At 45.6% G+C, this 72,089-nt stretch overlaps 1 protein-coding gene across 1 annotated transcript; it reads right to left on the reverse strand.

The window, feature by feature from the left end:
* Positions 1 to 9,742: 9,742 nt before the first annotated feature.
* Positions 9,743 to 53,522, reverse strand: LOC311116487 (collagen alpha-2(VI) chain-like). Its single transcript, XM_084191566.1, has 33 exons — positions 53,467 to 53,522; positions 46,621 to 47,055; positions 35,751 to 36,038; positions 35,135 to 35,298; positions 34,295 to 34,412; positions 33,701 to 33,786; positions 33,297 to 33,317; positions 33,114 to 33,179; positions 32,942 to 32,995; positions 32,768 to 32,812; positions 32,640 to 32,666; positions 32,512 to 32,538; positions 32,347 to 32,391; positions 32,055 to 32,108; positions 31,861 to 31,923; positions 31,627 to 31,689; positions 31,387 to 31,440; positions 30,150 to 30,185; positions 29,979 to 30,041; positions 29,488 to 29,550; positions 27,881 to 27,943; positions 27,321 to 27,383; positions 18,782 to 18,832; positions 18,559 to 18,657; positions 17,927 to 17,989; positions 17,758 to 17,793; positions 17,552 to 17,597; positions 16,351 to 16,503; positions 16,061 to 16,155; positions 15,864 to 15,971; positions 15,441 to 15,693; positions 10,574 to 10,612; positions 9,743 to 10,414 (listed from the first exon to the last, which is right to left on the reverse strand). The coding sequence occupies exons 2-33, from the start codon at positions 46,820 to 46,822 to the stop codon at positions 9,810 to 9,812; spliced, it is 3,213 nt and encodes a 1,070-aa protein (XP_084047692.1). The 5' UTR covers positions 46,823 to 47,055; positions 53,467 to 53,522; the 3' UTR covers positions 9,743 to 9,809.
* Positions 53,523 to 72,089: the final 18,567 nt, after the last annotated feature.

The raw sequence follows: 72,089 nt of genomic DNA on the forward strand, positions 1-72,089 counted from the left end.
GTAGGCTTGCAGGGTAATTTGTCTTTTTTTAAAACTTCAATACAGTCTTGTTATTTTAACCTCCAATGATCTCTTATTCTGCTATTGTATGAATGACTTTTCTCCCTGCTCATGCTCTGTCTCTCTCCCTCAACCCTCCCCTCCCCCTTCTCTATAGTGCCTGCACCGCCGGCCCCCCTCTCCATGGACCCCTGGCTGACCACAGCTCTCCATGGACCCCTGGCTGACCACAGCTCTCCATGGACCCCTGGCTGACCACAGCTCTCCGTGGACCCCTGGCTGACCACAGCTCTCCATGGACCCCTGGCTGACCACAGCTCTCCATGGACCCCTGGCTGACCACAGCTCTCCATGGACCCCTGGCTGACCACAGCTCTCCGTGGACCCCTGGCTGACCACAGCTCTCCGTGGACCCCTGGCTGACCACAGCTCTCCAGTGCCCCCTAGCTGTTGCCGCCCTCTGTCACGCCCCTCTGGAGACACTAAAGAAGAAGTTCCCTCTGAAGGATCAAGCAGAAAGAACTGAAGACCAGCAAGGAGCTGTTTGGGAACAGATTACAGTTCAGGCTCTGGGTGGGGCTGGGAAAACACACGTTATAGCTACTAGCTCCATTCCCAGTCATCTCATTTATGCTCCATTTTGGAGTGGCTCTGATCTAGCCTAGTGGTTAAGAGGTTGGGCCAGTAATTGTAAAGTTGCTGGTTTTAATCCCCGAGCTGACTAGGTGAATAATCTGTCGATGTGCCCTTGAGCGAGCACCTCACCCCTCTTTTACGCTGCTGCTACTCTCTGTTTATTATCAATGCATAGTCACTTTAATAACTCTACCTACGGTGATGGAAAAAAATATTTGATCCCCTGCTGATTTTGTACGTTTGCCCACTGACAAAGAAATGATCAGTCTATCATTTTAATTTTAGGTTTATTTGAACAGTGAGAGACAGAATAACAACAACAAAATCCAGAAAAACCCATGTCAAAAATGTTATAAATAGATTTGCATTTTAATGAGGGAAATAAGTCTTTGACCCCTCTGCAAAACATGACTAAGTACTTGGTGGCAAAACCCTTGTTGGCAATCACAGAGGTCAGACATTTCTTGTAGTTGGCCACCAGGTTTGCACACATCTCAGGAGGGATTTTGTCCCACTCCTCTTTGCAGATCTTCTCCAAGACATTAAGGTTTCGAGGCTGACGTTTGGCAACTCGAACCTTCAGCTCCCTCCACAGATTTTCTATGGGACTAAGGTCTGGAGACTGGCTAGGCCACTCCAGGACCTTAATGTTCTTCTTCTTGAGCCACTCCTTTGTTGCCTTGGCCGTGTGTTTTGGGTCATTGTCATGCTGGAATACCCATCCACGACCCATTTTCAATGCCCTGGCTGAGGGAAGGAGGTTCTCACCCAAGATTTGACGGTACATGGCCACGTCCATCGTCCCTTTGATGCGGTGAAGTTGTCCTGTCCCCTTAGCAGAAAAAAACCCCCAAAGCATAATGTTTCCACCTCCATGTTTGACGGTGGGGATGGTGTTCTTGGGGTCATAGGCAGCATACCTCCTCCTCCAAACACGGCAAGTTGAGTTGATGCCAAAGAGCTCAATTTTGGTCTCATCTGACAACAACACTTTCACCCAGTTTTCCTCTGAATCATTCAGATGTTCATTGGCAAACTTCAGACGGGCATGTATATATGCTTTCTTGAGCAGGGGGACCTTGCGGGCGTTGCAGGATTTCAGTCCTTCACGGCATAGTGTGTTACCAATTGTTTTCTTGGTGACTATGGTCCCAGCTGCCTTGAGATCATTGACAAGATCCTCTCGTGTAGTTCTGGGCTGATTCCTCACCGTTCTCATGATCATTGCAACTCCACGAGGTGAGATCTTGCATGGAGCCCCAGGCCGAGGGAGATTGACAGTTATTTTGGGTTTCTTCCATTTGCGAATAATTGCACCAACTGTTGTCACCTTCTCACCAAGCTGCTTGGCGATGGTCTTGTAGCCCATTCCAGCCTTGTGTAGGTCTACAATCTTGTACCTGACATCCTTGGAGAGCTCTTTGGTCTTGGCCATGGTGGAGAGTTTGGAATCTGATTGATTGATTGCTTCTGTGGACAGGTGTCTTTTATACAGGTAACAAGCTGAGATTAGGAGCACTCCCTTTAAGAGTGTGCTCCTAATCTCAGCTCGTTACCTGTATAAAAGACACCTGTGAGCCAGAAATCTTTCTGATTGAGAGGATGTCAAATACTTATTTCCCTCATTAAAATGCAAATCAATTTATGACATTTTTGACATGTGTTTTTCACTGTTCAAATAAACCTACCATTAAAATTATAGACTGATCATTTCTTTGTCAGTGGGCAAACGTACAAAATCAGCAGGGGGTCAAATATTTTTTCCCTCACTGTATGTTTATTGATGTTTACAGTGGAAATGTTTCATAATGTATGTGCAGCAGTGAAGGATGGGGTCACTTTAAATGGGATGACGGGCTCATAGTAACAGATGGAATTAATGGACATTCATTGTGAGCTGTCCTCCCATCACCAGCCTCCACTGGTGTGTAAATGCTTGAATAAGATTTTGGTAATCCTTCTCTCCTGTAGGTAGGGAATGCTGATCACTACAACAGCTGCCTGCAGTCTCTGAAGAGGGGTACCCCAGTTAGAGGCTACAACAGCTGCCTGCAGTCTCTGAAGAGGGGTACCCCAGTTAGAGGCTTTAAGGAGTTCTAGGATATACTAGTCCAAGGTAGGTTAACAGGCCTCATGTGAAATGTACCTGATTTAAAGCAGCGTTCTGTGTGCAGGTAATTCATCTGTGGTTTTGATTGACAGATGGCCTGACTCTGATCAGCACGGATGAGGTGGATGGAAGCACCAGCCAGGTGCAGTAGAGTTGCTAACTAGCTCCTGTATTACAGGGTTGAAGATACCCAGGTTAGGAAAACCTAATAATTCCATGTGGAAGCTTTTTAAAATAAAACATTGTTTAGAATTCCTCATTTATGCAGAGTTATGGAATATTAGAATCCTCGTCTTAATATTTATCTTCAACCTAGCTGTTCCTTTACCTTCAACCTAGCTGTTCCTTTATCCTGACTGGAGCTTGATTCTGTCCTCAGGTCCTGACTGCGGAGGAGAAGAGAGATGGCAGCAGCACCTGTGGTGGACGATACTGGAGATGTGGACCACTTGTATTGTAGGGGCACTCTACCTTGTGTGTGATGTGAGTTCTAACATGGTTCTGCGCCTCTACCTGTCCAGCTGGACATGATGTGAGGTAGAAGACAAGGAGGAGGAGGAGGAGGAGGAGGAGGGAGAAGGAGGAGGAGGAGCAGGAGGAGAAGGAGCAGGAGGAGGAGGAGGAGGAGCAGGAGGAAGGAGAAGGAGGAGCAGGAGGAAGGAGAAGGAGGAGCAGGAGGAAGGAGAAGGAGGAGCAGGAGGAGGAGGAGGAGGAGGAAGGAGAAGTGTCACGGTTTCGGCCGAGGCTGCTCCTCCTCCTTGCTCGGGCAGGCTTCGGCGGTCGTCGTCTCCGGAGTACTAGCTGCCACCGTTGGATGTTTTCGATGTTCGTTTGGTTTTGTCTAGTTGTTGTGCACCTGTTCCCTGTTAGTGTGATTATGTACCCTATATATTGTTCCATTTGTTTGTCATGTGTTGTGTGTAATTGCTTTCCTGTCGTTTGGTGCAGTGCTGTTTGCTAGACTCTCTTTGTTTTACCGTCGCACTATTGTTTGTGCGCAGTTCGGTTTGGGAGTGTTTTACGCACTGTGGCGTATGTTTCGCCTCCGGGTTGTTTGACCCGTGTTATGATTTTTTGATTTTCTAGTAAAGTCTGGATTAACTGAGCTCCTGTGTCCTGCTATTGATTCGCACCACATCCGCATCAGAGTTCGTGACAGAATTACACACCACTATATGGAATCAGCAGGAGCAGCAGCACCTGGGTCGCTTGAGGAGCATGTCCGCGGCCAGGATGACCAGATCCGACAACTGGGGACTGCTCTGCAGGACGTCATCAACACCCTGCACCGTTTGGAGTCCAGAGGGGTACCCACACCTCCACCTACCTTACCACCACCATCGGTCGGTCCGCCCGTCCCAGGCCCGGAACCCAGTGGGATTCGGCTCTCACTCCCGAGGGCGTATGACGGAACAGCTGCCGGGTGTCAGGGGTTCCTCCTGCAGGTGGAGCTCTACCTGGCCACTGTACACCCGGTGCCCTCGGGACACGAGAGCGTTTCCGCCCTCATCTCCTGTCTCACGGGCAAGGCGTTGGAGTGGGCTAACGCCGAGTGGAGGAGGATAGACGCCACCACCATCTCCTACGCGGAGTTCTCCCGTCGCTTCAAGGCCATGTTCGACCATCCACCAGAGGGCAAAGCGGCGGGGGAGCGTCTATTCTACCTCCGACAGGGGAAGAGGAGCGCACAGGCGTTCGCACTGGAGTTCCGGACTCTAGCGGCAGATGCAGGGTGGAATGAACGGGCCCTCATCGATCATTTTCGATGTAGCCTACGGGAGGACGTTCAACGTGAGTTGGCCTGCAGGGACACCAATTTCACCTTCGACCAGTTGGTCGACATGTCCATCCGTCTGGACACCCTGCTGGCCACCCGTGGACGTTCCGAGTGGGGTCCGTCCATTCCATCCTCCAGCACCTCCGAGCCGAGCCCCATGGAGCTCGGGGGTGCTGGCGCTAGAGAAAGGAGGAGAAGAGCCCGAGGGGGCCTGTCCCCTGCACCAACTGCGGCCGTAGGGGGCACACTGCGGCCAGGTGCTGGGGAGGGTCTCCAGGAGGAGGGGACAACAGGCCACGCACTGGGGAGACCTCCCAGGTGAGTAGACGCCCCACTTACCCAGAGCTCTCTGTTGTGCACTTTTGTATACCTGTTAGTTTTCCACAGGTTGCACCTCATTCCCAGCATAAGGCGCTAGTAGATTCAGGCGCAGCTGGGAATTTTGTTGACCGGAAGTTTTGTTTAGAGTTAGGGATTCCCCTCCTGCCTGTCGACGATCCTTTTCCCGTTCATGCGTTAGATAGCCGCCCGTTGGGGTCGGGGTTGATTAGGGAAGTCACAGCGCCACTTAGGATGTGTGCGCAGGGGGGTCATGAGGAGACTATACAGCTGTATCTGATCGACTCTCCTGCGTATCCGGTGGTGCTGGGAATTCCCTGGTTAAGTACCCATAACCCTGCCATTTCGTGGCAACAGAGAGCTCTTAAGGAGTGGTCTGCTCAGTGTGAGGGGCGATGTCTGGGTGTTTCCGTGGGGGCGACCTCGGTGGAAAGTCCAAACCAAGTGCCCGCATTGCACATTCCACCTGAATATGGGGATTTGGCACTTGTGTTCAGTAAGGCGAGGGCGACGCGGTTGCCTCCTCATAGACAGGGGGATTGTGCGATAGACCTCCAGGCAGGAGCAGCGCTTCCACGGAGCCACGTGTATCCTTTGTCTCAAGAGGAGAGAAAGGCTATGGAGACTTACATAGCCGAATCTTTGAAACAGGGATACATACGGCCCTCCACTTCCCCTGCGTCCTCAAGCTTATTTTTTGTGAAGAAAAAAGATGGAGGTTTGCGCCCGTGCATTGATTACCGTGGTATCAATCAGATTACTGTGAAATACAGTTATCCACTCCCTCTGATTGCGACCATGACGGAGTCATTGCACGGAGCGCGGTTTTTCACAAAACTGGATCTCAGGAGCGCGTATAATTTGGTGCGCATTAGGGAGGGCGACGAATGGAAAACAGCATTTAGTACCACTTCGGGTCATTACGAATATCTCGTCATGCCATACGGGTTGATGAATGCTCCTTCAGTCTTCCAATCCTTCGTGGATGAGATCTTCCGAGATATGCAGGGGCAAGGGGTGGTCGTGTACATTGATAACATTCTAGTGTACTCATCTACCCGTGCCAAGCATGTAGCCCTGGTGCGTCGTGTATTGAGGAGGCTGTTGGAGCACGACCTGTATATCAAGGCAGAGAAATGTCTGTTTTTCCAGGAGTCGGTCTCCTTTTTGGGTTATCGGTTGTCCGCGTCAGGGGTGAAGATGGAGGTGGACCGTGTGTCAGCCGTGCGTAATTGGCAAACCCCAACCACTGTTAAAGAGGTGCAGCAGTTCTTGGGCTTTGCGAATTACTACCGGAGGTTTATCCGGGGTTTTGGACAGGTGGCAGCTCCCATAACGTCTCTGCTGAAAGGGGGTCCGGTGTGCCTGCAGTGGTCGGCTGAGGCGGACAGGGCTTTTGGGAGACTGAAGGACCTGTTTACTTCGGCTCCGGTGCTGGCGCATCCGGATCCCGCCTTACCCTTTCAGGTTGAGGTGGACGCGTCTGAGGCCGGTATAGGGGCCGTTCTCTCTCAACGGTCCGGCACGCCACCTAAACTCCACCCCTGTGCTTTTTACTCTAAGAAGCTCAGCCCGGCGGAGCGAAATTATGACGTGGGGGACAGAGAGCTGTTAGCTGTGGTACAGGCCCTTAAGGTGTGGAGGCATTGGCTTGAGGGGGCTCAACACCCTTTCCTCATTTTGACTGACCATCGGAACCTGGAGTACATCCGGGCAGCTAGGAGACTGAACCCTCGCCAGGCTCGTTGGAGCATGTTTCTAGCCAGGTTCGTCTTTAAAATCACGTACATCCCTGGGTCCCAGAACAGGTCGGTGTGCGCCCAGTGTAAGGCGCCCAGACATTTGCCCAGGGGTAAGTTACAACCCCTGCCCGTTCCACAACGACCCTGGTCCCACCTCTCGGTGGATTTTGTGACAGACCTTCCCCCTTCTCAGGGGAATACCACCATCCTGGTCGTTGTGGACCAGTTCTCTAAGGCCTGTCGCCTCCTCCCTATGTCGGGTCTTCCTACTGCCCTACAGACCGCTGAGGCACTATTTACCCACGTCTTCCGGCATTACGGGGTACCCGAGGATATAGTGTCTGATCGAGGCCCCCAGTTTACCTCCCGAGTCTGGAGAGCGTTCATGGAGCGTTTGGGGGTCTCGGTGAGCCTTACCTCGGGGTACCACCCGGAGAGCAATGGGCAGGTAGAACGAGTGAACCAGGATGTGGGTAGGTTTCTGAGGTCGTATTGCCAGGACCGGCCGGAGGAGTGGGCTAGGTATATTCCCTGGGCGGAGATGGCCCAAAACTCTCTCCGCCACTCCTCTACCAACCTAACCCCCTTCCAATGTGTATTAGGTTACCAGCCGGTTCTGGCACCATGGCAGCAGAGCCAGATCGAGGCCCCTGCGGTGGATGAGTGGGTGAGGCGCTCGGAGGAGACGTGGAACGCTGCACACGTCCACCTGCAGCGGGCCATCCGTCGACACAAGGCGAGCGCCGATCTCCACCGCAGTGAGGGGCCGGTGTACGCACCTGGAGATCGAGTCTGGCTCTCGACCAGAAACCTGCCCCTCCGCCTGCCCTGCCGGAAGCTGGGTCGGCGGTTTGTGGGGCCTTTTAAAGTCCTGAGAAGATTGAACGAGGTGTGTTATAAGTTACAACTGCCTATTGATTATAAGAATATTAACCCCTCGTTCCATGTGTCTCTTCTCATGCCGGTGGTAGCTGGTCCACTCCAGGAAGGTGAGATAGGAGAGACTCCTCCGCCCCCACTGGACATTGAGGGGGCTCCGGCGTACACCGTTCGGTCCATCTTGGACTCGAGACGTCGGATGGGTGGTCTCCAATATCTAGTGGAGTGGGAGGGGTACGGCCCGGAGGAACGGTGCTGGGTGCCGCGGAGGGACATCCTAGACCCGTCTCTCCTGTCGGAGTTCCACCGGGGCCACCCCTCGCGCCCTGCTCCGCGTCCTCCTGGTCGTCCCCGAGGCCGGGGTCGGCGCACGGCTGGAGCCGCGCGTCAAGGGGGGGGGGGGGTACTGTCACGGTTTCGGCCGAGGCTGCTCCTCCTCCTTGCTCGGGCAGGCTTCGGCGGTCGTCGTCTCCGGAGTACTAGCTGCCACCGTTGGATGTTTTCGATGTTCGTTTGGTTTTGTCTAGTTGTTGTGCACCTGTTCCCTGTTAGTGTGATTATGTACCCTATATATTGTTCCATTTGTTTGTCATGTGTTGTGTGTAATTGCTTTCCTGTCGTTTGGTGCAGTGCTGTTTGCTAGACTCTCTTTGTTTTACCGTCGCACTATTGTTCGTGCGCAGTTCGGTTTGGGAGTGTTTTACGCACTGTGGCGTATGTTTCGCCTCCGGGTTGTTTGACCCGTGTTATGATTTTTGGATTTTCTAGTAAAGTCTGGATTGACTTAGCTCCTGTGTCCTGATATTGATTCGCACCACATCCGCATCAGAGTTCGTGACAAGAAGAATGTAAACGTGACCAAACAGAACATATTCAGCCGTTCATGTTTGCTGAACAGTTCTTACATGTCTTTAATAAATTCTTATAAAACATCCAATTTGCACGTAATGAATACATTATTCTGCTAAATCCATTGAAACACAAACAAACAGCCCTGTGAATGATCTTGTAATGACTATTGCTTTCTGCTTGACATTTCACTTGATGGTAAATCAACGCAGACATGGATGATCTCAATGGGGGTAATGTACACCCTAACCCCTACACCCTAACCCTAACCCTTACACCCTAACCCCTACACCCTAACCCCTACACCATAACCCCTTACCCTTACACCCTAACCCCTACACCCTAACCCTTACACCCTAACCCTTACACCCTAACCCTTACACCCTAACCCCTACACCCTAACCCTTACACCCTAACCCCTACACCCTAACCCCTACACCCTACACCCTACACCCTACACCCTACACCCTACACCCTAACCCTTACACCCTAACCCCTACACCCTAACCCCTACACCCTAACCCCTTACCCTTACACCCTAACCCCTACACCCTAACCCTTACACCCTAACCCTTACACCCTAACCCTTACACCCTAACCCCTACACCCTAACCCTTACACCCTAACCCTTACACCCTAACCCTTACACCCTAACCCCTACACCCTAACCCCTACACCCTAACCCTTACACCCTAACCCCTACACCCTAACCCCTACACCCTACACCCTAACCCTTACACCCTAACCCTTACACCCTAACCCCTACACCCTAACCCCTACACCCTAACCCCTTACCCTTACACCCTAACCCCTACACCCTAACCCTTACACCCTAACCCTTACACCCTAACCCTTACACCCTAACCCCTACACCCTAACCCTTACACCCTAACCCTTACACCCTAACCCTTACACCCTAACCCCTACACCCTAACCCTTACACCCTAACCCCTACACCCTAACCCTTACACCCTAACCCTTACACCCTAACCCCTACACCCTAACCCCTACACCCTACACCCTAACCCTTACACCCTAACCCTTACACCCTAACCCCTACACCCTAACCCTTACACCCTAACCCCTACACCCTAACCCCTACACCCTAACCCTTACACCCTAACCCCTACACCCTAACCCCTACACCCTACACCCTAACCCTTACACCCTAACCCTTACACCCTAACCCCTACACCCTAACCCCTACACCCTAACCCCTTACCCTTACACCCTAACCCCTACACCCTAACCCTTACACCCTAACCCTTACACCCTAACCCTTACACCCTAACCCCTACACCCTAACCCTTACACCCTAACCCTTACACCCTAACCCTTACACCCTAACCCCTACACCCTAACCCTTACACCCTAACCCCTACACCCTAACCCTTACACCCTAACCCTCAAACTAACCCTAATCCATTAATTACCAACATTAACTTGACCTCTAACCTTTTAAAACAGTGAGATCTCTCTAACAGACCCACTGAAGGAACCGATCTAGGAAGCTGTGCTTGTTGAGCTCAGAGAAGTCTGTTCCTTTAAAGATGGCGTGCTGGTCCTTTAAGGCCAGCTTCTCCAACACTTCCTGTTCCACGTCGGTCCCCATGGCGATCACCGTGGAGACTGCCTGGTTGTTTCGCATGGCGTCGACCCCCTCCTTCAGCCCCTTCCTACCGGTGACGCCGTCAGTGATGAAGACGAAGTTGAGCTCGGCGTTGCGTCTGGTCTGGCGGACGTTGAGCTGCAACAAGACGTGGTCTACGGTGTGTGAGATGGCCGGCCCCACCACAGAAGAAGACATGTCATGATAGTCCATGCTGGCCAGGCCCTCTAGGATGGACGGGAGGTCGTGTGTCAGATAAAAGGCCAGGTGGTGCTCCTCTTCTCCTCCGTACTGCAGCAGCGCCATGCGGGCTCCCTGGCCGGCGTTCTTGTTCTGCGCCAGCGTCAAGCGGTTCGCCAAGTGCTGGACGAAGTCACGGACTTGGTTGAAGTTCTCATGACCGAGACGCTCAGAACCGTCCAGAAGGAACACCAGGTCTACAGGTCGATCAACACACTGTGCCACCGCTGGTTCTGATGAAGGCAAAGTCAATGAACCCTCAGAAACCTTATCATTACTGTATAATGTACTACAAATTGACAAAATGTGTATATTGTCAGGTAGTATAACTCGGATGATGGAGTCATCTTGGGCAATGACAATAGAGTATGCAGTAGCAAGGAAAATCTTACCTGTTACGCAGGGAATGTCAGGACATACAATAATGGGTTCTAGAAGAGAAATGAAAAAGGTTAGGTTCTACCCACAACTGGTGGTGCCATTACAAGCTCTAGACCGAGTCTGAGCTGTCCAATCAGAGACCCCCGTCACGTCCTGCTCTAGACCGAGTCCAATCAGAGACCCCCGTCACGTCCTGCTCTAGACCGAGTCCTATCAGAGACCCCCGTCACATCCTGCTCTAGACCGAGTCCTATCAGAGACCCCCGTCACGTCCTGCTCTAGACCGAGTCCTATCAGAGACCCCCGTCACGTCCTGCTCTAGACCGAGTCCTATCAGAGACCCCCGTCACGTCCTGCTCTAGACCGAGTCCTATCAGAGACCCCCGTCATGTCCTGCTCTAGACCGAGTCCTATCAGAGACCCCCGTCATGTCCTGCTCTAGTCTATAACACCAGTCAGAGACCCCCGTCATGTCCTGCTCTAGTCTATAACACCAGCCAGAGACCCCCGTCACGTCCTGCTCTAGTCTATAACACCAGTCAGAGACCCCCGTCATGTCCTGCTCTAGTCTATAACACCAGTCAGAGACCCCCGTCATGTCCTGCTCTAGTCTATAACACCAGTCAGACCCCCGTCATGTCCTGCTCTAGTCTATAACACCAGCCAGAGACCCCCTTCATGTCCTGCTCTAGTCTATAACACCAGTCAGAGACCCCCGTCATGTCCTGCTCTAGTCTATAACACCAGCCAGAGACCCCCGTCATGTCCTGCTCTAGTCTATAACACCAGTCAGACCCCCGTCATGTCCTGCTCTAGTCTATAACACCAGTCAGAGACCCCCGTCATGTCCTGCTCTAGTCTATAACACCAGCCAGAGACCCCCGTCATGTCCTGCTCTAGTCTATAACACCAGCCAGAGACCCCCGTCATGTCCTGCTCTAGTCTATAACACCAGTCAGAGACCCCCGTCATGTCCTGCTCTAGTCTATAACACCAGTCAGAGACCCCCGTCACGTCCTGCTCTAGACCGAGTCCTATCAGAGACCCCCGTCACGTCCTGCTCTAGACCGAGTCCTATCAGAGACCCCCGTCACGTCCTGCTCTAGACCGAGTCCTATCAGAGACCCCCGTCACGTCCTGCTCTAGACCGAGTCCTATCAGAGACCCCCGTCACGTCCTGCTCTAGACCGAGTCCTATCAGAGACCCCCGTCACGTCCTGCTCTAGACCGAGTCCTATCAGAGACCCCCGTCATGTCCTGCTCTAGTCTATAACACCAGTCAGAGACCCCCGTCATGTCCTGCTCTAGACCGAGTCCTATCAGAGACCCCCGTCATGTCCTGCTCTAGTCTATAACACCAGTCAGAGACCCCCGTCATGTCCTGCTCTAGTCTATAACACCAGTCAGACCCCCGTCATGTCCTGCTCTAGACCGAGTCCTATCAGAGACCCCCGTCATGTCCTGCTCTAGTCTATAACACCAGTCAGAGACCCCCGTCATGTCCTGCTCTAGTCTATAACACCAGTCAGACCCCCGTCATGTCCTGCTCTAGTCTATAACACCAGTCAGAGACCCCCGTCATGTCCTGCTCTAGTCTATAACACCAGCCAGACCCCCGTCATGTCCTGCTCTAGTCTATAACACCAGTCAGACCCCCGTCATGTCCTGCTCTAGTCTATAACACCAGTCAGAGACCCCCGTCATGTCCTGCTCTAGTCCATAACACCAGTCAGAGACCCCCGTCATGTCCTGCTCTAGTCTATAACACCAGTCAGAGACCCCCGTCATGTCCTGCTCTAGTCTATAACACCAGTCAGAGACCCCCGTCATGTCCTGCTCTAGTCTATAACACCAGTCAGAGACCCCCGTCACGTCCTGCTCTAGTCTATAACACCAGCCAGAGACCCCCGTCACGTCCTGCTCTAGTCTATAACACCAGTCAGACCCCCGTCATGTCCTGCTCTAGTCTATAACACCAGTCAGACCCCCGTCATGTCCTGCTCTAGTCTATAACACCAGTCAGACCCCCGTCATGTCCTGCTCTAGTCTATAACACCAGTCAGACCCCCGTCATGTCCTGCTCTAGTCTATAACACCAGCCAGAGACCCCCGTCATGTCCTGCTCTAGTCTATAACACCAGTCAGACCCCCGTCATGTCCTGCTCTAGTCTATAACACCAGTCAGAGACCCCCGTCATGTCCTGCTCTAGTCTATAACACCAGCCAGAGACCCCCGTCATGTCCTGCTCTAGTCTATAACACCAGTCAGAGACCCCCGTCATGTCCTGCTCTAGTCTATAACACCAGTCAGAGACCCCCGTCATGTCCTGCTCTAGTCTATAACACCAGCCAGAGACCCACGTCATGTCCTGCTCTAGTCTATAACACCAGTCAGAGACCCCCGTCATGTCCTGCTCTAGTCTATAACACCAGTCAGACCCCCGTCATGTCCTGCTCTAGTCTATAACACCAGTCAGAGACCCCCGTCATGTCCTGCTCTAGTCTATAACACCAGCCAGAGACCCCCGTCATGTCCTGCTCTAGTCTATAACACCAGTCAGAGACCCCCGTCATGTCCTGCTCTAGTCTATAACACCAGTCAGAGACCCCCGTCATGTCCTGCTCTAGTCTATAACACCAGCCAGAGACCCCCGTCATGTCCTGCTCTAGTCTATAACACCAGTCAGACCCCCGTCATGTCCTGCTCTAGTCTATAACACCAGTCAGAGACCCCCGTCATGTCCTGCTCTAGTCTATAACACCAGCCAGACCCCCGTCATGTCCTGCTCTAGTCTATAACACCAGTCAGAGACCCCCGTCATGTCCTGCTCTAGTCTATAACACCAGTCAGAGACCCCCGTCATGTCCTGCTCTAGTCTATAACACCAGTCAGACCCCCGTCATGTCCTGCTCTAGTCTATAACACCAGTCAGAGACCCCCGTCATGTGCTGCTCTAGTCTATAACACCAGCCAGACCCCCGTCATGTCCTGCTCTAGTCTATAACACCAGTCAGACCCCCGTCATGTCCTGCTCTAGTCTATAACACCAGTCAGAGACCCCCGTCATGTCCTGCTCTAGTCCATAACACCAGTTAGAGACCCCCGTCATGTCCTGCTCTAGTCTATAACACCAGTCAGAGACCCCCGTCATGTCCTGCTCTAGTCTATAACACCAGTCAGAGACCCCCTTCATGTCCTGCTCTAGTCTATAACACCAGTCAGAGACCCCCGTCACGTCCTGCTCTAGTCTATAACACCAGCCAGAGACCCCCGTCACGTCCTGCTCTAGTCTATAACACCAGTCAGACCCCCGTCATGTCCTGCTCTAGTCTATAACACCAGTCAGACCCCTGTCATGTCCTGCTCTAGTCTATAACACCAGTCAGACCCCCGTCATGTCCTGCTCTAGTCTATAACACCAGTCAGACCCCCGTCATGTCCTGCTCTAGTCTATAACACCAGCCAGAGACCCCCGTCATGTCCTGCTCTAGTCTATAACACCAGTCAGACCCCCGTCATGTCCTGCTCTAGTCTATAACACCAGTCAGAGACCCCCGTCATGTCCTGCTCTAGTCTATAACACCAGCCAGAGACCCCCGTCATGTCCTGCTCTAGTCTATAACACCAGTCAGAGACCCCCGTCATGTCCTGCTCTAGTCTATAACACCAGCCAGAGACCCACGTCATGTCCTGCTCTAGTCTATAACACCAGTCAGAGACCCCCGTCATGTCCTGCTCTAGTCTATAACACCAGTCAGACCCCCGTCATGTCCTGCTCTAGTCTATAACACCAGTCAGAGACCCCCGTCATGTCCTGCTCTAGTCTATAACACCAGTCAGACCCCCGTCATGTCCTGCTCTAATCTATAACACCAGTCAGTGACCCCCGTCATGTCCTGCTCTAGTCTATAACACCAGTCTGAGGCTCACCACTTACCGATACAACAGGAGGATGTTGACATGTCAAATTATTATTATTTTTTAAACTTTTACTCCTTTTTCTCCCCAATTTCGTGATTTCCAATTGGTAGTTACAGTCTTGTCCCATCGCTGCAACTCCCGTACGGACTCGGGAGAGGTGAAGGTTGAGAGCCATGCATCCTCCGAAACACGACCCTGCCAAGCCGCACTGCTTCTTGACACATTTGCTCGCTTAACCCGGAAGCCAGCCGCACCAATGTGTCGGAGGAAACACCGTACAACTGGCGACCGTGTCAGTGTGCATGCGCCCGGCCCGCCACAAGGAGTCGCTAGAGCGCGATGGGACAAGGACATCCCGGCCGGCCAAACCCTCCCCTAACCCGGACGACGCTGGGCCAATTGTGCGCCGCCTCATGGTTCTCCCGGTGGCGGCCGGCTGCGACACAGCCCGGGATCGAACCCAGGTCTGTAGTGACGCCTCTAGCACTGCGATGCAGTGCCTTAGACCGCTGCGCCACTCGGGAGGCCAATTTTGACATGTCTTAAGATACCATCTCTTGCTTTAGGAGTAACACTTATATTAATAATAGTCTCACTGGAGCAGAGCACGGTCTCCATCCTGTCTAATAGTCTCACCGAGGCAGAGCACGGTCTCCATCCTGTCTAATAGTCTTACCGGGGCAGAGCACGGTCTCCATCCTGTCTAATAGTCTTACCGGGGCAGAGCACGGTCTCCATCCTGTCTAATAGTCTCACCGAGGCAGAGGACGGTCTCCATCCTGTCTAATAGTCTTACCGGGGCAGAGCACGGTCTCCATCCTGTCTAATAGTCTTACCGGGGCAGAGCACGGTCTCCATCCTGTCTAATAGTCTTACCGGGGCAGAGCACGGTCTCCATCCTGTCTAATAGTCTTACCGGGGCAGAGCATGGTCTCCATCCTGTCTAATAGTCTTACCAGGGCAGAGCACGGTCTCCATCCTGTCTATAAAGTTATCCGCCACAAGGTCAGCGAAACGCGTCATCCCCGTCACGCGATCATGCCTCTGGCACGCAATGGACTCCAGGCTCTCATGCTGTCCCTCCCGGCCGAACATGTCCCCGACCCCGATGGCGTTCACGTCCACGCTGGGGTCGGCGCAGAGGTAGGTCAGCAGAGAGTCGTCATCCCGCGGGTCGAAGCGCCCGTCCGTGATGACCACGACCGACACCTGTTATGAATGGAGCGTTAGGCCACATCAAGACAGAGTTCACTTTCCCTTCCACATGGGGGCAGCAGCAACCGTTCAGATAGGTTACAGATTATTTAGCCACAGACCCCTAGATACTGTATAGCAAGAACATACATAATCATTGGCTGGCTAAGTGGTTCACAACACACCTTGGCTCTGGTCCGCCGGCTGTCCCTGATCAGGTGGTCGTAGGCGAACTTCAGAGCGGAGGGAGTCCAGGTGCCCCCGGCTATCCACTGGAGGTTCTTCACAGCCACCTGCAAGGCAGAGATGGAGACTGTTAGCCTGCTGAGCTAAAGGCATTAGCTTGCGGAGTAGTGCCAGTCACTGAACCAGCTACATGTACCTTGAAGGCAGCGATGGAGTCTATGTTGGAGTCGTTGAGTCGGATGGCCTCGAAGGTCCCGTTGTGACTGTACTGCACAACGCCAACCCTGGTTCCTGAGGAGAGAAGAAGGGATCTATGACAATGTCTGTACCTGTGAACCAGAAGTGGTTTGGTGAACCATGCTGATGTGATGAGTCATCATCCATGAGACTTGCTTTATTGCCTGGGCTTTAGCTCAGCAGACTAACAGGAGACCCATGTCACACAGGTAGTCAGAAATTGCTGTATCTGAAGAGGTCATATTTTACCCGTCTCTGAATGTGGGTGTGTTGCCATGGAGCCCAGCCTGTTGATGGTGTTGATGACAAAGTTCTTCTCCAGGGTGAAGTTGGTCAGACCCACTGACTCTGAGCTGTCAATCACAAACACGATGTCCAGCGCCCCACACCGCTTCTCACAGTCTGCAGGGGCAACACAGAAACAGGAACAACATTGGAAACAGTTTTGGAGCTTTAAATCTTTATGCATTTCATATCCACCAAAATGCCTGTCAATCCAATACAATGTCGTTGTCCCTCGAGGGGAAATTTCATTTGGCATATCAAATCAAATCAAATTGTATTTGCCACATGCGCCGAATACAACAGCTGTAGACTTTACCGTGAAATGCTTAATTACAGCCCTTAACCAACAATGCATTTATTTTTAATAAAAAAGTAAAATAAAACAACAACAACAAAAAAGTGTTGAGAAAAAAAGAGCAGAAGTAAAATAAAGTGACAGTAGGGAGGCTATATATACAGGGGGGTACCGGTGCAGAGTCAATGTGCGGGGGCACCGGCTAGTCGAGGTAGTTGAGGTAATATGTACATGTGGGTAGAGTTAAAGTGACTATGCATAAATAATTAACAGAGTAGCAGCAGCGTAAAAAGATGGGGTGGGGGGGGGGGCAGTGCAAATAGTCCGGGTAGCCATGATTAGCTGTTCAGGAGTCTTATGGCTTGGGGGTAGAAGCTGTTGAGAAGCCTTTTGGACCTAGACTTGGCGCTCCGGTACCGCTTGCCGTGCGGTAGCAGAGAGAACAGTCTATGACTAGGGTGGCTGGAGTCTTTGACAATTTTGAGGGCCTTCCTCTGGGGGCCTTCCTCTGGGGGCCTTCCTCTGAGGGCCTTCCCCTGAGGGCCTTCCTCTGAGGGCCTTCCTCTGAGGGCCTTCCTCTGGGGGCCTTCCCCTGAGGGCCTTCCTCTGAGGGCCTTCCTCTGAGGGCCTTCCTCTGAGAGCCTTCCTCTGAGGGCCTTCCTCTGAGGGCCTTCCTCTGAGGGCCTTCCTCTGGGGGCCTTCCTCTGAGGGCCTTCCTCTGAGGGCCTTCCCCTGAGGGCCTTCCTCTGGGGGCCTTCCCCTGAGGGCCTTCCCCTGAGGGCCTTCCTCTGAGGGCCTTCCTCTGAGGGCCTTCCTCTGAGGGCCTTCACATAGAAGACAACATACCCGGATATCATCATCATCACTTACCACAACAACCACATGTCTCTCTGATGTAGCTCATGACATCACAGTCCTAAAATCAAAACCAGGAACAGATCAGTATTATAATCTAATACAATCAGACTCTACAGGATCAGATCAGTAGTATTTTTAATCAGATATGACACTACAAAAACAGGTTGAATGTCTTCATATTAGGATGTTTTAATATAAAGTTTACACAGTTGACTTACAGAAAGGCCAGGGTCTCCCTCTGGTCCAGGATCACCCTGTAAGAAAAAAGTGTACCGATGGGTAAACAGACATTGAGGGGAGCTTGAACAGTAAGCATAATGTTCTTCTACAGTTGTAATGTCTGATCAGAGTCTGAGTAACGCAGCCAGCCGCTGATGACTGTCTTACAGGAGCCCCAGGTCCTCCTCTGGCTCCTCTCCTCCCATCCACTCCCTGTTGACCTGGATGCCCCTGGACAACAACAACACAAAGACAGGTTCTTCAGTGACTTCAGTGAGCCCAAACACGTTACTCAGCTCACCACTTCTCAAGAATAGAACACAAACGTGTTCTTTAGAGCACTGACTCCTCCCTTCCAGAATGCTCTAAGGTTAGCAACTACCAGGGTAACCCTGAACTTCACCACTTAAAGATGCACTCTGGGATCTTAAGCACAACATTCCTAACATATTGCACAAATTGGATGACGTCGTACACAACTGGATGACGTAGTACACAACTGGATGACGTAGTACACAACTGGATGACGTAGTACACAACTGGATGACGTAGTACACAACTGGATGACGTAGTACACAACTGATGGATAATGGATATAAACTAATCCTAGGCTAACTATCCACATTAATGGATATAAACTAATCCTAGGCTAACCATCCACATTAATGGATATAAACTAATCCTAGGCTAACTATCCACATTAATGGATATAAACTAATCCTAGGCTAACCATCCACATTAATGGATATAACATCTTCCAAGTGTATATTCAGCTGTTCACGACAGCAGCTGGAGCTTACCGGTTCACCATTTGGTCCTTTCTTCCCAGCTTCTCCTTTGCTGCCACAGTTCCCTCTGCTTCCCAAAGGGCCTGGATGTCCTTTATCCCCTCTGACTCCCTGACATACATACAGACAGACAGACAGACAGACAGACAGACAGACAGACAGACAGCATCACAATACAACAGTATTTTGAACTCTTGAGCTGACCACATTCATCTTGTCAAATGTCAAACTGTACCGTTTCTCCTCTTTGTCCAGGATAGTTGAACCCATCTCTTCCTTTGTCACCCTAAAACACAGAAGATGATGAACTACATTACACTGTGGGAAGTGTCCACTAACTACATTACACTGTGGGAAGTGTCCACTAACTATATTACACTGTGGGAAGTGTCCACTAAGGAAAGGGCCTTCCCCAAACTGTTGCCACAAAGTTGGAAGCACAGAATCATCTAGAATGTCATTGTATGTTGTAGCGTTAAGATTTCCCTTCACTGGAACTAAGGGGCCTAGCCCGAACCGTGAAAAACAGCCCCAGACCATTATTCATCTTCCACCAAACTTTAGAGTTGGCACTATGCATTGGGGCAAGTAGAGTTCTCCTGGCATCCGCCAAACCCAGATTCGTCTGTCGGACTGCCAGATGGTGAAGCGTGATTCATCACTCCAGAGAACGCGTTTCCACTGCTCCAGAGTCCAATGGCGGCGAGCTTTACACCACTCCAGCCGACGCTTGGCATTGCGCATGGCGATCTTAGGCTTGTGTGCGGCTGCTCGGCCATGGAAACCCATTTCATGAAGCTCCCGACGAACAGTTCTTGTGCTGACATTGCTTCCAGAGGCAGTTTGGAACTCGGTAGTGAGTGTTGCAACCAAGAACAGCGCTACGCAACCAGGACAGGCGATTTTTATGCGCTACGTGCTTCAGCGGTCCTGTTCTGTGAGCTTGTGTGGCTGAGCTGTTCTGTGAACACTTCGCGGCTGAGCCGTTGTTGCTCCTAGACGTTTCCACTTCACAATAACAGCACTTACAGTTGACTGGGGCAGATCTAGCAGGGCAGACATTTGACGAACTGACTTCTTGGAAAGGTGGCATCCTATGATGGTGCCACGTTGAAAGTCACTGAGCTCTTCAGTAAGGCGATTCTACTGCCAATACTTTTGCACATATAGTGTATATTATAATTCAACACTACCTTAGGGTTGGATTATATAGATCCTGGACCAATCTTTGGGTCAGGATCTACACTACCAGTCCAAAGTTTGGACACACCTACTCATTCAAGAGTTTTTCTTTATTTTGACTATTTTCTACATTGTAGAATAATAGTGAAGACATCAAAACTATGAAATAACACATGGAATCATGTAGTAACCAAAAAAGTGTTAAACAAATCAAAATATATTTGAGATTCTTCAAATAGCCACCCTTTGCCTTGATGACAGCTTTGCACACTCTTGGCATTCTCTCAACCAGCTTCACCTGGAATGCTTTTCCAACAGTCTTGAAGGAGTTCCCACATATGCTGAGCACTTGTTGGCTGCTTTTCCTTCACTCTGCGGTCCGACACCGCGTGGCTGCTGCCTCTCCAACCTGGTGGTCCCTGCACGCACCACCCACGTGGAGTTCCAGGTCGCAGGCAGCCTCTGGAACTGCCGTTCTGCTGCCAACAAAGCTGACTTCATCCCAGCCTATGCCAACCTCCAGTCCCTCGACTTCCTGGCGCTGACGGAAACATGGATCACCACTGAAAACACCGCTACTCCTACTGCTCTCTCCTCGTCTGACCATGTGTTCTCGCATACCCCGAGAGCATCTGGTCAGAGGGGTGGTGGTACAGGAATCCTCATCTCTCCCAAGTGGACATTCTCAATTTTTCCCCTAACCCATCTGTCTATCTCCTCATTTGAATTCCATGCTGTCACAGTCACTAGCCCATTTAAGCTTAATATCCTTGTCATCTATCGCCCTCCAGGTTCCCTTGGAGAGTTCATCAATGAGCTTGACGCCTTGATAAGTTCCTTCCCTGAGGATGGCTCACCCCTCACAGTTTTGGGGGATTTCAACCTCCCTATGTCCACATTTGACTCATTTCTCTCTGCCTCCTTCTTTCCACTCCTCTCCTCTTTTGACCTCACCCTCTCACCGTCCCCCCCTACTCACAAGGCAGGCAATACGCTTGACCTCATCTTCACTAGATGCTGCTCCTCTACTAATCTCACTGCAACTCCCCTCCATGTCTCCGACCACTACTTTGTTTCCTTTTCTCTCTCACTCTCCTCCCACACTACTCACTCTGCCCCTACACAGATGGTAATGCGCCGCCGCAACCTTCGCTCTCTCTCTCCCACTACTCTCTCCTCTTCCATCCTATCATCTCTTCCCTCTGCTCAATCCTTCTCCCTCCAATCTCCTGATTCTGCCTCCTCAACCCTCCTCTCCTCCCTTTCTGCATCCTTTGACTCTCTGTGTCCCCTATCCTCCCGGCCGGCTCGGTCCTCCCCTCCAGCTCTGTGGCTTGATGACTCATTGCGAGCTCACAGAACAGAGCTCCGGGCAGCGGAGCGGAAATGGAAGAAAACTAAACTCCCTGCCGACCTGGCATCTTTTCACTCCCTCCTCTCTACATTTTCTTCATCTGTTTCTGCTGCTAAGGCCACCTTCTACCACTCTAAATTCCAAGCATCTGCCTCTAACCCTAGGAAGCTCTTTGCCACATTTTCCTCCCTCCTGAATCCTCCCCCCCCCCCCCCCCTCCTCTCTCTCTGTGGATGACTTCGTCAACCACTTTGAAAAGAAGGTTGACGACATCCGATCCTCGTTTGTTAAGTCTAATGACACTGCTGGTCCTGCTCACACTGCCCTACCCTATGCTTTGACTTCTTTCTCCCCTCTCTCTCCAGATAAATCCTGCGACTTGTGACTGCAGGCCGCCCAACAACCTGCCCGCTTGACCCCATCCCCTCCTCCCTTCTCCAGACCATCTCCGGTGACCTTCTCCCCTACCTCACCTCGCTGATCAACTCATCCTTGACCGCTGGCCATGTCCCTTCCGTCTTCAAGAGAGCGAGAGTTACTCCCCTTCTCAAAAAACCAACACTCGACCCCACTGATGTCAACAACTACAGACCAGTATCCCTTCTTTCTTTTCTTTCCAAAACTATTGAGCGTGCCGTCTTTAGCCAACTCTCTTGCTATCTCTCTCAGAATGACCTTCTTGATCCAAACCAATCAGGTTTCAGGACTGGTCATTCAACTGAGACTGCTCTTCTCTGTGTCACGGAGACTCTCCGCACTGCTAAAGCTAACTCTCTCTCCTCTGCTCTTGTCCTTCTAGACCTGTCTGCTGCCTTTGATACTGTGAACCATCAGATCCTCCTCTCCACCCTCTCCGAGATGGGCATCTCCGGCGCGGCTCACTCCTGGATTGCGTCCTACCTGACCGGTCGCTCCTACCAAGTGGCGTGGCGGGAAGCTGTCTCCGCACCACGTGCTCTCACCACTGGTGTCCCCCAGGGATCGGTTCTGGGCCCTCTCCTTTTCTCCCTATACACCAAGTCACTTGGCTCTGTCATATCCTCACATGGCCTTTCCTATCATTGCTACGCTGACGATACACAACTAATCTTCTCCTTTCCCCCTTCTGATAACCAGGTGGCGAATCGCATCTCTGCATGTCTGGCAGACATATCAGTATGGATGACGGATCACCACCTCAAGCTGAACCCTGGCAAGACGGAGCTGCTCTTCCTCCCGGGGAAGGACTGCCCGTTCCATGATCTCGCCATCACGGTTGACAACTCCGCTGTGTCCTCCTCCCAGAGTGCGAAGAGCCTAGGCGTGACCCTGGACAACACCCTGTCGTTCTCCGCCAACATCAAGGCGGTGACCCGCTCCTGCAGGTTCATGCTCTACAACATTCGGAGAGTGCGACCCTGCCTTACACAGGAAGCGGCGCAGGTCCTGGTCCAGGCACTTGTCATCTCCCGTCTGGACTACTGCAACTCGCTGTTGGCTGGGCTCCCTGCCTGTGCCATTAAACCCCTACAACTCATCCAGAATGCCGCAGCCCGTCTGGTGTTCAACCTTCCCAAGTTCTCTCACGTCACCCCCCTCCTCCGCACACTCCACTGGCTTCCAGTTGAAGCTCGCATCCGCTACAAGACCATGGTGCTTGCCTATGGAGCAGTGAGGGGAACGGCACCTCTGTACCTTCAGGCTCTGATCAGTCCCTACACCCAAACAAGGACATTGCGTTCATCCACCTCTGGCCTGCTGGCTCCCCTTCCTCTGCGGAAGCATAGCTCCCGCTCAGCCCAGTCAAAACTGTTCGCTGCTCTGGCACCCCAATGGTGGAACAAGCTCCCTCACAACGCCAGGACAGCGGAGTCACTCACCACCTTCCGGAGACATTTGAAACCCCACCTCTTTAAGGAATACCTGGGATAGGATAAAGTATTCCTTCTAACCCCCCCCAAATTGTAAAGTGGTTATCCCACTGGCTATAGGGTGAACGCACCAATTTGTGAGTCGCTCTGGCTAAGAGCGTCTGCTAAATGACGTTAATGTGCCCTTGAGCAAGGCACTTAACCCTAATTGCTCCTGTAAGTCGCTCTGGTTAAGAGCGTCTGCTAAATGACTAAAATGTAAATGTAAATGACTCATCCCAAACCATCTCAATTGGGTTGAAGTCAGGGGATTGTAGAGGCCAGGTCATCTGATGCAGCACTCCATCACTCTCCTTCTTGGTAAAATAGCCCTTACACAGCCTGGAGGTGTGTTGGGTCATTGTCCTGTTGAAAAACAAATGACATTCCCACTAAGCCCAAACCAGATGGGATGGCGTATCGCTGCAGAATGCTGTGGTAGCCATGCTGGTTAAGTGTGCCTTGAATTCTAAATCAATCACAGACAGTTTCACCAGCATAGCACCCCCACACCATAACACCTCCTCCTCCATGCTTTACGGTGGGAGCTACACATGCAGAGATCATCCGTTCACCCACACCGCGTCTCACAAAGACACGGCGGTTTGAACCAAAAATCTCAAATTTGGAGTCCAGACCAAAGGACAGATTTCCACCGGTCTAATGTCCATTGCTCGTGTTTCTTGGCCCAAGCAAGTCTCTTCTTCTTATTGGTGTCCTTTAGTAAGTGGTTTCTTTGCAGCAATTCGACATTGAAGGCCTGATTCACACAGTCTCCTCTGAACAGTTGATGTTGAGATGTGTCTGTTACTTGAACTCTGTGAAGCATTTATTTGGGCTGCAATTTCTGAGGCTGGTAACTCTAATGAGCTTGACCTCTGCAGCAGAGGTAACTCTGGGTCTTCCATTCCTGTGGCAGTCCTCATGAGAGCCAGTTGTATCATACCTCTTGATGGTTTTTGCAACTGCACTTGAAGAAACTTTAAAAGTTCTTGAAATGTTCAGTATTGACTGACCTTCATGTCTTAAAGTAATGATGGACTGTCATTTCTCTTTGCTTATTTGAGCTTTTCTTGCCATAATATGGACTTGGTCTTTTACCAAATATGGCTATCTTCTGTATACCCCACTAGCTTGTCACAACACAACTGATTGGCTCACATGTAGTATATTAACATTATGACTATTCTAGAGGAACAAAGAGGGGATGTTTATCTTAGTGCAAAAGTAGTCATTTGTAGAGTGACGCCCCAGGGGAGACAGGTGATTGGACAGCAGAGGGAGCAACCCATATTTTTGCATTGTTTATAAGAATATGCTGGAGGGAGAGGGGGTCAGAAACAGACAGATTATTTTGGGACGCTGTTTCTCCAGACACTGCGGGTCTGTAAACTTATGCTGACATCTTGTGATATGAATAAAACTTCTAATCAAAGTGCAGCCTAAGCGGACTCTTTGTTTGACAGCAATGAGCACCAGCAGCGACAAGATACACTACACGCATTAAGAAGGAAATAAATTCCACAAATTAACTTTAAGAAGGTAAACCTGCTAATTGAAATGCATTCCAGGTGACTACCTCATGAAGCTGGTTGAGAGAATGCCAAGAGTGTGCAAAGCTGTCATCAAGGCAAAGAATCTCAAAAATAAAATATATTTTGATTTGTTTAACACTTTTTTGGTTACTACATGATTCCATATGTGTTATTTCATAGTTTTGAAGTCTTCACTATTATTCTACAATGTATAAAATAGTTGAATTAGTAGGTGTGTCCAAACTTTTGACTGGTACTGTATATAACCCAAACCAACCTTTGGTCCAGGATCTATATTGTAACCCAACCCCACTTTTAGTCAAGGATCTACATGACTCAATCCCACCTTTGGTCCAGAATGTATATTATAACTCAATCCCACCTTTGATCCAGGATCTACAGTATATAACCCAACCCTACCTTTGGTCCAGGATCTATATAACCCAACCCTAGGTCCAGGATCTATATAACCCAACACTAGGTCCAGGATGTATATAACCCAACCCTACCTTTGGTCCAGGATCTATATAACCCAACCCTAGGTCCAGGATCTATATAACCCAACACTAGGTCCAGGATCTATATAACCCAACCCTAGGTCCAGGATCTATATAACCCAACACTAGGTCCAGGATCTATATAACCCAACACTAGGTCCAGGATCTATATAACCCAACCCTAGGTCCAGGATCTATATAACCCAACCCTAGGTCCAGGATCTATATAACCCAACCCTACCTTTGGTCCAGGATCTATATAACCCAACCCTAGGTCCAGGATCTATATAACCCAACACTAGGTCCAGGATCTATATAACCCAACCCTACCTTTGGTCCAGGATCTATATAACCCAACCCTAGGTCCAGGATCTATATAACCCAACACTAGGTCCAGGATCTATATAACCCAACCCTACCTTTGGTCCAGGATCTATATAACCCAACACTAGGTCCAGGATCTATATAACCCAACACTAGGTCCAGGATCTATATAACCCAACCCTACCGTTGGTCCAGGATCTATATAACCCAACCCTAGGTCCAGGATCTATATAACCCAACACTAGGTCCAGGATCTATATAACCCAACCCTAGGTCCAGGATCTATATAACCCAACCCTAGGTCCAGGATCTATATAACCCAACCCTACCTTTGGTCCAGGATCTATATAACCCAACCCTAGGTCCAGGATCTATATAACCCAACCCTAGGTCCAGGATCTATATAACCCAACCCTAGGTCCAGGATCTATATAACCCAACACTAGGTCCAGGATCTATATAACCCAACCCTACCTTTGGTCCAGGATCTATATAACCCAACCCTAGGTCCAGGATCTATATAACCCAACACTAGGTGCAGGATCTATATAACCCAACCCTACCTTTGGTCCAGGATCTATATAACCCAACACTAGGTCCAGGATCTATATAACCCAACACTAGGTCCAGGATCTATATAACCCAACCCTACCGTTGGTCCAGGATCTATATAACCCAACCCTAGGTCCAGGATCTATATAACCCAACACTAGGTCCAGGATCTATATAACCCAACCCTAGGTCCAGGATCTATATAACCCAACCCTAGGTCCAGGATCTATATAACCCAACCCTAGGTCCAGGATCTATATAACCCAACACTAGGTCCAGGATCTATATAACCCAACCCTAGGTCCAGGATCTATATAACCCAACCCTAGTTCCAGGATCAATATAACCCAACCCTAGGTCCAGGATCTATATAACCCAACCCTACCTTTGGTCCAGGATCTATATAACCCAACCCTAGGTCCAGGATCTATATAAACCAACCCTAGGTCCAGGATCTATATAACCCAGCCCTACCTTTGGTCCAGGATCTATATAACCCAACCCTACCTTTGGTCCAGGATCTATATATCCCAACCCTAGGTCCAGGATCTATATAACCCAACCCTAGGTCCAGGATCTATATAACCCAACCCTACCTTTGGTCCAGGATCTATATAACCCAACCCTAGGTCCAGGATCTATATAACCCAACACTAGGTCCAGGATCTATATAACCCAACCCTAGGTCCAGGATCTATATAACCCAACCCTAGGTCCAGGATCTATATAACCCAACACTAGGTCCAGGATCTATATAACCCAACCCTACCTTTGGTCCAGGATCTATATAACCCAACCCTAGGTCCAGGATCTATATAACCCAACACTAGGTCCAGGATCTATATAACCCAACCCTAGGTCCAGGATCTATATAACCCAACCCTAGGTCCAGGATCTATATAACCCAACCCTAGGTCCAGGATCTATATAACCCAACCCTAGGTCCAGGATCTATATAACCCAACCCTAGGTCCAGGATCTATATAACCCAACCCTAGGTCCAGGATCTATATAACCCAACACTAGGTCCAGGATCTATATAACTCAACACTAGGTCCAGGATCTATATAACCCAACCCTAGGTCCAGGATCTATATAACCCAACCCTAGGTCCAGGATCTATATAACCCAACCCTAGGTCCAGGATCTATATAACCCAACCCTAGGTCCAGGATCTATATAACCCAACCCTAGGTCCAGGATCTATATAACCCAACACTAGGTCCAGGATATATATAACCCAACCCTAGGTCCAGGATCTATATAACCCAACCCTAGGTCCAGGATCTATATAACCCAACCCTAGGTCCAGGATCTATATAACCCAACACTAGGTCCAGGATCTATATAACCCAACCCTAGGTCCAGGATCTATATAACCCAACCCTAGGTCCAGGATCTATATAACCCAACCTTTGGTCCAGGATCTATATAACCCAACCTTTGGTCCAGGATCTCCATGAGGTCCAGTCTGTCCAGGATCGCCAGTCTCTCCAGCAGCACCCTGTAACACAGAGATGCCATACTGAGTACTATCTGCATAAAGTATTCAAGTTCCTTTTTTTAATTTATTTTTTAATTTACCCACATGGCAGTCATAGTCACTGAAATACATATGTATAGACTACCATCAATAAATAAACAATTTCCAAAATGTAGATGTATTTATTTAACCTTTATTTAGATGAGAAGACTGTCGCAGTATGCTCAAAATGTAGACATGGCAACAGCCAAACAATAAGATCAGAACAGGAGGATATCTTAGAATAGAGTAGAGTAGAGTAGTAGTAGTAGTGGTGGTAGTAGTAGTAGTAGTAGTAGTAGTAGTAGCAGTAGTAGTAGTAGTAGTAGCAGTAGTAGTAGTAGTAGTAGTAGCAGTAGTAGCGTAGTAGTAGCAGTAGCAATATTAGTAGCAGTAGAGTAGTATAAGCAGTATCATACCAGTAGTAACGATAGTAGAGTAGTGGTCGTAGAGTAGCATTAGTCATAGTAGCAACATACCATCGGTCCATCTGGTCCATTATCTCCATGATGTCCTCTTGGACCTGGCAGCCCTGGACCTCCCTAAACAAACAGAGGGAGGGGACACGCACACGCACACGCACACGCACACGCACACGCACACGCACACACACACACACACACAGAGAGAGAAGAGGCCAGGAAAAGGGCAACCAGTGAAGATCAAACACCATTGTAAATTCAACCCATATGTTATGATGTCTTTTCATGGTGTTGTGGGAACAATTATCCAGGCTCTGTCGTAGCCGGCCGCGACCGGGAGACCCATGGGGCGGCGCACAATTGGCCCAGCGTCGTCCAGGGGAGGGGAGGGAATGGCCGGCAGGGATGTAGCTCAGTTGGTAGAGCATGGCGTTTGCAACGCCAGCGTTGTGGGTTCGATTCCCACGGGGGGTATAAAAGATAATGTATGCACTCACTAACTGTAAGTCGCTCTGGATAAGAGCGTCTGCTAAATGATTAAAATGTAAATGTAAACAAGGTTACATTTACTAGATAAGTGACTCTTGGTGCCTCAGAGTCTGAATAACAAGGATTCCAGTATATCGAGGGAGATTACTGGGGTTTATCTTAGAATGATTGATAGATAGAATATACTGACTTGGGGTACAAGATAATACCATCAAAGGAGGGAGTGCCCACTGATGGTTAACAGATGTTGTTGAAGAAACGTGTAACATGAAGTATATAAACTGAGAGGTTTTCTTTGTCTAGGAGTTCGGATGACAAGAGGCAAAGCATGTGCCATTTGTTAGACGAACCCGGTACTGTATCTATTAAATATTATGTATTAACTCCCCTTGTAATTGTTTAAGTATATTCTTGCATCCTGAATTACTTGACACCAGAGAAACTCATCATAACACCATATTTATGTTTATTTATTTTCCCTTTCGTATCTTAACTATTTGCACAGCGTTACAACACTGTATATAGACATAATATGACATTTGAAATGTCTTTATTATTTTGGAACTTCTGAGTAGAGACAGAGAGAGAGACAGAGACAGAGACAGAGAGACAGAGACAGAGACAGAGACAGAGAGAGAGAGAGAGAGAGAGAGAGAGAGAGAGAGAGAGAGAGAGAGAGAGAGAGAGAGAGAGAGAGAGAGAGAGAGAGAGAGAGAGAGAGAGAGAGAGAGAGAGAGAGAGAGAGAGAGAGAGAGAGAGAGATGTACCCAAACTTGCTTCAGCCCAGTTTAAACAAAAAAGGGGAATCAGGTGCTGAGGTCTTGAAAATCCCTAAAACAGCTTCTCATTAGCTCTGGAATGGCTTCATCTCAAAACTCATCATTACTCATTTTGACATGCATTTGGAATCACTGACTACAGTACAAATATGAACAATTTAGAATAATTAATAACATCCTTAAAATATCAATATTGTGTAATATGTGTGGGTTGAAAGATATTGGTATTTCAGCCCGAATGATTTGTCAGTGCACCAAGAATTCCAATGTTCTATGAAAGAAGGAGTGTACTGTATCTTAGTGAGAAACCCCCTGTGTTGTCTGTCTATGTTTCCATGGGAGTTACTGCTGAATCATGTACCCAGAATGCAAAATTCTCTTCTCCGTTTCTCTGACCTTAGATCCTTTGAGGCCGATATCCCCATGAGGACCTGGCTTCCCTTGTAGACCAGGTTCACCCTGGGAATGACAGAATACATTAGGCTTAGTTTGAACTCAATATTCATGGACAAATATTTACACAAACAGACATCATATTTTCAGTCAGCCATTGTTTTTGTTATGGGCAGTTTGCCTGGAATCTGTCTGAATGCAGCAGGAACTGAAACAGACTTCAACTGTATTGTATCTATTGGTATTACAGAATGTACACGCTTAGAAATTAAGGTTCCAAAAAGGTTCTTCGACTGTTCCCGTCGGAGAACCCTTTTAAGAACCCTTTTGGGTTCCATGTACAACATTTAGAAACCTCTGCGGAAAGGGTTCTACATTTTCAATGGTTCTCCCACTGGGATCTAGGTGGGAAAATACATTTCTAAGAGTGTAGCATAACATTTCCTATATAGTATGTCCTGTATCACACAACCACCCTGTGAACGGTGACAGACCTCGCCTCCTTTAGGTCCAGCTCGTCCATGAAGTCCCTTAGGTCCAGGGTCTCCTGGTCGCCCCTAACGACAGACATGTAGACAATATTTATTGTTTAACAAAAGCCATCCCTTTGCATTTAATATTTAACTTATCATTTCAGAATGTATCACTTAGCCAAGTCAGCGTACAGGTTGGCCTTTTGGTCCCGGTCCACCGTTGAGTCCCTGAAAGAATCAGGAATTAGGAATCAGTTAGTTTAGATTGAAGAACTACTGCACTACTGAACTACTGAACTACTGAACTACTGCACTACTGAACTACTGAACTAAAGCACTACTGAACTACTGAACTACTGTACTACAGCACTACTGAACTACTGAACTACTGAACTACTGAACTACTGCACTACTGAACTACTGAACTAAAGCACTACTGAACTACTGAACTACTGTACTACAGCACTACTGAACTACTGAACTACTGCACTACTGAACTACTGAACTAAAGCACTACTGAACTACTGAACTACTGTACTACAGCACTACTGAACTACTGAACTACTGCACTACTGAACTACTGAACTAAAGCACTACTGAACTACTGAACTACTGTACTACAGCACTACTGAACTACTGAACTACTGAACTACTGCACTACTGAACTACTGAACTAAAGCACTACTGAACTACTGAACTACTGCACTACTGAACTACAGCACTACTGAACTACTGAACTACTGAACTACAGCACTACTGAACTACTGAACTACTGAACTACTGAACTACTGAACTACTGAACTACAACACTACTGAACTACAGCACTACTGAACTACTGAACTACTGCACTACTGAACTACAGCACTACTGAACTACTGAACTACTGAACTACTGAACTACAACACTACTGAACTACAGCACTACTGAACTACTGAACTACTGCACTACTGAACTACTGAACTAAAGCACTACTGCACTACAGCACTACTGAACTACTGAACTACTGCACTACTGAACTACAGCACTACTGAACTACTGAACTACTGCACTACTGAACTACTGCACTACTGAACTACTGAACTACTGCACTACTGAACTACTGCACTACTGAACTACTGAACTACAGCACTACTGAACTACAGCACTACTGAACTACTGCACTACTGAACTACAGCACTACTGAACTACTGAACTACTGAACTACTGCACTACTGAACTACAGAACTACTGAACTACAGCACTACTGAACTACTGAACTACTGAACTACTGAACTACTGAACTACAGCACTACTGAACTACTGCACTACTGAACTACTGAACTACTGATCCAATGAACTACAGCACTACCGTACTAATGATAAGGATAGCCAGGTCTATGTAAGTCACTTCTAATGATAAGGATAGCCAGGTCTATGTAAGTCACTCACTGGTTTTCCTTTTATTCCCGGTGAGCCTGGAATTCCAGGGCTTCCTGGATAACTCTGCAAGGAAGAAGAACGATTAGAGGATGTGTCAATGTGATAACAACTGACTCTTCATGTCATCTTCAGAGAGAGAATCCTCCTTGAGTTGTGATGTCGTTAGCTAGCGTACCTTACATCTGCATGTATTGTATTGTTGTTACTGTTAGGTCCAGGTGAGAGTGTATTATGATGCCATTACTGTACCGGTAGTCCAGCTTCTCCAGGAGGTCCAGCGTGACCTGGTTTGCCATTATGACCAGGGTCTCCCTAGAATCATCAACATTCACACATTAAACACAGTGGTCTATAAAAAACTGTACATAAACTAAGTTTAGTAAACGCAGTTGTCTTTAAAACACTACATAAACTAAGTCTGGAGTTTCTGTGGTACAGGAGGTATTGTAGTAGCCTTGACGGACTGAGGGTTCTCTCAGGTACCTTCTCTCCGTGGTCACCGGGCGGTCCTATATCACCAGCACTTCCCGGATGACCATCTGGGCCCTTTCAAAAACATCAGTAGTAAGAGGCCATTCCTTGTTATCACATCAACATTTTACTGCATTCATTATTGTGTGTGTGTGTGTGTGTGTGTACTGTATACGTAACGTACTGTAGGATAACGTTTTACTTACCCTTTCACCCGGATCTCCTTTACAACCATAAGTTCCGATCCGACCAATTTTACCCTGAGAATGACCACAGAAAAGATTCCTATTAGTATCAAATTAAATTAAAACAAATCAAATCCATTTTTTTTTTAGCAGATGTTATTGCGGGTGTAGCGAATTGCTTGTATCCACATTAATCAACCCTCCCGTATAGACCCAATGGGCCTGGACCCGAGTGACAGGTTGGTGGTCATCTTCTCAGGGTTCCCCTTGGCTCCTGTTACAGTTCAAGGGGAAGTGTGGCAGCACCTCGTACCTTCTGCCCATCTGTCCCATCCCTGCCGTGTTCTCCTGACACTCCCTGGTGATTGAGACGTCATTCAGAGTGTTAAAATAGGAAAGTATAGCATATCCGGTAAGAAATAGAAGTGAAGGCGTACACACTCAGAACGTTTATGTCAGAATCAATAGTGTAGTTTACCTTGGTTCCACCTGATCCAAATTCACCCTGGGGAAAGATCAAATCCGTGTCTCGTTTAAAAATGTTGATTAAAAAAATGATAAGATTTACACATGATAATTACTAGAATAATGTTGAGTTATTCTTACCTTTTCACCTTTCAGACCAATCGCACCCTAAACAGAAGCAAACAAAGACAGGTTGAAAAAAATAGTCCGGATCCACTATAAGGTGAATATCTGTATTGGTTAGGGAGGAAAGCCAGACACACACCAACCTTGTGACCTGCGGGACCAATCGGACCTTCAATACCAGAGTCCCCCTGAACACAAATAATAAAAACATTATCATCTACATTCTTTGGAAGAAAATATATATATATTTTTTTATATGGAAATATATATAAATGTCTAGGTTCCCTTGTCAGTGTTTCTGTAGTCAGAACACCTACCTGTTTTCCTTTGGTTCCTTTAGCGCCTGAAAGCCCAACTCCTCCTTTCACTCCCTAAAATAAACAGATGCATTAAAATAAACATAAACAAACTCTTCATAAAACAAACATGAATAAACACATTTCATTCTTGCAAAAATCTCAGATGTTTTACTTAATTAAGGAAGCTCACCTTTGGTCCTGGGTTTCCCTTCGGACCTGGGGGACCTGGAAGCTCCAGACACTGGAGTTTGGAACACTGGAGAATTCATGGAGAAAAACATTGTGAAGTAAACAGCGTTACATACAAGGAAAATGAAGATATATCCGTTGGATAGAAATGTTCAGAAGCATCAGGTTACAGACTCTTAGTTACCTGCAGATAGGCTTGATATTTCTGTAGAGAAGTGGAAACAAAAAGACTTGAAGATGTTTGTTTTGGAAAAACTGGTATCAAAAATAGAATACTAAATGAAATATCTAGGGCTGTCAGCGTTATTCAGTTAACTCTAGTTCACTTTTTGTAATTTTAGTGCACATTTTTAATTGCACATTTTTAAATAAAGTGTGATTTCTCAATTTTCCTACTTTAGACAAAATCAAGATGTCAATATTTTTGTAATGTTTTTTTGTATGAAAAATCTTAAAATACAGCACACTTTGACCAAAATTCGGAATTTGCGATTAATAGCAAATCGTTTGACAGCCCTAGATATATGATCATAGAAAATGTTTCAGACATGAATATTCAAAGCTGGATAAAACACTACATATAATCACCATAGCTTTGATAATGTTGTTGATGGATGATGTGACTATTTTCCCAGTGGAGGAGTCACATGGTGGACTGTGACAGGCTTTAAGGTCTGGGTTGAGCAGGCACAGTGAAACAGAGGCAGACAACAAAAGGACAGTTTTCAACATTACATTTTTTAAGGCATGTTTTCCATTATTTAGTTCCAAACACATTCCAGTCCCCATTTTCGTTCAATTGCTTTGCTTCTATAAATATAATTTATCTTACTTTTGAACTGTAACTACTATGCTAGTTTAAATCAGACAAACAAACAAACCAAGAAAATAAAAAGGGATACAGGAAGTGATGCAGCCCAGGAGGCAGGCGTCCATTTTCTCAAAATCTCCATAGCTCAAACAACTCCATTATCCACGTGATCTCAACAAACAAAGCAGTCACATCCTAAAAACCCTGGGATCCAGCATGCCTCTAGACTGCATTCACTTCCTGTGGGCAGCTGTCCACAACCCAAAAAAAAAAAAAAACTGGGGGGTTTAAATACACAGAGTTAGGATGACATGATCTGTCAATTAACCAATTAAATGACGTGTTAGGTTAAACATGCAAATGAGTCCCACCTGTGACATTGACAGCCATGTAGTCGGAGCGGTAGACCCCTGCAGGAGAGCTAGCGATCAGCCCCATCCCTGCTTCCTCCACCACCTTGGAAGCAGCTACTGAGAACAAGCTGATGCGCTGTGATTGGTCAAATCAAATCAACTATTTCAAGAGCATTTCCAATCAATACATTTACAGTAAAACAACAAGCGAAAATAATAAAATGGATTAATAAAGTAATATAAAACAAGATGAATAAACAGTAACATCACTGACCTGTACAGCAACATCACTGACCTGTACAGCAACATCACTGACCTGTACAGCAACATCACTGACCTGTACAGCAACATCACTGACCTGTACAGCAACATCACTGACCTGTACAGCAACATCACTGACCTATACAGTAACATCACTGATTAAAGGCTAAAAATATGGATTTGCAAACTTGATTTAAAGACCTGTACTGCGTCTGCCCCTCGATTTAAAGACCTGTACTGCGTCTGCCCCTCGATTTAAAGACCTGCATTGCGTCTGCCCCTCGATTTAAAGACCTGTACTGCGTCTGCCCCTCGATTTAAAGACCTGCATTGCGTCTGCCCTTCGATTTAAAGACCTGTACTGCGTCTGCCCCTCGATTTAAAGACCTGCATTGCGTCTGCCCCTCGATTTAAAGACCTGTACTGCGTCTGCCCCTCGATTTAAAGACCTGTACTGCGTCTGCCCCTCGATTTAAAGACCTGTACTGTGTCTGCCCCTCGATTTAAAGACCTGTACTGTGTCTGCCCCTCGATTTAAAGACCTGTACTGTGTCTGCCCCTCGATTTAAAGACCTGTACTGTGTATGCCCCTCGTACCTGGTCTCTAGCCCGTTCTGCAGACACCTTGACCCCCCCACAGGGGGCACCAGTCACATGGCCGTCAGTGACCACCACAGCGAAGCGGACAGAGTTGTGTCCCCGGAGATCGTGGCGCTGCATCTCCTCGGTCATCTTGTCCAGGGCACAGTCAGTGTAGGTACCTGAAATCAAATCAATGTTCATTTGTCATATGCACAGGATACACACTACTGTACAGAACATTGACATGCTGACTGGAAGGTTCTCAACACACTACTGTACAGAACATTGACATGCTGACTGGAAGGTTCTCAACACACTACTGTTCAGAACATTGACATGCTGACTGGAAGGTTCTCAACACACTACTGTTCAGAACATTGACATGCTGACTGGAAGGTTCTCAACACACTACTGTTCAGAACATTGACATGCTGACTGGAAGGTTCTCAACACACTACTGTTCAGAACATTGACGTGCTGACTGGAAGGTTCTCAACACACTACTGTTCAGAACGTTGACATGCTGACTGGAAGGTTCTCAACACACTACTGTTCAGAACATTGACATGCTGACTGGAAGTATGCTAGATCCATAAAGAAGAAGTATGCTAATGTGGGTTGGCGGTCTTACCTTTGCCCAGGTAAGACTTTAACCAGTCGATAGCATCCATATTCTTGACAAATTTATCTCTGCTGGTGATCTCACTGAAGAGCTCCTGTGTCTGGGAGAAGTGGAGTCCCCCCATAAACCAGCTGATCTTCACCTGTCTGTTGTACACCTCCTCCCGGAGCCTCAGGGCAAACTCCCTGGTCCACTCTGCCACCCTCTTCACCAGGCTTCCTGGAGGGGGCTGCTGCAGGGCGATGCTCTCAGAGGAGTCCATCACGAAGTATAGGTCAATGGGACACTCAATCACTTCTACAGGAAGATAGAGGACATCATATTATCTGTGTCCCAAATGGCACCCTATTCCCTACATAGTGCACTGCTTTTGAAGCACAGGTCAATGGGACACTCAATCACTTCTACAGGAAGACAGAGGACATCTACTTTCTGTATATAGCCATGTTATTACCTGATCCACCCAAATCATTTTCACAGTATTATAAGGCTGCGTTGAGACAATGACTTATCAATGACCCAAGCCCAGCTCATTTAATCCCTACCACTGTGACGCTGAGTTGGCATAATGCTTCAGCAAATGTACATGATCCCAGGGGCGTGTATATAAATAACCTAATTTATGTCCCTCTTACTGCCTTGAATGTCTCTGCTGATCCTACAGCTATTGCATGCAGTAATCATATGCCTATGAACCAGAGTAATACTGTTATCACTGAGGTGGTGTGCCCTAGTTGGAAGTCCACTGTGTGCAGCTCACCCTGCACTAATAAAAAATAATCAAGTGTCACGAATTCAGCCGAGGCTGCCCCTCCTCCTTGCTCGGGCAGGCTTCGGCGTTCGTCGTCACCGGAGTACTAGCTGCCACCGATCCATGTGTCTATGTTCTACTTGTTTTGTCTGTTTTGGTCTCACCTGTTTCCCATCATGTAGTTATGTCTTCCCTATTTAACCCGCTGGCTCACACTGTGTGTTGTGCGTGTTTGTCCGTGTTTTGGTTGTCGTATGTGAGCGGGTGTTTTCCTCCCTGCGTGGAGGTATGCTCATTAAGATACCTACGAGTAAAGTACGTTTTTCGATTAGCTCTGTGTCCTGCGCCTGATTTTGTCCTACCGCATTACACTGATGCCTTGACACTCTGCTAAGCTTCCCAGTGTAGCAAGAAAAATAATCAAGCATCCCAGAATAGTGTTAAAAATAGCCCACGTTAACATATGTAGTTTAAGAAACAAGGTTCATGAAATCAATAATTTGCTTGTAACAGATGACATTCATATTCTGACGATCTCTGAAACTCACTTAGATAATACCTTTGATGATACAGTGGTAGCAATACAAGGTTATAAGATCTACAGAAAATACAGAAATGCCAACAGTGGAGGTGTTGCTGTTTATAATCAGAACTACATTCCTGTGAAGCTTAGAGAGGATCTCATGTTAAATACTGTTGAAGTAATATGGCTACAGGTTCACCTGCCTCACCTAAAGCCCATTCTGGTGGGAAGCTGCTATAGACCACCAAGTGCTAACAGTCAGTATCTGGATAACAGTTGTGAAATACTTGATAATGTATTTGATATCAATTGAGAGGTATACTTTCTGGGTGATTTAAATATTGACTGGCTTCATCAGGCTGCCCACTCAAGAGAAAGCTTCAAACTGTAACCAGTGCCTGCAACCTGGTTCAGGTTATCAGTCAACCTACCAGGGTAGTTACAAACAGTACAGGAATTAAATCATCAATAATAATAATATGCCGTTTAGCAGACGCTTTTATCCAAAGCGACTTACAGTCATGCGTGCATACATTTTTTTTGTGTATGGGTGGTCCTGGGGATCGAACCCACTACCCTGGTGTTACAAGCGCCATGCTCTACCAGCTGAGCTACAGAGGACCACAATGTATTGATCATATCTCTACTAATGCTGCAGAGATTTGTTGGAAAGCAGTATCCAAATCCATCGGATGTAGTGATCCCAATATAGTAGCCATATCTAGGAAAACCAAAGTTCCAAAGGCTGGGCCTAATATAGTGTATAAGAGGTCATACAATAAGTTTTGTAGTGATTCATATGTTGCTGATGTAAAGAATATTTGTTGGTCTGTGGTGTGTAATGAGGAGCAACCAGATGCTGCACTGGACACATTTATGAAATTGCTTATCCCAGTTACTAATAAGCATGTAACCATTAAGAAAATGACTGTAAAAACTGTTAAATCCTCATGGATTGATGAGGAATTGAAAATTGTATGGCTAAGAGGGATGAGGCAAAAGAGATGGCAAATAGGTCTGGCTGCACAACCGATTGGCAAACATACTGCAAATCAGGGTAGCTGTTTAGGCCCCTTACTTTTTTCAATCTTTACTAACGACATGCCACTGGCTTTGAGTAAAGCCAGTGTGTCTATGTATGCGGATGACTCAACACTATACACGTCAGCTACTACAGCGACTGAAATGACTGCAACACTAAACAAAGAGTTGCAGTTAGTTTCAGAATGGGTGGCAAGGAATAAGTTAGTCCTAAATATTTCCAAAACTAAAGTATTGTATTTGGGACAAATCATTCACTAAACCCTAAACCTCAACTAAATATTGTAATGAATAATGTGGAAATTGAGCAAGTTCAGGAGATTAAACTGCTTGGAGTAACCCTGGATTGTAAACTGTCATGGTCAAAACATATTGATACAACAGTAGCTAAGATGGGGAGAAGTCTGTCCATAATAAAGCGCTGCGCTACCTTCTTAACAGCACTATCAACAAGGCAGATCCTACAGGCCCTAGTTTTGTCGCACCTGGACTACTGTTCAGTCGTGTGGTCAGGTGCCACAAAGAGGGACCTCTGAAAATTACAATTGGCTCAGAACAGGGCAGCACGGCTGGCCCTTGGATGTACACAGAGAGCTAAAATTAATACTATGCATATCAAACTCTCCTGGCTCAAAGTGGAGGAGAGATTGACTTCATCATTACTTGTTTTTGTGAGACATGTTGAATGTACCGAGCTGTCTGTTTGAACTACTGGCACACAGCTCGGACACCCATGCATACCCCACAAGACATGCCACCAGATGTCTCTTCACAGTCCCCAAGTCAAGAACAGACTATGGGAGGCGCACAGAACTACACTGCTCAAAAAAATAAAGGGAACACTTAAACAACACAATGTAACTCCAAGTCAATCACACTTCTGTGAAATCAAACTGTCCACTTAGGAAGCAACAATGATTGACAATAAATGTCACATGCTGTTGTGCAAATGGAATATACAACAGGTGGAAATTATAGGCAATTAGCAAGACACCCCCAATAAAGGACTGGTTTTGCAGGTGGTGACCACAGACCACTTCTCAGTTCCTATGCTTCCTGGCTGATGTTTTGGTCACTTTTGAATGCTGGCGGTGCTTTCACTCTAGTGGTAGCATGAGACGGAGTCTACAACCCACACAAGTGGCTCAGGTAGTGCAGCTCATCCAGGATGGCACATCAATGCGAGCTGTGGCAAGAAGGTTTTCTGTGTCTGTCAGCGTAGTGTCCAGAGCATGGAGGCGCTGCCAGGAGACAGGCCAGTACATCAGGAGACGTAGAGGAGGCCGTAGGAGGGCAACAACCCAGCAGCAGGACTGCTACCTCCGCCTTTGTGCAAGGAGGAGCAGGAGGAGCACTGCCAGAGCCCTGCAAAATGACCTCCAGCAGGCCACAATTGTGCATGTGTCTGCTCAAACGGTCAGAAACAGACTCCATGAGGTGGTATGAGGGCCCGACGTCCACAGGTGGGGGTTGTGCTTACAGCCCAACACCGTGCAGGACGTTTGGCATTTGCCAGAGAACACCAAGATTGGCAAATTCGCCACTGGCGCCCTGTGCTCTTCACAGATGAAAGCAGGTTCACACTGAGCACATGTGACAGACGTGACAGAGTCTGGAGAAGCTGTGGAGAACGTTCTGCTGCCTGCAACATCTTCCAGCATGACCGGTTTGGCGGTGGATCAGTCATGGTGTGGGGTGGCATTTCTTTGGGGGGCCGCACAGCCCTCCATGTGCTCGCCAGAGGTAGCCTGACTGCCATTAGGTACCGAGCTGAGATCCTCAGACCCCTTGTGAGACCATATGCTGGTGCGGTTGGCCCTGGGTTCCTCCTAATGCAAGACAATGCTAGACCTCATGTGGCTGGAGTGTGTCAGCAGTTCCTGCAAGAGGAAGGCATTGATGCTATGGACTGGCCCGCCCGTTCCCCAGACCTGAATCCAATTGAGCACATCTGGGACATCATGTCTCGTTCCATCCACCAACGCCACGTTGCACCACAGACTGTCCAGGAGTTGGCGGATGCTTTAGTCCAGGTCTGGGAGGAGATCCTTCAGGAGACCATCTGCCACCACATCAGGGGCATGCTCAGGCGTTGTAGGGAGGTCATACAGGCACGTGGAGGCCACACACACTACTGAGCCTCATTTTGACTTGTTTTAAGGACATTACATCAAAGTGGGATCAGCCTGTAGTGTGGTTTTCCACTTTAATTTTGAGGGTGACTCCAAATCCAGACGTCCATGGGTTGATACATTTGATCTCCATTGATAATTTTTGTGTGATTTTGTTGTCAGCACATTCAACTATGTAAAGAAACAAGTATTTAATAAGATTATTTCATTCATTCAGATCTAGGATGTGTTATTTTAGTGTTCCCTTTATTTTTTTGAGCAGTGTACATAGAGCCATGACAACATGGAACTCTATTCCACATCAAGTAACTGATGCAAGCAGTAGAATCAGATTTAAAAAACAGATACAAATACGCCTTATGTAACAGCGGGGACTTGAAGCAACAAAAACATAGACACGCATACAAACACACTATAACATATTTTGTGTTATAGATATGTGGTAGTGGAGTAGAGGCCTGAGGGCACACACTTAATTTGTTGTGAAATCTGTTATGAATGTAATGTAATGTTGGCAGCAGCTAATGGGGATACTTCCTGTATATAGCCACGTTATTACCTGGTACTTCCTGTATATAGCCATGTTATTACCTGGTACTCCCTGTATATAGCCACATTATTACCTGGTACTTCCTTTATAAAGCCATGTTATTACCTGGTACTTCCTGTATATAGCGACATTATTACCTGGTACTTCCTTTATAAAGCCATGTTATTACCTGGTACTCCCTGTATATAGCCACATTATTACCTGGTACTTCCTTTATAAAGCCATGTTATTACCTGGTACTTCCTGTATATAGCGACAATATTACCTGGTACTTCCTTTATAAAGCCATGTTATTACCTGGTACTCCCTGTATATAGCCATTATTACCTGGTACTTCCTTTATAAAGCCATGTTATTACCTGGTACTTCCTGTATATAGCGACATTATTACCTGGTACTTCCTGTATATAGCCATGTTATTACCTGGTACTTCCTGTATATAGCGACGTTATTACCTGGTACTTCCTGTATATAGCCATGTTATTACCTGGTACTTCCTGTATATAGCCATGTTATTACCTGGTACCACTGCACATCGACTCAGTGCTGGTACTTCCTGTATATAAAGACGTTATTACCTGGTACTTCCTGTATAAAAAGACGTTATTACCTGGTACTTCCTTTATAAAGCCATGTTATTACCTGGTACTCCCTGTATATAGCCACATTATTACCTGGTACTTCCTTTATAAAGCCATGTTATTACCTGGTACTTCCTGTATATAGCAACGTTATTACCTGGTACTTCCTGTATATAAAGACGTTATTACCTGGTACTTCCTGTATAAAGCCATGTTATTACCTGGTACTTCCTGTATATAAAGACGTTATTACCTGGTACTTCCTGTATATAAAGACGTTATTACCTGGTACTTCCTTTATAAAGCCATGTTATTACCTGGTACTCCCTGTATATAGCCACATTATTACCTGGTACTTCCTTTATAAAGCCATGTTATTACCTGGTACTTCCTGTATATAGCAACGTTATTACCTGGTACTTCCTGTATATAGCAACGTTATTACCTGGTACTTCCTGTATATAAAGACGTTATTACCTGGTACTTCCTGTATAAAGCCATGTTATTACCTGGTACTTCCTGTATATAGCAACATTATTACCTGGTACTTCCTGTATATAGCCATGTTATTACCTGATGCTTCCAGTATATAGCCATGTTATTACCTGGTACTTCCTGTATATAGCCACAATATTACCTGGTACTTCCTTTATAAAGCCATGTTATTACCTGGTACTTCCTGTATATAGCCACGTTATTACCTGGTACTTCCTGTATATAGCCATGTTACTACCTGGTACTTCCTATATATAGCCATGTTATTACCTGGTACTCCCTGTATATAGCCAAGTTATTTCCTGGTACTTTCTGTATATAGCCACGGTATTACCTGGTACTTCCTTTATAAAGCCATGTTATTACCTCGTACTCCCTGTATATAGCCATGTTATTACCTGGTACTTCCTGTATATGGCCATGTTATTACCTGGTACTTCCTGTATATAGCCACGTTATTACCTGGTACTTCCTGTATATAGCCATGTTACTACCTGGTACTTCCTATATATAGCCATGTTATTACCTGGTACTCCCTGTATATAGCCATGTTATTACCTGGTACTTCCTGTATATAGCCATGTTATTACCTGGTACTCCCTGTATATAGCCACGTTATTACCTGTTACTTCCTGTATATAGCCACGTTATTACCTGGTACTTCCTGTATATAGCAAAGTTATTACCTGGTGCTTCCTGTATATAGCCATGTTATTACCTGGTGCTTCCAGTATATAGCCATGTTATTACCTGGTACTTCCTTTATAAAGCCATGTTATTACCTGGTACTTCCTGTATATAGCGACATTATTACCTGGTACTTCCTTTATAAAGCCATGTTATTACCTGGTACTCCCTGTATATAGCCACATTATTACCTGGTACTTCCTTTATAAAGCCATGTTATTACCTGGTACTTCCTGTATATAGCGACATTATTACCTGGTACTTCCTTTATAAAGCCATGTTATTACCTGGTACTCCCTGTATATAGCCATTATTACCTGGTACTTCCTTTATAAAGCCATGTTATTACCTGGTACTTCCTGTATATAGCGACATTATTACCTGGTACTTCCTGTATATAGCCATGTTATTACCTGGTACTTCCTGTATATAGCGACGTTATTACCTGGTACTTCCTGTATATAGCCATGTTATTACCTGGTACTTCCTGTATATAGCCATGTTATTACCTGGTACCACTGCACATCGACTCAGTGCTGGTACTTCCTGTATATAAAGACGTTATTACCTGGTACTTCCTGTATAAAAAGACGTTATTACCTGGTACTTCCTTTATAAAGCCATGTTATTACCTGGTACTCCCTGTATATAGCCACATTATTACCTGGTACTTCCTTTATAAAGCCATGCTATTACCTGGTACTTCCTGTATATAGCAACGTTATTACCTGGTACTTCCTGTATATAAAGACGTTATTACCTGGTACTTCCTGTATAAAGCCATGTTATTACCTGGTACTTCCTGTATATAAAGACGTTATTACCTGGTACTTCCTGTATATAAAGACGTTATTACCTGGTACTTCCTTTATAAAGCCATGTTATTACCTGGTACTCCCTGTATATAGCCACATTATTACCTGGTACTTCCTTTATAAAGCCATGTTATTACCTGGTACTTCCTGTATATAGCAACGTTATTACCTGGTACTTCCTGTATATAGCAACGTTATTACCTGGTACTTCCTGTATATAAAGACGTTATTACCTGGTACTTCCTGTATAAAGCCATGTTATTACCTGGTACTTCCTGTATATAGCAACATTATTACCTGGTACTTCCTGTATATAGCCATGTTATTACCTGATGCTTCCAGTATATAGCCATGTTATTACCTGGTACTTCCTGTATATAGCCACAATATTACCTGGTACTTCCTTTATAAAGCCATGTTATTACCTGGTACTTCCTGTATATAGCCACGTTATTACCTGGTACTTCCTGTATATAGCCATGTTACTACCTGGTACTTCCTATATATAGCCATGTTATTACCTGGTACTCCCTGTATATAGCCAAGTTATTTCCTGGTACTTTCTGTATATAGCCACGGTATTACCTGGTACTTCCTTTATAAAGCCATGTTATTACCTCGTACTCCCTGTATATAGCCATGTTATTACCTGGTACTTCCTGTATATGGCCATGTTATTACCTGGTACTTCCTGTATATAGCCACGTTATTACCTGGTACTTCCTGTATATAGCCATGTTACTACCTGGTACTTCCTATATATAGCCATGTTATTACCTGGTACTCCCTGTATATAGCCATGTTATTACCTGGTACTTCCTGTATATAGCCATGTTATTACCTGGTACTCCCTGTATATAGCCACGTTATTACCTGTTACTTCCTGTATATAGCCACGTTATTACCTGGTACTTCCTGTACATAGCAAAGTTATTACCTGGTGCTTCCTGTATATAGCCATGTTATTACCTGGTGCTTCCAGTATATAGCCATGTTATTACCTGGTACCTCCTGTATATAGCCATGTTATTACCTGGTACTTCCTGTATATAGCCACGTTATTACCTGGTACTTCCTGTATATAGCCATGTTATTAACTGGTGCTTCCAGTATATAGCCATGTTATTACCTGGTACTTCCTGTATATAGCCATGTTATTACCTGGTACTTCCTGTATATAGCCATGTTATTTCCTGGTACTTCCTGTATATAGCCATGTTATTACCTGGTTCTTCCAGGGTATTGCCACGTTATTACCTGGTACTTCCTGTATATAGCAATGTTATTACCTGGTACTCCCTGTATATAGCCATGTTATTACCTGGTACTTCCTGTATATAGCCATGTTATTACCTGGTGCTTCCAGTATATAGCCATGTTATTACCTGGTACTTCCTGTATATAGCCATGTTATTACCTGGTACTTCCTTTAAAAAGCCATGTTATTACCTCGTACTCCCTGTATATAGCCATGATAATACCTGGTACTTCCTGTATATAGCCATGTTGTTACCTGGTACTTCCTGTATATAGCCATGTTATTACCTGGTACTCCCTGTATATAGCCATGTTATTACCTGGTACTCCCTGTATATAGCCATGTTATTACCTGGTACTTCCTGTATATAGCCATGTTATTACCTGGTGCTTCCAGTATATAGCCATGTTATTACCTGGTACTTCCTGTATATAGCCATGTTATTACCTGGTACTTCCTGTATATAGCCACGTTATTACCTGGTACTTCCTGTATATAGCCACGTTATTACCTTTTACTTCCTGTATATAGCCACGTTATTACCTGGTACTTCCTGTATATAGCAACGTTATTACCTGGTACTTCCTGTATATAGCAACGTTATTACCTGGTGCTTCCTGTATATAGCCATGTTATTACCTGGTGCTTCCAGTATATAGCCATGTTATTACCTGGTACTTCCTGTATATAGCCATGTTATTACCTGGTACTTCCTGTATATAGCCACGTTATTACCTGGTACTTCCTGTATATAGCGACGTTATTACCTGGTACTTCCTGTATATAGCAACGTTATTACCTGGTACTTCCTGTATATAGCAACGTTATTACCTGGTACTTCCTGTATATAGCAACGTTATTACCTGGTACTTCCTGTATATAGCCATGTTATTACCTGGTGCTTCCAGTATATAGCCATGTTATTACCTGGTACTTCCTGTATATAGCCATGTTATTACCTGGTACTTCCTGTATATAGCGACGTTATTACCTGGTACTTCCTATATATAGCAACGTTATTACCTGGTACTTCCTGTATATAGCCATGTTTTTACCTGGTACTTCCTGTATATATCCATGTTATTACCTGGTACGTCCTGTATATAGCCATGTTATTACCTGGTACTTCCTGTATATAGCCATGTTATTACCTGGTACTTCCTGTATATAGCCATGTTATTACCTGGTACTTCCTGTATATATCCATGTTATTACCTGGTACTCCCTGTATATAACCATGTTATTACCTGGTACTTCCTGTATATAGCCATGTTATTTCCTGGTACTCCCTGTATATAGCCATGTCATTACCTGGTACTCCCTGTATATAGCCATGTTATTACCTGGTACTTCCTGTATATAGCCACGTTATTACCTGGTACTTCCTGTATATAGCCATGTTATTACCTGGTACTTCCTGTATATAGCCACGTTATTACCTGGTACTTCCTGTATATAGCCATGTTATTACCTGGTACTCCCTGTATACAGCCATGTTATTACCTGGTACTTCCTGTATATAGCCACGTTATTACCTGGTACTTCCTGTATATTGCCATGTTATTACCTGGAACTCCCTGTATATATCCATGTTATTACCTGGTACTTCCTGTTTGCATTTCACTGTTAGTCTACACCTGTTGTCTATGAAGCATGTGACAAATAGAATTGTATTTGATTGTGTTTGATCATAGTGACACAAGCTTATTCACACTGAAATACACTGTCAGATTCCTGCATGCTTATCTTCTACACTGGAAATCTTATCAACTTATCAAAAATGTATAAAAATGCGTTTTGTATCATATGATGCATCAAGGAAGATTTTTGCTCTATTGAAAGTGCTTTATCTTGAAAACTTGCCTGCTGACATGCACAATTGTTTGGGATTGTAGTAACAGTGGATTAATGCACAATATACTAAAATATAGTTTTTTAGTGTAGTTTGTCTTTAAGAGACATTGATTTGATGTATCTTATGAGAAGTAATTATTTCTTCAAAGTTTAAGATAGGATAGTTCATAGACAGGGCTTTAAAGTACTTACGATCACAGGGGGATGGAGGTTTGGGTGTAGAGTGGTTATCTACGTGTGTCCAATTGTATGTGATAACGACGGTTTCTGTGTGTGTGTGAGTGTGGGGTCCTGGTCCTTCGTGAAGTTTGGGATCTTCATGTGGGTCTATTCTTCCAGGTTGTTGTGAAAGGGTTGCTGCGAGGCAGCACAGAAACAGAAACACATGTTTCATGGTTCCTCCAGCCCCGGAGAAAGCCCTGGAGCGCTGGAGAAAGCCCTGGAGCCCCAGAGAAAGCCCTGGAGCGCTGGAGAAAGCCCTGGAGCTCTGGAGAAAGCCCTGGAGCGCTGGAGAAAGCCCTGGAGCCCCGGAGAAAGCCCTGGAGCACTGGAGAAAGCCCTGGAGCACTGGAGAAAGCCCTGGAGCACTGGAGAAAGCCCTGGAGCACTGGAGAAAGCCCTGGAGCCCTGGAGAAAGAGATAATAGACAGCAACGTCAGTAATATTATGACATGTTGTTCATCTTACAGTAATATTATGACACACGCGTTTCCTTGAGTCCATATTGCACTTCTAACCTCTTTTAAACATTATGTGTTTGTAATCTATTTCTTCTGCATCCGTAGATACCAACCATCCGTAGATACCAACCATCCGTAGATACCAACCATCCGTAGATACCAACCATCCGTAGATACCAACCATCCGTAGATACCAACCATCTGTCTGATTAACAGGGGCTGAGCTAGAGACAAGGGTTCCAGCGTCGGGGCTTCTCACAGCGCCTGCGGAAAGTATTCAGACCCCTTCCCCTTTTTCCACATTTTGTTGCGTTACAGCCTTACTTTAAAATGGATTAAATGAATTGTTTCTATCATCAGTCCACACACAATACCCCATAATGACAAAGTGAAAACAGGTTATTAGAAATGTTTGCAAATTCATAAAAAAATCAAAAACAGAAATACCTTATTTACATAAGTATTCAGACCCTTTGCTATGAGACTCGAAATTGAGCTCAGGTGCATCCTGTTTCCATTGGTCATCCTTGAGATGTTTTTACAACTTGATTGGAGTCCACCTGTGGTAAGTTCAATTGATTGGGCATGATTTGGAAAGGCACACACCTGTTTATATAAGATCCCACAGTTGACAGTGCATGTCAGAGCAAAAACCAAGCCATGAGGTCGAAGGAATTGTCTGTAGAGCGCCGAGACAGGATTGTGTCGAGGCACAGATCTGGGGAAGGGTACCAAAACATTCTTAAATGGAAGAAGTTTGGAACCACCAAGACTCTCCTAGAGTTGGCCGCCCGGTCAAACTGAGCAATCGGGGGAGAAGGGCCTTGGTCAGGGAGGTGACCAAGAACCCGATGGTCACTCTGACAGAGCTACAGAGTTCCTCTGTTTCAAACAGAAATGTGCATCCTGTAGCACTAACTCCAAAAAGTTTTGGGACACTGTAAAGTCCATGGAGAATAAGAGCACCTCCTCCCAACTGCCCACTGCACTGAGGCTAGGAAACACTGTCACTACTGATAAATCTACAATAATCGAGAATTTCAACAAGCATTTTGTTACGGCTGGACATGCTTTCCACCTGGCTACCCCTACCCCGGCCACCAGCTCTGCACCCTCCGCTGCAACTTGCCCATGCCCCCCCCCCCGCTTCTCCTTCACACAAATTCAGATAGCTGATGTTCTGAAAGAGCTGCAAAATCTGGACCGCTACAAATCAGCTGGGCTAGACAATCTAGACCCTTTCTTTCTAAAATAAGCCGCCGAAATTGTCGCAACCCCTATTACTAGCCTGTTCAACCTCTCTTTCGTATCGTCTGAGATCCCCAGAGATTGGAAAGCTGCCACGGTCATCCCCCTCTTCAAAGGGGGTGACACTCTAGATCCAAACTGTTACAGACCTACATCCATCCTGCCCTGCCTTTCGAAAGTATTTGAAAGCAAAGTTAACAAACAGATCACCGACCATTTCGAATCCCACCGTACCTTCTCCTCTATGCAATCTGGTTTCCGAGCTGGTCATGGGTGCACCTCAGCCACGCTCAAGGTCCTAAACAATATTATAACCGCGATTGATAATAGACAGTACTGTGCAGCCGTCTTCATCGACCTGGCCAAGGCATCAACTCCGTCAATCACCGCATTCTTATTGGCAGACTAAATAGCCTTGGTTTCTCAAATGACTGCCTCGCCTGGTTCACCTACTACTTCTCAGATAGAGTTCAATATGTCAAATCGGAGGGCCTGTTGTCTGGACCTCTGGCAGTCTCTATGGGGGTGCCACAGGGTTCAATACTCGGGCCGACTCTATTCTCTGTGTATATCAATGATGTCTCTGGTCTGATCAAACCAAGATTGAACTCTTTGGCCTGAATGCCAGGCGTCACATCTGGAGGAAACCTGGCACCATCCCTACAGTGAAGCATGGTGGTGGCAGCATCATGCTGTGGGGATGTTTTTCAGCGGCAGGGACTGGGAGACTAGTCAGGATCGAGGGAAAGATTAACAGAGCAAAGTACTGAGAGATCCTTGATGAAAACCTGCTCCAGAGCACTCAGGACCTCAGACTGGGGCGAAGGTTCACCTTTCAACAGGACAACAACCCTAAGCACACAGCCAAGACAACGCAGGAGTGGCTTCGGGACAAGTCTCTGAATGTCCTTGAGTGGCCCAGCCAGAGCCCGGACTTGAACCCGATCTAACATCTCTGGAGAGACCTGAAAATAGCTGTGCAGCGATGCTCCCCATCCAACCTGACTGAGCTTGAGAGGATCTGCAGAGAAGAATGGGAGAAACTCCCCAAATACAGGTGTGCCAAGCTTGTAGCGTCATACCCAAGAAGACTCAAGGCTGTAATCGCTGCCCAAAGGTGCTTCAACAAAGTACTGAGTAAAGGGTCTGAATACTTATGTAAATGTGATACATATTTTTTTATACATTTGCTAACATTTCTTAAAACCTGTTTTTGCTTTGTCATTATGGGGTATTGTGTATAGATTGATGAGGATTAAAAAAAAATCCATTTTAGAATAAGACTGTAACGTAACAAAATGTGGAAAAAGTCAAGGGGTCTGAATACTTTCTGAATGCGCTGTATGTAGAGACAGAACGGTTTGAGCTACAAACTATTATGACCCATCTATGAAAAGCTGAGACTCTCACAAAAACGTACATGTCATTTTTGCTCTATGCTGCTCACAAGCCACAGTAGAGTTGTTAGAAGGTAATGGTTCTTCTACATAGAAGATCATAGGAAATCCCAGGACATAGTGACGATAATACTGTAATAAGCTCACATGGTTGTTGTCTCCAAACTCCACACAGTTGTCACTGACTATTTGGATATTAATTTCCCCCTCAGCAAACAATTTCTGTACTTACAACATTCTTATAAATTCATTATCAGGTTTTTGTTTGGCGGACCTTGTTTTTATTATTGACATTTGTCAATAAAACTCATGAATGTAACTGTTTCAAATTATTTTGTGTTCTACTTGTAGCCCTGGTTGTCCTGGAAAGAGCACAGTAAAACACTTCATTGTGAGGCTAAATATGAGGGCTGGACATGCAGATTAATGACAGTAGTGAAAAAAACGCTGATTTTCTCAGGCCTATTGTTAATGTTGTAGTAAAGTTATGGCCCAGATGTTGTTAATGTTGTAGTAATGTTATGATCCAGATGTTGTTAATGTTGTAGTAATGTTATGGCCCAGATGTTGTTAATGTTGTAGTAATGTTATGGCCCAGATGTTGTTAATGTTGTAGTAATGTTATGATCCAGATGTTGTTAATGTTGTAGTAATGTTATGATCCAGATGTTGTTAATGTTGTAGTAATGTTATGGCCCAGATGTTGTTAATGTTGTAGTAATGTTATGGCCCAGATGTTGTTAATGTTGTAGTAATGTTATGATCCAGATGTTGTTAATGTTGTAGCAATGTTATGGCCCAGATGTTGTTAATGTTGTAGTAATGTCATGATCCAGATGTTGTTAATGTTGTAGTAATGTTATGGACCAGATGTTGTTAATGTTGTAGTAATGTTATGGCCCAGATGTTGTTAATGTTGTAGTAATGTTATGATCCAGATGTTGTTAATGTTGTAGTAATGTTATGGCCCAGATGTTGTTAATGTTGTAGTAATGTTATGGCCCAGATGTTGTTAATGTTGTAGTAATGTTATGACCCAGCCGTGAGATGTTATCAATGTTACAGATGACCAAATATCAACAAACTATCAGCTGTAACTCTGTTGATATGCAACAGCTTACTAGGGTTAGGGTAGGGTTAAGATAAGGGTTAAGATAAGGATTAGGGTTAAGATAAGGGTTAAGATTGGGGTTAGTGGATAGTTAGTTGAAATGTTGAAATCTATGGACAATCTTCAAAGCATCTGTTTGGGACTATCCAAATAATGGGTTACAGAGATGGCAGGGACTATCCAAATAATGGGTTACAGAGATGGCAGGGACTATCCAAATAATGGGTTACAGAGATGGCAGGGACTATCCAAATAATGGGTTACAGAGATGGCAGGGACTATCCAAATAATGGGTTACAGAGATGGCAGGGACTATCCAAATAATGGGTTACAGAGATGGCAGGGACTATCCAAATAATGGGTTACAGAGATGGCAGGGACTATCCAAATAATGGGTTACAGAGATGGCAGGGACTATCCAGATAATGGGTTACAGAGATGGCAGGATGTTATTTAAGTCAGCTCTCTGCTCTCTGAGCTGCCTCCAGAGAGCTAAACAGGAAGGCGCTATGGATTTGTCCCAAATGTCACCCTATTCCCTACACAGCGCACTACTTTAGACCAGAGCCCATAGGGCACTACTTTAGACCAGAGCCATAGTGCACTACTTTAGACCAGAGCCCTTAGTGCACTACTTTAGACCAGAGCCCTTAGTGCACTACTTTAGACCAGGACCCTTAGTGCACTACTTTAGACCAGAGCCCATAGTGCACTACTTTAGACCAGAGCCCTTAGTGCACTACTTTAGACCAGAGCCCTTAGTGCACTACTTTAGACCAGAGCCCTTAGTGCACTACTTTAGACCAGAGCCCTTAGTGCACTACTTTAGACCAGAGCCCATAGTGCACTACTTTAGACCAGAGCCCATAGTGCACTACTTTAGACCAGAGCCCATAGTGCACTACTTTAGACCAGAGCCCATAGTGCACTACTTTAGACCAGAGCCCTTAGTGCACTACTTTAGACCAGAGCCCTTAGTGCACTACTTTAGACCAGAGCCCATAGTGCACTACTTTAGACCAGAGCCCATAGTGCACTACTTTAGACCAGAGCCCATAGTGCACTACTTTAGACCAGAGCCCATAGTGCACTACTTTAGACCAGAGCCCATAGTGCACTACTTTAGACCAGAGCCCTTAGTGCACTACTTTAGACCAGAGCCCTTAGTGCACTACTTTAGACCAGAGCCCTTAGTGCACTACTTTAGACCAGAGCCCATAGTGCACTACTTTAGACCAGAGCCCATAGTGCACTACTTTAGACCAGAGCCCATAGTGCACTACTTTAGACCAGAGCCCATAGTGCACTACTTTAGACCAGAGCCCATAGTGCACTACTTTAGACCAGAGCCCATAATGCACTACTTTAGACCAGAGCCCATAGTGCACTACTTTAGACCAGGGCCCTTAGTGCACTACTTTAGACCAGGGCCCTTAGTGCACTACTTTAGACCAGAGCCCATAGTGCACTACTTTAGACCAGAGCCCATAGTGCACTACTTTAGACCAGAGCCCATAGTGCACTACTTTAGACCAGAGCCCATAATGCACTACTTTAGACCAGAGCCCTTAGTGCACTACTTTAGACCAGAGCCCTTAGTGCACTACTTTAGACCAGGACCCTTAGTGCACTACTTTAGACCAGAGCCCATAGTGCACTACTTTAGACCAGAGCCCATAGTGCACTACTTTAGACCAGAGCCCATAGTGCACTACTTTAGACCAGAGCCCATAGTGCACTACTTTAGACCAGAGCCCATAGTGCACTACTTTAGACCAGAGCCCAAAGGGCTCTAGGGAACAGGGTGCCGTTTGGAACGCATTAATAGATCCCTCCAGTTTAGACCAATGATGTGTTTCTATGCTGTACATGTTTTAGACTGTACACTAGTAGTATACTATCTGGTCAAAAGTAGTGCACTATATAGGAAATAGGGTGACATTTGGAACACATCTATGAGTGGGTGTCAGAAACGAGATTTCTCCAAACAAATAACCACCCTTAAAGCTAACGATTCTGTACCTTAAATCTTTATAACTGTACAATTGTTATGACATATTTAGAGACTTGTTGTGTCGCCTAAGAACAAATATTCAATACTTTTGATTCTGCAGTAGCCTCTGTTTAAAAAACGGAACCCTAACTGAGATATACACTACCTTGAGTAGTAGGTTAGTTACTTATGTCACTCTAGTATCACATTATTGTTGATTGATCAATTCATTCAGTATACCTGGGAAATCAACTTTAAGTTGTATGACCAATAAGTGAGCCTAAGTGCATGCCAATGAATGGCTGTAGTTAATCAATTAATTGAACGTGCGCTACATCAAAATCAAAGTCTACAACGTTTTTTATGCTAGGCCCTTTTATCCTACGCGACTTACAGTCTTGTGTGCAGACATGTTTGTATGGATGGCCTCAATGTTTAGTTTAAATCAAGCTGCAGTACTTTCCGTATACACAGCACTACTACAGATAAGTCACACTGGAAAAGACTTGCTAAATGCGACAGCAGCAACAGTAGCAGAAGTGTAAGAGCCTGCAACACATTCACAAAACTTGATCATGAAAATCCATAAAACTTTTAAAATACACTTACCCCAATTAATTGTCAAAAGCACACCTAAGACAAACCAGAGGACAACCTAGCCCAAAGAATCCTACTGTATCTGCAAACACACACACACACACACACACAGAGCTTAAAGGGGGTCAATCTGGGGTCAGATATCTTCCATCTGGGTGTTCTGACGGGTCTGGGCTGTGGCCCTCCGTCTAGGAGGCGGGGGATGTGATGAACGTAGCTGAGAGGAGTTCATGACCTGGGCTGGGGTGAAGTCTGTGCTGTCCTCGTGGTCAGGGTAACCCAGCAAACTGGGAACATTCCCAGAACATTAGCTAAGATTCCCATTAAGGGTCCTCGTGGTCAGGGTAACCCAGCAAACTGGGAACATTCCCAGAACGTTAGCTAAGATTCCCATTAAGGGTCCTCATGGTCAGGGTAACCCAGCAAACTGGGAACATTCCCAGAACGTTAGCTAAGATTCCCATTAAGGGTCCTCGTGGTCAGGGTAACCCAGCAAACTGGGAACATTCCCAGAACGTTAGCTAAGATTCCCATTAAGGGTCCTCGTGGTCAGGGTAACCCAGCAAACTGGGAACATTCCCAGAACATTAGCTAAGATTCCCATTAAGGGTCCTCATGGTCAGGGTAACCCAGCAAACTGGGAACATTCCCAGAACGTTAGCTAAGATTCCCATTAAGGTCTAGTCAGGGTTTTATCTGACATTAGGATGATAACATCCCAAAAACATTCAAATAATGATTTTTAATAACAAATGTTTTTTCTCCCAATAAAAATAAATAAATAAATATCTTTGGAATGTTCTCTTAAAGTTCACAAAAATGTTCCCAGCAAACCAAAATTGGTTCTGTGAAAGTTCCCAGAACATCCACATTTTCCAAATAAGTCTGTTATTATGACGTTCATAGCATATTTATTTTAGTTTTAGAATAATATACCAGTGATGTCCACACAATATACTGTACATTTTACATTGACTTGGAGGTCCTCAGAACATTTAGAAAATTGTATATTTAAGTTTTACCTAATATTGGCACAACATTCTCAGCGTGCAAGTTTCTAGTTCCTTAAAGCATTAGATAGAAGATTGGAAGACATCCCCATTACATTTCTCTACAGATTTAATTTGCACTTGAGAGCTGTATTGAAGGCCCACTACAAGGTGATGTAGACGCACAGCATTTCATTTCATTCATAGGACATTTGAACAGCATTTCATCACACAAAACACAACCATATTTTTTTTCTTTATCTCATATGTTGACAATCTGCACGTGGGGTTTGAATGTTTGGTTCCCAAGCCAAGTGTTTATCCTCCCACTGCGTCATCTCTCAGTATGGTCGCCATGGCAGTATGGTCGCCATGGCAGTATGGTCGCCATGGCAGTATGGTCAATCAGGAACTCCATACCTTCCTTTTATAGCCTTCTTAGACATAACTAACCCAGGGAAATACTGGTAACTGGGTTAGCCCTAGTTCAAACAGCGCTCTATCGCTGCACCGAACTAAAAAAAATACATAACTTTCTCTTTGGAAGAGCAGGGATACTATGGAGTTAGATAGTTCTGCAGCCTCTGCCGCTCTTTTGGCGGATGAAGCACACATCTGTATCTTGCAGCATGCCAGTTCTTCCTCTGTAGGAAGGAATGGTAATTAATGTTAATATATGTGAATTGCATGCAAATAAAGGTTGCTTCTCTACCACACTCTCAACGGAAGCACAACCATGGCCTTGGATTCGCAGGTGTAGGACTTCTGTGAGAGGTCGCTGTCATGCTTGAATTCGACCCAAACCAATGAGGAAGTCTGCTGCAGTGTTGAGCGGTTGAGGGAGAGTGTGCAAAGCTGTCAGCAAGGCAAAGGGTGGCTACTTTGAAGAATCTCAAATATAAAATATATTTTGATTTGTTTAACACTTTTTTTGGTTACTACATGATTCCATATGTGTTATTTCATAGTTTTGATGTCTTCACTATTATTCTACAATGTAGAAAATAGTAAAAATAAAGAAAAACCCTTGAATGAGTAGGTGTGTCCAAACTTTGGACTTGTAGTGTAGGTGTCTTTCCTCATGCTAAACAAGGTCCTTCCATCTTAAACATTTCTGAATACATTTGTAAAACTTCTCATGAACCAAATTCCGTATGTAGGCCCATGGTAGAAAAGCTAAGAGATTGGTTAGGAGATGGCGGAGTTATTGATAAATCAGGAAATCTGAGTTTACATGTCCATTTAAATCCACTCCACAATGGCTTATCAACTTGAACCTTTTTAGGGTCATCAAAGCCATGACATTTACATTTACATTTACATTTACGTCATTTAGCAGACGCTCTTATCCAGAGCGACTTACAGGAGCAATTAGGGTTAAGTGCCTTGCTCAAGGGCACATTTACGTCATTTAGCAGACGCTCTTATCCAGAGCGACTTACAAATTGGTGCATTCACCCTATAGCCAGTGGGATAACCACTTTACAAATTTTTTTTTTTTTGGGGGGGGTAGAAGGAATACTTTATCCTATCCCAGGTATTCCTTAAAGAGGTGGGGTTTCAAATGTCTCCGGAAGGTGGTGAGTGACTCCGCTGTCCTGGCGTCGTGAGGGAGCTTGTTCCACCATTGGGGTGCCAGAGCAGCGAACAGTTTTGACTGGGCTGAGCGGGAACTATGCTTCCGCAGAGGAAGGGGAGCCAGCAGGCCAGAGGTGGATGAACGCAATGCCCTCGTTTGGGTGTAGGGACTGATCAGAGCCTGAAGGTACGGAGGTGCTGTTCCCCTCACTGCTCCATAGGCAAGCACCATGGTCTTGTAACGGATGCGAGCTTCAACTGGAAGCCAGTGGAGTGTGCGGAGGAGGGGGGTGACGTGAGAGAACTTGGGAAGGTTGAACACCAGACGGGCTGCGGCATTCTGGATGAGTTGTAGGGGTTTAATGGCACAGGCAGGGAGCCCAGCCAACAGCGAGTTGCAGTAATCCAGACGGGAGATGACAAGTGCCTGGATTAGGACCTGTGCCGCTTCCTGTGTAAGGCAGGGTCGTACTCTCCGAATGTTGTAGAGCATGAACCTGCAGGATCGGGTCACCGCCTTGATGTTAGCGGAGAACGACAGGGTGTTGTCCAGGGTCACGCCAAGGCTCTTCGCACTCTGGGAGGAGGACACAACGGAGTTGTCAACCGTGATGGCGAGATCATGGAACGGGCAGTCCTTCCCCGGGAGGAAGAGCAGCTCCGTCTTGCCAGGGTTCAGCTTGAGGTGGTGATTCGTCATCCATACTGATATGTCTGCCAGACATGCAGAGATGCGATTCGCCACCTGGTTATCAGAAGGGGGAAAGGAGAAGATTAGTTGTGTATCGTCAGCGTAGCAATGATAGGAGAGGCCATGTGAGGATATGACAGAGCCAAGTGACTTGGTGTATAGGGAGAAAAGGAGAGGGCCTAGAACTGAGCCCTGGGGGACACCAGTGTGAGAGCACGTGGTGCGGAGACAGCTTCTCGCCACGCCACTTGGTAGGAGCGACCGGTCAGGTAGGACGCAATCCAGGAGTGAGCCGCGCCGGAGATGCCCAGCTCGGAGAGGGTGGAGAGGAGGATCTGATGGTTCACAGTATCAAAGGCAGCAGACAGGTCTAGAAGGACAAGAGCAGAGGAGAGAGAGTTAGCTTTAGCAGTGCGGAGAGCCTCCGTGACACAGAGAAGAGCAGTCTCAGTTGAATGACCAGTCCTGAAACCTGACTGGTTTGGATCAAGAAGGTCATTCTGAGAGAGATAGCAAGAGAGTTGGCTAAAGACGGCACGCTCAATAGTTTTGGAAAGAAAAGAAAGAAGGGATACTGGTCTGTAGTTGTTGACATCAGTGGGATCGAGTGTTGGTTTTTTGAGAAGGGGTGCAACTCTCGCTCTCTTGAAGACGGAAGGGACATAGCCAGCGGTCAAGGATGAGTTGATCAGCGAGGTGAGGTAGGGGAGAAGGTCACCGGAGATGGTCTGGAGAAGAGAGGAGGGGATGGGGTCAAGCAGGCAGGTTGTTGGGCAGCCTGCAGTCACTAGTCGCAAGATTTTATCTGGAGAGAGAGGGGAGAAAGAAGTCAAAGCATAGGGTAGGGCAGTGTGAGCAGGACCAGCAGTGTCATTAGACTTAACAAACGAGGATCGGATGTCGTCAACCTTCTTTTCAAAGTGGTTGACGAAGTCATCCACAGAGAGGGAGGGGGGGGGGGGGGGTGGAGGATTCAGCAGTGAGGAGAATGTGGCAAAGAGCTTCCTAGGGTTAGAGGCAGATGCTTGGAATTTAGAGTGGTAGAAAGTGGCCTTAGCAGCAGAAACAGATGAAGAAAATGTAGAGAGGAGGGAGTGAAAAGATGCCAGGTCGGCAGGGAGTTTAGTTTTCTTCCATTTCCGCTCAGCTGCCCGGAGCTCTGTTCTGTGAGCTCGCAATGAGTCATCAAGCCACGGAGCTGGAGGGGAGGACCGAGCCGGCCGGGAGGATAGGGGACACAGGGAGTCAAAGGATGCAGAAAGGGAGGAGAGGAGGGTTGAGGAGGCAGAATCAGGAGATTGGAGGGAGAAGGATTGAGCAGAGGGAAGAGATGATAGGATGGAAGAGGAGAGAGTAGTGGGAGAGAGAGAGCGAAGGTTGCGGCGGCGCGTTACCATCTGTGTAGGGGCAGAGTGAGTAGTGTTGGATGAGAGCGAGAGAGAAAAGGATACAAAGTAGTGGTCGGAGACATGGAGGGGAGTTGCAGTGAGATTAGTAGAAGAGCAACATCTAGTAAAGATGAAGTCAAGCGTATTGCCTGCCTTGTGAGTAGGGGGGGACGGTGAGAGGGTGAGGTCAAAAGAGGAGAGGAGTGGAAAGAAGGAGGCAGAGAGAAATGAGTCAAATGTAGACGTAGGGAGGTTGAAATCCCCCAAAACTGTGAAGGGTGAGCCATCCTCAGGAAAGGAACTTATCAAGGCGTCAAGCTCATTGATGAACTCTCCAAGGGAACCTGGAGGGCGATAGATGACAAGGATATTAAGCTTAAATGGGCTAGTGACTGTGACAGCGTGGAATTCAAATGAGGAGATAGACAGATGGGTTAGGGGAAAAATTGAGAATGACCACTTGGGAGAGATGAGGATTCCTGTGCCACCACCCCTCTGACCAGATGCTCTCGGGGTATGCAAGAACACATGGTCAGACGAGGAGAGAGCAGTAGGAGTTGCAATGTTTTCAGTGGTAATCCATGTTTCCGTCAGCGCCAGGAAGTCGAGGGACTGGAGGGTAGCATAGGCTGGGATGAAGTCAGCCTTGTTGGCAGCAGAACGGCAGTTCCAGAGGCTGCCTGAGACCTGGAACTCCAGGTGTGTGGTGCGTGCAGGGACCACCAGGTTAGAGAGGCAGCAGCCACGCGGTGTGAGGCGTTTGTGTAGCCTGTGCGGAGAGGAGAGAACAGGGATAGGCAGAGGCATAGTTGACAGGCTGTAGCAGATGGCTACAATAATGCAGAGGAGATCGGAATGAAATGAACTAAACATCTGGGAAAGGAGAGAGCAGGGCCTCCCTCACCAAAAAAATATAACTCTCCCAACTTCCACCTCAGAAACTATAATTGTTTCACTGAACCACCCGAATAAAACTCTCCCAACTTCCACTTTAGAAATTAGAATTGTTGTAAACTACAGGGGTTCAATGTTTCAAGGAATGGACTCAACTTACTTTATTCAGCTAGCTAACTATGACGCCATAGCTAACTAGCATGCTAGCATCCAATAACACACAGTTTAGCACCAATACTTGGTTACAACAAACTACCAATAGTGTGTTAACACACTAAACAGATAATTTGTGTCCGTGTCTAGTTCTTTCATAACACAGCAATAATTAAACGTTGGCTAGCTAGCACAAAGATATTGTATTTAGCTACTACAGTACAGCTAGCTGGTAGTGTTGGCTAGCTAGCAATGGCTGCTGTGTTGACTTTGTTTGGAAAACGGCGTCGCTGCGAACGAATGTAGCTGGCTAAAAGGATATTGTATTTAGTAGCTACCGTTGCTAATAGCTACTCGCCAGCTAGTTCAGGAGGTGAGTTAGCTAGCTAGCTTCGTGCTACACCCGGCACCGCCGAATACAAAAGTAACCTACAATAACTACATACAACAACTACCCACAACAGCCCACGATGCCTACCTATAATACCTAATAATATACAGCCCACGATGCCTACCTATAGTACCTAACTACAATCTAAATACATAGTTTAAGCCTTACTCGACAAAGCCCAAGCTATGTATAAAGCCAAACTTAGCTGTCTGGGTGGCAGACTGCAATCAGTAGCTGTAATTAAGTACAGCAGCTACCAACCACCTAACGTTAATGCCTCGGATAATGAGGTTAGAAACACAGTTGAATGGTAGGCAGCTAGCTGGCTCAATCACAGGTACTCTTAAGCGTGAAATAACATTGGAAACAACTAACCACAGTTGCTAAAAGTTACCAGTAGCTACCCGCTAGCTAGCTAGCTTTGTTGGTCCAAGTAGTGGGTTAGCTAGCCTCGTGCTTCGCCGGGGTCCGCCGAATACAATACTTACCTACAATGATTACCTACAATAACCTACAATAACTACCTAAGTAAGCTACCTATAATACCTAACTACAATACCTACCTACAATCTAAATACATGGTTTAAGCTTTACTCAACACCATATAAGAAGCCAAGCTTACCTCCTGCTAGAGAAAACACAACCTCTCCCGACCACCGTCAATATACCGTCGACCATGACCATGGTAAACAATGTTGCTGTTGCTAACTCAGTCGTTATTTCTAATCATTTTGGTGAATTCACATCAATTGCTAGCTAGCCGGAAAAAAGTATCACAACCTTTGAAGAACAGACAAAATGTGTTCTTGGAACATTCTTGCAACATCAGGCGAATGTTTTATACAAACATTCTATGAACCTCAGCATGACTGGACCGTTTGTGTTATGAGAACATTGCTGCAACCTAACGAATGTTATGGGAACTTTCACAGAACCAATTGTGGTTTGCTGGGAAGTCAACAACACTGCAGCATCCTGTTACAGAGGTATACTTCAGACACAGCTTCATATCAACATCCTGTTACAGAGGTATACTTCAGACACAGCTTCATATCAACATCCTGTTACAGAGGTATACTTCAGACACAGCTTCATATCAACATCCTGTTACAGAGGTATACTTCAGACAGCTTCATATCAACATCCTGTTACAGAGGTATACTTCAGACACAGCTTCATATCAACATCCTGTTACAGAGGTATACTTCAGACACAGCTTCATATCAACATCCTGTTACAGAGGTATACTTCAGACACAGCTTCATATCAACATCCTGTTACAGAGGTATAGTTCAGACACAGCTTCATATCAACATCCTGTTACAGAGGTATACTTCAGACACAGCTTCATATCAACATCCTGTTACAGAGGTATACTTCAGACACAGCTTCATATCAACATCCTGTTACAGAGGTATACTTCAGACACAGCTTCATATCAACATCCTGTTACAGAGGTATACTTCAGACAGCTTCATATCAACATCCTGTTACAGAGGTATACTTCAGACTGGCCTTTATATCAACATCCTGTTACAGAGGTATACTTCAGACACAGCTTCATATCAACATCCTGTTACAGAGGTATACTTCAGACACAGCTTCATATCAACATCCTGTTACAGAGGTATACTTCAGACAGCTTCATATCAACATCCTGTTACAGAGGTATACTTCAGACACAGCTTCATATCAACATCCTGTTACAGAGGTATACTTCAGACAGCTTCATATCAACATCCTGTTTCAGAGGTATACTTCAGACACAGCTTCATATCAACATCCTGTTACAGAGGTATACTTCAGACTGGCCTTTATATATGGCTCTGCCTGTTGTCGTGTAAAATACATGATTTAACCCTGTAAGGCAGCCAGAGGTTTACGTGTAAGTTCGTCTGTTAACTCTTACAGTGTAATTAGTTTGAACATAAAAGAGAGTAAAAAGGAAACAAAGCTGATGGGAGAATATGGTGGCTTTGTTCCATATAACACATTATCAAGAGAATTCTTCCTGCAGCAGGTGGTGGGAGTAAACACTTGGTATGTTTTCTAAACAGCACCCTATTCCCTATGGGCCCTGGTCTAAAGTAGTGCACTACATAGGGAATAGGGTACCATTTGGGAGTAAACACTTACAGTAAGTCTTAGGATACTTGGCCGGTTAGTATAAACTCAGCAGGATTCTGTGGAAGTTCAGCCTCACAGCTCTCTGGTTTTACCCTTACATGGAAGACTCCCAGTCAGCTCCCAAATGTATGAATTTACCCTTACATGGAAGCAGTGAGACAGACTCCAAGTCAGGTCCCAAAAGGCCCAGTGTTACAGACTGCTATATAGGTCCACTAATACAGGACTAGTAAAGGACCAGTGTTACAGACTGCTATATAGGTCCACTAATACAGGACTAGTAAAGGACCAGTGTTACAGACTGCTATATAGGTCTGTTAATACAGGACTAGTAAAGGACCAGTGTTACAGACTGCTATATAGGTCTGTTAATACAGGACTAGTAAAGGCCCAGTGTTACAGACTGCTATATAGGTCTGTTAATACAGGACTAGTAAAGGACCAGTGTTACAGACTGCTATATAGGTCTGTTAATACAGGACTAGTAAAGGCCCAGTGTTACAGACTGCTATATAGGTCCACTAATACAGGACTAGTAAAGGCCCAGTGTTACAGACTGCTATATAGGTCTGTTAATACAGGACTAGTAAAGGCCCAGTGTTACAGACTGCTATATAGGTCCACTAATACAGGACTAGTAAAGGCCCAGTGTTACACACTGCTATATAGGTCCACTAATACAGGACTAGTAAAGGACCAGTGTTACAGACTGCTATATAGGTCTGTTAATACAGGACTAGTAAAGGCCCAGTGTTACAGACTGCTATATAGGTCTGTTAATACAGGACTAGTAAAGGACCAGTGTTACAGACTGCTATATAGGTCCACTAATACAGGACTAGTAAAGGCCCAGTGTTACAGACTGCTATATAGGTCTGTTAATACAGGACTAGTAAAGGACCAGTGTTACAGACTGCTATATAGGTCCACTAATACAGGACTAGTAAAGGCCCAGTGTTACAGACTGCTATATAGGTCCACTAATACAGGACTAGTAAAGGCCCAGTGTTACAGACTGCTATATAGGTCTGTTAATACAGGACTAGTAAAGGCCCAGTGTTACAGACTGCTATATAGGTCCACTAATACAGGACTAGTAAAGGCCCAGTGTTACACACTGCTATATAGGTCTGTTAATACAGGACTAGTAAAGGCCCAGTGTTACAGACTGCTATATAGGTCTGTTAATACAGGACTAGTAAAGGACCAGTGTTACAGACTGCTATATAGGTCCACTAATACAGGACTAGTAAAGGCCCAGTGTTACAGACTGCTATATAGGTCTGTTAATACAGGACTAGTAAAGGACCAGTGTTACAGACTGCTATATAGGTCCACTAATACAGGACTAGTAAAGGCCCAGTGTTACAGACTGCTATATAGGTCCACTAATACAGGACTAGTAAAGGACCAGTGTTACAGACTGCTATATAGGTCCACTAATATAGGACTAGTAAAGGACCAGTGTTACAGACTGCTATATAGGTCTGTTAATACAGGACTAGTAAAGGCCCAGTGTTACAGACTGCTATATAGGTCTGTTAATACAGGACTAGTAAAGGACCAGTGTTACAGACTGCTATATAGGTCTGTTAATACAGGACTAGTAAAGGCCCAGTGTTAAAGACTGCTATATAGGTCCACTAATACAGGACTAGTAAAGGCCCAGTGTTACAGACTGCTATATAGGTCTGTTAATACAGGACTAGTAAAGGACCAGTGTTACAGACTGCTATATAGGTCTGTTAATACAGGACTAGTAAAGGCCCAGTGTTACAGACTGCTATATAGGTCCACTAATACAGGACTAGTAAAGGACCAGTGTTACAGACTGCTATATAGGTCCACTAATACAGGACTAGTAAAGGACCAGTGTTACAGACTGCTATATAGGTCTGTTAATACAGGACTAGTAAAGGACCAGTGTTACAGACTGCTATATAGGTCTGTTAATACAGGACTAGTAAAGGACCAGTGTTACAGACTGCTATATAGGTCCACTAATACAGGACTAGTAAAGGCCCAGTGTTACAGACTGCTATATAGGTCTGTTAATACAGGACTAGTAAAGGACCAGTGTTACAGACTGCTATATAGGTCCACTAATACAGGACTAGTAAAGGCCCAGTGTTACAGACTGCTATATAGGTCCACTAATACAGGACTAGTAAAGGACCAGTGTTACAGACTGCTATATAGGTCCACTAATACAGGACTAGTAAAGGACCAGTGTTACAGACTGCTATATAGGTCTGTTAATACAGGACTAGTAAAGGCCCAGTGTTACAGACTGCTATATAGGTCCACTAATACAGGACTAGTAAAGGCCCAGTGTTACAGACTGCTATATAGGTCCACTAATACAGGACTAGTAAAGGCCCAGTGTTACAGACTGCTATATAGGTCCACTAATACAGGACTAGTAAAGGACCAGTGTTACAGACTGCTATATAGGTCTGTTAATACAGGACTAGTAAAGGACCAGTGTTACAGACTGCTATATAGGTCTGTTAATACAGGACTAGTAAAGGACCAGTGTTACAGACTGCTATATAGGTCCACTAATACAGGACTAGTAAAGGACCAGTGTTACAGACTGCTATATAGGTCCACTAATACAGGACTAGTAAAGGACCAGTGTTACAGACTGCTATATAGGTCCACTAATACAGGACTAGTAACGGCCCAGTGTTACAGACTGCTATATAGGTCCACTAATACAGGACTAGTAAAGGCCCAGTGTTACAGACTGCTATATAGGTCCACTAATACAGGACTAGTAAAGGCCCAGTGTTACAGACTGCTATATAGGTCTGTTAATACAGGACTAGTAAAGGACCAGTGTTACAGACTGCTATATAGGTCCACTAATACAGGACTAGTAAAGGCCCAGTGTTACAGACTGCTATATAGGTCTGTTAATACAGGACTAGTAAAGGCCCAGTGTTACAGACTGCTATATAGGTCCACTAATACAGGACTAGTAAAGGCCCAGTGTTACAGACTGCTATATAGGTCTGTTAATACAGGACTAGTAAAGGCCCAGTGTTACAGACTGCTATATAGGTCCACTAATACAGGACTAGTAAAGGCCCAGTGTTACAGACTGCTATATAGGTCCACTAATACAGGACTAGTAAAGGACCAGTGTTACAGACTGCTATATAGGTCCACTAATACAGGACTAGTAAAGGCCCAGTGTTACAGACTGCTATATAGGTCCACTAATACAGGACTAGTAAAGGCCCAGTGTTACAGACTGCTATATAGGTCTGTTAATACAGGACTAGTAAAGGCCCAGTGTTACAGACTGCTATATAGGTCCACTAATACAGGACTAGTAAAGGCCCAGTGTTACAGACTGCTATATAGGTCCACTAATACAGGACTAGTAAAGGCCCAGTGTTACAGACTGCTATATAGGTCTGTTAATACAGGACTAGTAAAGGACCAGTGTTACAGACTGCTATATAGGTCTGTTAATACAGGACTAGTAAAGGCCCAGTGTTACAGACTGCTATATAGGTCTGTTAATACAGGACTAGTAAAGGACCAGTGTTACAGACTGCTATATAGGTCCACTAATACAGGACTAGTAAAGGCCCAGTGTTACAGACTGCTATATAGGTCCACTAATACAGGACTAGTAAAGGACCAGTGTTACAGACTGCTATATAGGTCTGTTAATACAGGACTAGTAAAGGACCAGTGTTACAGACTGCTATATAGGACCACTAATACAGGACTAGTAAAGGCCCAGTGTTACAGACTGCTATATAGGTCCACTAATACAGGACTAGTAAAGGACCAGTGTTACAGACTGCTATATAGGTCTGTTAATACAGGACTAGTAAAGGACCAGTGTTACAGACTGCTATATAGGTCCACTAATACAGGACTAGTAAAGGACCAGTGTTACAGACTGCTATATAGGTCTGTTAATACAGGACTAGTAAAGGCCCAGTGTTACAGACTGCTATATAGGTCAGCTAATACAGGACTAGTAAAGGACCAGTGTTACAGACTGCTATATAGGTCTGTTAATACAGGACTAGTAAAGGACCAGTGTTACAGACTGCTATATAGGTCCACTAATACAGGACTAGTAAAGGACCAGTGTTACAGACTGCTATATAGGTCCACTAATACAGGACTAGTAAAGGACCAGTGTTACAGACTGCTATATAGGTCCACTAATACAGGACTAGTAAAGGACCAGTGTTACAGACTGCTATATAGGTCTGTTAATACAGGACTAGTAAAGGACCAGTGTTACAGACTGCTATATAGGTCCACTAATACAGGACTAGTAAAGGCCCAGTGTTACAGACTGCTATATAGGTCTGTTAATACAGGACTAGTAAAGGCCCAGTGTTACAGACTGCTATATAGGTCCACTAATACAGGACTAGTAAAGGCCCAGTGTTACAGACTGCTATATAGGTCCACTAATACAGGACTAGTAAAGGCCCAGTGTTACAGACTGCTATATAGGTCTGTTAATACAGGACTAGTAAAGGACCAGTGTTACAGACTGCTATATAGGTCCACTAATACAGGACTAGTAAAGGACCAGTGTTACAGACTGCTATATAGGTCCACTAATACAGGACTAGTAAAGGCCCAGTGTTACAGACTGCTATATAGGTCCACTAATACAGGACTAGTAAAGGCCCAGTGTTACAGACTGCTATATAGGTCTGTTAATACAGGACTAGTAAAGGACCAGTGTTACAGACTGCTATATAGGTCTGTTAATACAGGACTAGTAAAGGCCCAGTGTTACAGACTGCTATATAGGTCTGTTAATACAGGACTAGTAAAGGCCCAGTGTTACAGACTGCTATATAGGTCCACTAATACAGGACTAGTAAAGGCCCAGTGTTACAGACTGCTATATAGGTCCACTAATACAGGACTAGTAAAGGCCCAGTGTTACAGACTGCTATATAGGTCTGTTAATACAGGACTAGTAAAGGACCAGTGTTACAGACTGCTATATAGGTCCACTAATACAGGACTAGTAAAGGCCCAGTGTTACAGACTGCTATATAGGTCTGTTAATACAGGACTAGTAAAGGACCAGTGTTACAGACTGCTATATAGGTCCACTAATACAGGACTAGTAAAGGCCCAGTGTTACAGACTGCTATATAGGTCCACTAATACAGGACTAGTAAAGGACCAGTGTTACAGACTGCTATATAGGTCTGTTAATACAGGACTAGTAAAGGACCAGTGTTACAGACTGCTATATAGGTCTGTTAATACAGGACTAGTAAAGGCCCAGTGTTACAGACTGCTATATAGGTCCACTAATACAGGACTAGTAAAGGACTAGTGTTACAGACTGCTATATAGGTCCACTAATACAGGACTAGTAAAGGCCCAGTGTTACAGACTGCTATATAGGTCCACTAATACAGGACTAGTAAAGGCCCAGTGTTACAGACTGCTATATAGGTCCACTAATACAGGACTAGTAAAGGACCAGTGTTACAGACTGCTATATAGGTCTGTTAATACAGGACTAGTAAAGGCCCAGTGTTACAGACTGCTATATAGGTCCACTAATACAGGACTAGTAAAGGCCCAGTGTTACAGAATGCTATATAGGTCTGTTAATACAGGACTAGTAAAGGCCCAGTGTTACAGACTGCTATATAGGTCCACTAATACAGGACTAGTACAGGACCAGTGTTACAGACTGCTATATAGGTCCACTAATACAGGACTAGTAAAGGCCCAGTGTTACAGACTGCTATATAGGTCCACTAATACAGGACTAGTAAAGGACCAGTGTTACAGACTGCTATATAGGTCTGTTAATACAGGACTAGTAAAGGCCCAGTGTTACAGACTGCTATATAGGTCTGTTAATACAGGACTAGTAAAGGACCAGTGTTACAGACTGCTATATAGGTCTGTTAATACAGGACTAGTAAAGGACCAGTGTTACAGACTGCTATATAGGTCTGTTAATACAGGACTAGTAAAGGCCCAGTGTTACAGACTGCTATATAGGTCTGTTAATACAGGACTAGTAAAGGACCAGTGTTACAGACTGCTATATAGGTCCACTAATACAGGACTAGTAAAGGCCCAGTGTTACAGACTGCTATATAGGTCTGTTAATACAGGACTAGTAAAGGCCCAGTGTTACAGACTGCTATATAGGTCTGTTAATACAGGACTAGTAAAGGACCAGTGTTACAGACTGCTATATAGGTCTGTTAATACAGGACAAGTAAAGGACCAGTGTTACAGACTGCTATATAGGTCTGTTAATACAGGACTAGTAAAGGACCAGTGTTACAGACTGCTATATAGGTCTGTTAATACAGGACTAGTAAAGGCCCAGTGTTACAGACTGCTATATAGGACCACTAATACAGGACTAGTAAAGGCCCAGTGTTACAGACTGCTATATAGGTCCACTAATACAGGACTAGTAAAGGACCAGTGTTACAGACTGCTATATAGGTCTGTTAATACAGGACTAGTAAAGGCCCAGTGTTACAGACTGCTATATAGGTCAGCTAATACAGGACTAGTAAAGGACCAGTGTTACAGACTGCTATATAGGTCTGTTAATACAGGACTAGTAAAGGCCCAGTGTTACAGACTGCTATATAGGTCCACTAATACAGGACTAGTAAAGGCCCAGTGTTACAGACTGCTATATAGGTCCACTAATACAGGACTAGTAAAGGCCCAGTGTTACAGACTGCTATATAGGTCCACTAATACAGGACTAGTAAAGGCCCAGTGTTACAGACTGCTATATAGGTCTGTTAATACAGGACTAGTAAAGGACCAGTGTTACAGACTGCTATATAGGTCCACTAATACAGGACTAGTAAAGGCCCAGTGTTACAGACTGCTATATAGGTCTGTTAATACAGGACTAGTAAAGGACCAGTGTTACAGACTGCTATATAGGTCCACTAATACAGGACTAGTAAAGGCCCAGTGTTACAGACTGCTATATAGGTCTGTTAATACAGGACTAGTAAAGGCCCAGTGTTACAGACTGCTATATAGGTCCACTAATACAGGACTAGTAAAGGCCCAGTGTTACAGACTGCTATATAGGTCTGTTAATACAGGACTAGTAAAGGCCCAGTGTTACAGACTGCTATATAGGTCTGTTAATACAGGACTAGTAAAGGCCCAGTGTTACAGACTGCTATATAGGTCTGTTAATACAGGACTAGTAAAGGCCCAGTGTTACAGACTGCTATATAGGTCCACTAATACAGGACTAGTAAAGGACCAGTGTTACAGACTGCTATATAGGTCCACTAATACAGGACTAGTAAAGGCCCAGTGTTACAGACTGCTATATAGGTCCACTAATACAGGACTAGTAAAGGCCCAGTGTTACAGACTGCTATATAGGTCCACTAATACAGGACTAGTAAAGGCCCAGTGTTACAGACTGCTATATAGGTCTGTTAATACAGGACTAGTAAAGGCCCAGTGTTACAGACTGCTATATAGGTCCACTAATACAGGACTAGTAAAGGCCCAGTGTTACAGACTGCTATATAGGTCTGTTAATACAGGACTAGTAAAGGACCAGTGTTACAGACTGCTATATAGGTCCACTAATACAGGACTAGTAAAGGACCAGTGTTACAGACTGCTATATAGGTCTGTTAATACAGGACTAGTAAAGGCCCAGTGTTACAGACTGCTATATAGGTCCACTAATACAGGACTAGTAAAGGCCCAGTGTTACAGACTGCTATATAGGTCTGTTAATACAGGACTAGTAAAGGCCCAGTGTTACAGACTGCTATATAGGTCCACTAATACAGGACTAGTAAAGGCCCAGTGTTACAGACTGCTATATAGGTCCACTAATACAGGACTAGTAAAGGCCCAGTGTTACAGACTGCTATATAGGTCTGTTAATACAGGACTAGTAAAGGCCCAGTGTTACAGACTGCTATATAGGTCTGTTAATACAGGACTAGTAAAGGCCCAGTGTTACAGACTGCTATATAGGTCTGTTAATACAGGACTAGTAAAGGACCAGTGTTACAGACTGCTATATAGGTCCACTAATACAGGACTAGTAAAGGACCAGTGTTACAGACTGCTATATAGGTCCACTAATACAGGACTAGTAAAGGCCCAGTGTTACAGACTGCTATATAGGTCCACTAATACAGGACTAGTAAAGGCCCAGTGTTACAGACTGCTATATAGGTCCACTAATACAGGACTAGTAAAGGCCCAGTGTTACACACTGCTATATAGGTCTGTTAATACAGGACTAGTAAAGGACCAGTGTTACAGACTGCTATATAGGTCCACTAATACAGGACTAGTAAAGGACCAGTGTTACAGACTGCTATTTAGGTCCACTAATACAGGACTAGTAAAGGACCAGTGTTACAGACTGCTATATAGGTCCACTAATACAGGACTAGTAAAGGACCAGTGTTACAGACTGCTATATAGGTCCACTAATACAGGACTAGTAAAGGCCCAGTGTTACAGACTGCTATATAGGTCCACTAATACAGGACTAGTAAAGGACCAGTGTTACAGACTGCTATATAGGTCCACTAATACAGGACTAGTAAAGGCCCAGTGTTACAGACTGCTATATAGGTCCACTAATACAGGACTAGTAAAGGCCCAGTGTTACACACTGCTATATAGGTCTGTTAATACAGGACTAGTAAAGGACCAGTGTTACAGACTGCTATATAGGTCCACTAATACAGGACTAGTAAAGGCCCAGTGTTACACACTGCTATATAGGTCTGTTAATACAGGACTAGTAAAGGACCAGTGTTACAGACTGCTATATAGGTCCACTAATACAGGACTAGTAAAGGCCCAGTGTTACAGACTGCTATATAGGTCTGTTAATACAGGACTAGTAAAGGACCAGTGTTACAGACTGCTATATAGGTCCACTAATACAGGACTAGTAAAGGCCCAGTGTTACAGACTGCTATATAGGTCTGTTAATACAGGACTAGTAAAGGACCAGTGTTACAGACTGCTATATAGGTCCACTAATACAGGACTAGTAAAGGACCAGTGTTACAGACTGCTATATAGGTCTGTTAATACAGGACTAGTAAAGGCCCAGTGTTACAGACTGCTATATAGGTCCACTAATACAGGACTAGTAAAGGACCAGTGTTACAGACTGCTATATAGGTCCACTAATACAGGACTAGTAAAGGCCCAGTGTTACAGACTGCTATATAGGTCCACTAATACAGGACTAGTAAAGGCCCAGTGTTACAGACTGCTATATAGGTCCACTAATACAGGACTAGTAAAGGCCCAGTGTTACAGACTGCTATATAGGTCCACTAATACAGGACTAGTAAAGGACCAGTGTTACAGACTGCTATGTAGGTCCACTAATACAGGACTAGTAAAGGCCCAGTGTTACACACTGCTATATAGGTCTGTTAATACAGGACTAGTAAAGGACCAGTGTTACAGACTGCTATATAGGTCTGTTAATACAGGACTAGTAAAGGCCCAGTGTTACAGACTGCTATATAGGTCTGTTAATACAGGACTAGTAAAGGCCCAGTGTTACAGACTGCTATATAGGTCCACTAATACAGGACTAGTAAAGGACCAGTGTTACAGACTGCTATATAGGTCCACTAATATAGGTCTAGTAAAGGACCAGTGTTACAGACTGCTATATAGGTCCACTAATACAGGACTAGTAAAGGACCAGTGTTACAGACTGCTATGTAGGTCCACTAATACAGGACTAGTAAAGGCCCAGTGTTACACACTGCTATATAGGTCTGTTAATACAGGACTAGTAAAGGACCAGTGTTACAGACTGCTATATAGGTCTGTTAATACAGGACTAGTAAAGGCCCAGTGTTACAGACTGCTATATAGGTCCACTAATACAGGACTAGTAAAGGACCAGTGTTACAGACTGCTATATAGGTCCACTAATACAGGACTAGTAAAGGACCAGTGTTACAGACTGCTATATAGGTCCACTAATACAGGACTAGTAAAGGACCAGTGTTACAGACTGCTATATAGGTCCACTAATACAGGACTAGTAAAGGACCAGTGTTACAGACTGCTATATAGGTCTGTTAATACAGGACTAGTAAAGGACCAGTGTTACAGACTGCTATATAGGTCTGTTAATACAGGACTAGTAAAGGCCCAGTGTTACAGACTGCTATATAGGTCTGTTAATACAGGACTAGTAAAGGCCCAGTGTTACAGACTGCTATATAGGTCCACTAATACAGGACTAGTAAAGGCCCAGTGTTACAGACTGCTATATAGGTCTGTTAATACAGGACTAGTAAAGGCCCAGTGTTACAGACTGCTATATAGGTCCACTAATACAGGACTAGTAAAGGACCAGTGTTACAGACTGCTATATAGGTCCACTAATACAG

The sequence above is a fragment of the Coregonus lavaretus genome, assembly GCF_964263955.1.
Source record: "Coregonus lavaretus genome assembly, contig: HAP1_SCAFFOLD_261, whole genome shotgun sequence".
Lineage (NCBI taxonomy): Eukaryota > Metazoa > Chordata > Actinopteri > Salmoniformes > Salmonidae > Coregonus > Coregonus lavaretus.

Bases quoted from the DNA above. Each gene is read 5' to 3' on its own strand.
- LOC311116487 (XM_084191566.1), bottom strand. From the start codon at position 46,822: ATGAAACATGTGTTTCTGTTTCTGTGCTGCCTCGCAGCAACCCTTTCA. The intron at 30,186-31,386 runs GTGAGTGACTTA...TGATTCTTTCAG, and splicing joins CGGGAATAAAAGGAAAACCA to GGACTCAACGGTGGACCGGG. The intron at 17,794-17,926 runs GTAAGACAGTCA...TTTTTCTTACAG, and splicing joins GAGGAGGACCTGGGGCTCCT to GGTGATCCTGGACCAGAGGG.